General features: G+C 51.9%; 1 protein-coding gene across 1 annotated transcript; it reads right to left on the bottom strand.

The window, feature by feature from the left end:
• Window positions 1–41,938: 41,938 nt before the first annotated feature.
• On the bottom strand, window positions 41,939–69,871 carry NDNF (neuron derived neurotrophic factor). Its single transcript, XM_036240890.1, has 4 exons — window positions 69,746–69,871; window positions 47,935–48,123; window positions 45,924–46,048; window positions 41,939–43,868 (listed from the first exon to the last, which is right to left on the bottom strand). The coding sequence occupies exons 2-4, from the start codon at window positions 48,120–48,122 to the stop codon at window positions 42,478–42,480; spliced, it is 1,704 nt and encodes a 567-aa protein (XP_036096783.1). The 5' UTR covers window position 48,123; window positions 69,746–69,871; the 3' UTR covers window positions 41,939–42,477.
• Between the last annotated feature and the right edge of the window lie 1,387 nt (window positions 69,872–71,258).

Genomic DNA, 71,258 nt, shown 5'->3' with positions numbered 1-71,258 from the left:
AAAGAGTAATTGTTGCCCTGGCTGATTTGGCGCAGGGGTTAGAGCATCGGCCCACGGACAGGAGAGTCCTGGGTTCGGTTCCCGCTAAGGGCACGTACCTCAGGTGCAGTTTGTCCCCAGCCCCAGGTGGGGTCATGAGGGTGGCAACCACTAGATGTGTCTCTCTCACATGGATGTTTCTCCCTCTCTCCCTCCTGTTCTATCTGAAGATAAATGCAAAAATGTCCTCGGGTGAGGATTTTTAAAAAAAGAGTAATTGTTATTGCTTTACCTTGAGTTCAATTAGTCCTCGATTCAAAAATTAGTCATTTTCCTCACACAACTTGAAGAACCATCGAGTAACATTAATCTCTGGCCTTCTGGTACCCTACGCGGATGTGTAAACACGCTCCCTGCCTCAGGGTCTGAGTGGCTGGTAAGACGCTTGCCAGGTAGCGCACTGAGTAGGAATCCATGCATTGACGTTGCAGGAGCTCTTAGTGACCGTGTCATGAAATGGCTACGGATGAGTATTTGCACAATACAGAGCTTACAGATACTGTTCCGCTTAGAGGTGTATAGGGATCAATAGGCATGATCCCCTTAGGAACTGAGGTTCACTTTTTCATGGTGTTTCCATGACGTTCTAATGCCCAGAGGGGCATAGATCAGCTAGAATAGACTGACACACTTTTTAAAGAAATATGGTGTTTTTTTAAAGTTGATTTTAGAGAGGGAGGAAGAGAGAGGGAGAGAAACATCCTTGAGACACAGATCAACTGCCTCCTGCACGCCCCATACTGACCCCGAATCCACGGGCGACCTGGACCTTGGTGCACAGGATGACGCTCAGCAAACCAAGCCACATTGGCCAGGGCTACATTGACACTTTTTGCACGGATGTGGAATACTTGGGGGCTTCACTGGGGGGTTTTCTTGTGCACACACTTGTCTAAGCACACATGCACTTGCTTGAATGACCAGGTGTGGGAAATCAAAACCAGGCGGACTCGTCTCGTTGTTCCCTGACGACGCTATGACCGGATCTGCGTCACCCCTCGGCCAGGCCCCTGCCGGCAGAGAAGGAATGACTCCTGACACAGGGGGTGCCCGGGCCGGAGCGAGCCAACTCCTCACACTGGAGGCCTGACATCCTTGTCCACACAGCACGGCCTCCCTCCCGGTACCTGTCCTGGCGGCTCTCCGCGTGACTGACGCGGACGCTCCACAGGACCCCGTCTTGTCCTTTCCCAAACTCTCCCTCTGCTCCCGCCGGGCCCCAGGGTGCTCCTGCTCACTGTCTTCCCCCAAGATGTGCCCTCCCCCCCCTGCCTACCTGCGGTGCTTGTTCCTCAAACCTAAAAACTGAAGCAAAGCACAGACAAGACCCCCCACCTTACTTCCTCTTTGATACTCCCCTTGATCTTCCCCCCAAAATAATCTTGGTCTCATCGGAATGTCAGGCATCTGTCCTGTCTGCTTTACCTGTGATCTTTCTGGCCTTTGGTTATAGGGCCCTTCTCACCCAACATGGTCGGGGGCGAAGAGGAAGCGCCGGGACGGCAGCGTACGGGCTGGGCCTGCCTGTTCCCACGCCCGGCGCTGCGGAGTTCCCCGTAACTCCCTGTCCCCGGAGGCGGAACAGGATATTGGGACAGTTCATCTCTAAGACACCTTTGGATTCTAAACGCTAACAACTCGAGCATGTTCCTGGAGTCAGTCACTTGTTATGTGTTGATTTCCTTTTTTTTTCCTTTTTTTACTTCTTGCATTGGTTTGATTGGGCTTGCCGCATCGAGACGTACCACAGTCTCCTACCCCCCTTCCTCCCTTACTTAAGTATGACTGACAGCCCGCCATCATTACCTGTCCCAGAAGAATGTCGCGAGAACAATATAATAAGAAGCGGGGTGGGGACCACTCACCAGGACCTGCCAATGAACAGACGCTAAACTATGTGCACTGCAGAGATATTAGCTCTTTCAGGCCACAGTGATGTCGCTGGAATCAGGATCTTGGCATCAAGCCTAACCCTAATGACACCTAACCAAGGAGATCCCCTTGGAAATCTGACCCCGTACGACAAACAAGTTATATTGCCTTGCTTCCTCCAGGCCGATGGCCTCCGTAAGCGCCTGGAATGTGTACAATGCAGTGTCTTTGTGGAGCTAATCCGCTGATGAAGATTTGAGAAAGGATTTGAACCACACGCACTGTATCAAGTACATTTCCCGTGTAATAAATGTAACCTTGATGGATTTTTAATAAAGCTATTGTCCGAATGATTTCTGTCTTGCATCTCGTTTCTAAATCATCGAAGCCCATCTCTAAGCCTGTGGATTTAACAACCCACGCGAAGGTCCCGCCTGGAGAAACCCAGCCGGGACCCCAGGCCCCCGCAGCCCACCCTGTACACAGGCCGCGCGTGGTGCCCCGAGCGGCAGGGACTGTGAAGCGCTGTGAGGCCACGGCAGACGGTCTGTCTGCTCAAGGAAAGAGTCTGCACCCCGAACAGTTGGATCCCGAAACTTAATTTCCCAGGAATTCTAAGGTGCCAGAGGAAGGGGGTACCACAGGCACCTCCGTGGACCCACTGGTGCGGGTGTGGTCGGCCCCCCGTGTCCCACTGGTGTCTCAGGCTGCTCTTCCCTTCAGTTCATGCCCCCGACCAGCCCAGCCACCCCCCACCGCTGCTCGTCACCTTTCACCAGAAAACCGAGGGGTGCTTCCCAGCCGAACCCCACACAAGTGGGGTTCTGTCTTCTCTCCGAGTGCGCCGGTCTCGGTGCCAGTGTCCTTCAGGCTGTCTGCTAAGTCACCACCCTGGATCCAAAGAAGTTCATGAAGCGTAAATACATACTCTCCCATACATACGCACAAATACACAACTCGGCGTTCAGTTTGACCAGCCACGCACGTGCCAATGATTTTTTCTTGGATGGTCTAAAAGTCACCCATTATTTGAAGGGCTGAAAGTGTACAGTTGCGTAGTCACTTACTCAAACAGCTTAATAAACGTGTTTTTATTTCAATGTGAAACTATACAAACCACAGCACCCATGAAAGATACCAACTAGACAAATAAAAACCACTGTGCCTATCTATTTTCTAGTTCATTGTTAGTGGTGTACTTGCTGAAGAAAGTTTTGAGGCGAATTTTCTTTGCTAATTAAAACCTTTCAGTATGTAAAATGGGTAACAATCTAAAAATCACTTTTATTCTGCACCAGTAAAGCAACAGCTTAGACATGATCGCCAATCTTCTTAACTATGTGCAAAGCTGCTAATCATTTTTCTTGTTTTCTCTTCAAACATTACTTTGTCCCTAAAGGTGCTAAAACCCAAAACTGCAAACTCTCCTAGGAAAACACAAGTCGCCTAGTTCTTACTATTCCAGGAGAGAACCTGCTCATCTTTGGAAGTGGCCTACAACCGTAGAGAATATTTTGCTCTAGTTGTGTGTTCTCTAGTTACTTCAGTAAAATAAATATTGCTTGGTCATGTTAAGAGGCAGCGATTAAGTTTTTTGTTATGCTTGTGTGAATGGTCTTCTTTCAGAAATAAGTCACTCAGTAGATTAGGTAATTTAAACCAGATTTGGGCAAGTTTTTATCACTTTAAAACTCAAATTCTCCCTCATGCTTCCTCCAGGCAATAGGAAGCAATTTCAGTAAATACAGTACTTAGCCTAATGGGTTTGCATCTAAACATCCACCCAAGGGTTCTTGCTGCGGCTCGTAGTGCACCAACCAGGGGTTTCTCCGGAACGCCCGCGTCGGCCAGAGTGTGCATGGAGTTCCCATTCACAGAAATTCACCAGGGTTCCCAGAACCGGAGGAAAACACAGCTTCCACACATGCGAATGTTAGCCTACGGGGAACATGAAAAGCGAAGGTGAACTCATCTCTTCTATCGATCTCTTTATTCATTAAATGGCACGTACTTATTGAATCCATCCTTCTTATGACATGATTGTAAATACTGTGCTACTAACCTTTAAAGGATTCACGCATTGCTGTGACTGCAGGCACAGCCTTCTATCATCGGTTCTAAACCACCCCCTCTCCATCCCTGCTCCCGTCTTCTCGAATGCATCTTCTCAGAGTGTGAGTCTTCATTCCTGTCCTTTGTCTTGGCTGATCCTACAGCCCTGCATCTGCACATGCTCCCTGCTTCTTCCCGTCTGAACCGGGCCGTCTTCCTTAGCTCGTGTGCCCGCATCTCCTTTATGCCCCGGTGGTTTCGATGTCAACGCCGCTGCCAGGAACGGACCGAGTGCCCGCACCTCGTTCTACCACAGAGAACCGCTTTCCACGGCCAGTGACACCTGTCAGAGCTGTATTTCTATAGATGGTGCACAAGCGCTCAGAGCTAAACTACAGGCATTGCTGAGAAACGGCTCGCTCCAGCTTGGGATTTGGTTCGATTTCTTTTTCAACCTCCTCTTTTTCATGAGTTTCTTATACTAGTCTCGCTGCCTTCTTCCCACGTTTCTGTTGGTTTGTTTGACCTGATGCATAGACTCCTTTCTCCACAGCTCCCCAAGGCAGCAATTCACCAGCCTGTGCTTTTTTTTTTTTTATTAAAAAATGTTATCCCCTCTCCGTTTGGCAACTATCAGCTTATGATCTATATCTATGGGTGTGTTTCTGTTTTGTTTTGTTGTTTATTCATTTGTGTTTTGGGCTTTTTTTAGAGTCCATATGTAAGTGGAATCATATGGCATTTGTCTTTCTCTGACTTATTTCACTGCGCATAATACTCTCTGGGTTCATTCATGTTGTCGCAAGAGGCAAGATTTCATGATTTTTCATGGCTGTATAATATTCCACTGTGTATATGCACCTCTTCTTTCTCCATTCATCTGCGGATGGACACCTAAGTTGCTTCCATAGCTTGACTATTGTAAATGATGCAGTGAACATAGGGCCACATATATCCTTTCAAATTATATGATTGTGATAATGCTGTGCTCTCTGCAAGAGTGATTCATACTGTTTACTCAAGAAAAATCTCAAAGGCTTTAATCGTGAGCAGCCCATCACTCGACCCACAGTTGGTCCACGACAAATTACCCAGGGAAGGGGACAGGTATGTGACTGGCTGGAACGCAATGAAGACACCGGCAAGTGTTAATAACGCACAATAACGCACATGCGTAAATAGGAAACGGAAGTGAGCAATGTCAAGCACTGTGCAGTTGTCCCTCGGAAAGGTCTGCTTCACTTCGGTCACACCTCAGTGTCCCGGGCGGGTGCTAACCCTTCTTTGCAGGGGACAAAGAGAAACAGCAGGGAGCCCCCACGCTTGCGCTCGACACTTACACAAGTGTGCTCAGGACAGGTGAGGCGCAAGGCTTGAAGTTCAGCTTTCAAATATGTTTCTTGAAGCTGAATTAAATAAAAGCCTCAGAATCTCAGTTCTCTTGCATCAGTAGCCGGGGAATATATGTGTAAGCACGTGTGGTAATGACATTAGAGGATTATTAAGGAAGATCTAGGATTGCATCTCGGAGCCGGTGAGACCACGCTTTCCCTTCACCTGAGGAAGGTGAGGGCTGAGGGCTCCCACCTGCCCCAGCTTGTGCTCAGGCAAGCCAGCCAGTATGCTCCTCACAGAGAGGGGTCTACTGGTGAATGAGAACTAGTGATTTAAAAAAATAAGGAAAAACTTTCCAGACTTGAATTCAGTTTGAACTTGCTATCCTAATGTATCTGCTTACGTACAAGACATAAAAATATTCTGAGAAAGACAGAAATCTCAGATGGCCAAGATCTTTAGTATAAATGCCAAACTGCGTGTGAAAGATGTTAGATGATTAAAACACACATCCTACTGTACCCTAATCTTATCTCAACACTTAAACCTTGACTATTATTAATACTCGTTATATAACAATGACTCTCTTTGACGACTAACTGGACAGAAGTCTATACCCCAGAGACAAGGGATTAAGTAGCAAGAATCATAAGGAACATTGGAATCAAACTTTTCTCTCACACTTACGTTTTCCTTGCCTTTTTGTGATCGGGACGCTGTTGACGGAGGACACCAGACGAGGAGTTCATACTCGTGAGAAGGGCCCCGACCTGGCCCTGCCTGTTTCTCCCTCAACATAATGAAAGCCACAGACCCGTGACCTTTGAAAGCCGTGCTTTCCTGACATCTAAAAGAACAATGTAAATAATGTCTTCAGCAAATATGCGAATGATACTTCCTAACACCGTGTTATGTTTCCACTCACTGTTCACTAAAATGGCAAAGCGAGGTCCAGAAAATGGCAAAGCCTGGAAGGAACCCCGGGAAGGTTTAAGCCAAAGTTCAAAAGAAGGAAATCAGAGCCAGAAGGTGGCTGCAGACCGGCCTCCGCTAGCCCTGTAGAACGGCCGGGACCGTTCCTTGGGCGCAGGCGAGAGGAGGTGGACATTCTGGGCCACTTTGGGGCTGAGCCTCGGGGCCTGGGTCCGGACGGTGACACCCTCCTTTACGGGAATTGCCCTTGGACAGCTCCGTACTTCCTGACAACAGCTCCGCTGGAGACGAGTCCCCTGCGACGTCAGGGGGGCGAGGATTAATGTGAGGATGTGGTATCACCGCGGGGCCTGGACAAGGCCGCAGGACGTCCTGTGGACCACATTCTGCTCCTGACAGCTCGCGCTCTGGGGCTCCTCTTCTCTCCAGGGTCTGGTGTTGATAGCAACAGGACAGTTAGAGATACAGGACCCAGAACGAATCGCACTGACATTAGCTCAACGCAAACCACATGTTCACTACCGATTTCCAACTTGGGTTCCTCCAAAAAGCTCAAAGACATAATCTGCTTTCTTAAACAATTAAATGGGCCTTTGGTCAGCATTTGAGAAGGTTCTTCCGCCCTCAGGGAGAAGGCTACCTCTCCCCCTCCCCAATCCCATGATGTTTTCTTTGCTTACCTCTTTGATGATGCCCAAATTTTGCTACAAGCAAATGGCTTTTAAAGATAAAAATTGATAACATTTGCTTCTAGAAGTTACTTCAAAACCATTTGACTTTAATCAATATTTCTTTAATCAATCTAATCTATTAATTTCTTGAGCCTAAGAAATTACCACAGTACCATCACCCCCTCCACTGAATTAAATTCAGGTTGAGTGAACCTCGCAGAATTTTACCTTTGTCCTGCAGAAAGATGCTGACTTAACAGACAATGTGCTGTCAGCTTGCTCTCTCAGGTGCAAGAGGCTTTGCTAAAATTATTGCTCAATTTTCTAGGACTTTTCCTCCATCTTATTCATATTTTAATTGTTATCGCAAAGAATAGTGTCTTTCATAGAAGATTCCCCAATTCTTGCTCAGCCTCAGACACACATTAAAAAATAAAATAAAACTGCCCAGGCCGGTTTGGCTCAGCAGTTGGAGCATCAGCGTGTGGACCGGAGAGTCCCGGGTTCGGTTCCCGCTAAGGGCACGTACCAAATAAATAAATAAATAAATAAAAACTGTAAGAGGACCCACTGGCTTTTATGTCCGGCAGGCCTGGTCTCATGCACCATGCCAGTTTCCCTCTGTCCATTTTCCTCTACACCAGTGGTTCTCAGTCTGTGGGTCGCGACCCCTTTGGGAGTCCAATGACCCTTTCACAGGGGTCGCCTAAGACCATCAGAAAACACATATTCCTGATGGTCTCAGGAACCGAGACCCTGCTCCTCCATCCGTCTCCAGGCGGGTCCGCCCACACGCAGATGCGCCCACAGACAACACAAGGAGCTGTGTTCAAGGGTCCGGCGTAAGCAAGGGGGAGAACCCTGCTGTACACGTTAAGTCCATAAGTGTCTATTACCACAAAAATGTCCACACTTAAGATAATTAATCTCCATCCTCGGTGTTTCTTTAAATCCTACCAAAAATTACAAAGCAATTTAATATGGGAACTCATCTCCAAAACACTTGACAAACCTGAACTAATTTGCCATTGTAATTCCCCTAGAATGGCTATTATCCCCGCTGTACAAAAGGGTGAGCTAAAGATTAAGTGAGGAGCTTAAGGCGACTGGATTGGTTAATAGCGTTTCTGGGAGTGCGTCACAGGGATGCCGGGTCCTGCCTCTAAGTTCCAATTAACACCTCTTCATATGAATGGTCACTGACAAGTCTGAATAAGGGCACAGTTTACTCAAGGTACTTTCTTTAAAAAATAATAATAATAATAACTCAATAAAATATATCTGATCAATTTTATTTTGAGTATTTTTTTCTGAGTAAGTGATTATTGTAGATCCCTTGGAATATTCAGAACTATACAAAGAATAAAATAATAACCACACACTATCCAGAGAGAGCCATCAAAAGAAATTGTATGTCGATACATGTTTTCTGTCCATAAATTTACTTTTATCTTACATAGTTGAGACATGGTTGGAGCTGTTCTAATCATGTTAGGTTTTAGAGTTGAGAGTAAAGGGATTTGAGAATCCATTTGCCTCAGGTTGTGCTAGAAATGTCCATGCAACATTCCTTCCTACTCTTTAAGTGTGCTACCCTTTCTTTAGTAACATTTTCATTGTTTCAATTGCGAGAGGCACACAGAAGTACACAAGATCTATTTTAATAGCTATGCTAGACATGGACAACAAAGCCGGGGGTGAGGGAGGGGGAGGAGGGTGTAAATGGGGTAAAAAAGGAGAAACATCTGTAACAAAAATAAAATAAAATAAAGAATAACACAAATGAATTTAGCTTGTTTTTATACAGATGTGTTCTAGAGTTCCTTGATCAGTAGCAATAGACCATGTTTTATTAAATGTCATGCTTATTGTTAAAAAAAATAGCTATGCTAAATGTGAGGCTATCAGTGAGAAGAATGCAGCCTTGGGTTCTCCAAAGGAAGGGATGTTTCTCTGGTCTTTGTATTTTCTGTGTCCAGCACAGAACTGGGTACATATTGGGTGCCCCATGAATGGCAAACAAGTGAATCACGTCTGTTAAGTCACGGAGTGGGTAGCCATCGAATCTTTGATTTCTGAGTTTGCTGTCCCCTGCACTTCGTTTGGCTCCATAGAACAAATATCAAAGCCGGAACTGTTACTTAATCATTCTATATACAGAGTACCAGAAAATGATATGAGGTTTGGGTATAAAAAGACTATAAGCCATGTAATGGAACACATGAAGACTCTCTCCCCAACTTCCCCTCTGTGTAGTAGCTAGTAATGACTGAAGCTGAACTGTCAGCTGACAGGATGAGCGCTTTAGAGAAAATACAGACTACAATTTTAATTGTGCTTCCTTGAGTTTATGAACTATCAGCTATCTTCTACATCATGGTAAAACCCATAACACCCAACGTACAGTGGCTTACACATAAGATGTGCCCAGCTGACGTCGAATGGATGTATACACGGATGGACAGATGAATGGACAGATGGGAGGAAGCATGGATGGATAGCATTTTAAAACTAAATTTGAAAGCTAGTCCTCAATCAGGGGCTATAGCATTCCCTGCTCAATAGCTTTGAGGCTCATGAACAATGATCGGAGAGTATTCAAATTCTTAATAAGTCCATAAGTGTCCAACAGAGGTGGTTCTTCTTTCTGTTATATCGAGTATGATGGACGCGCATAGCTTAGTGTCACCCAATACCTGGGTCACTGAGGCCAAGCAAAGCCGAGTCGAAGAGAAAGCAAGAGAACTTGAACTCCAGGCTGCACCGAGCTCTTGCTGACCAGCTGGGGGCCGGCTCCGCGACCCCGGCACGGCGGGGACCCCAGCTCAGCGGCGGAGACCCCAGCTCAGCGGCGGAGACCCCAGCTCAGCGGAGGAGACCCCGGCGCAGCGGCGGAGACCCCAGCTCAGCGGCGGAGACCCCAGCTCAGCGGCGGAGACCCCAGCACAGCGGCGGGGACCCCAGCTCAGCGGCGGGGACCCCAGCTCAGCGGCGGAGACCCCAGCTCAGCGGCGGAGACCCCAGCTCAGCGGAGGAGACCCCAGCTCAGCGGCGGAGACCCCAGCTCAGCGGAGGAGACCCCGGCTCAGCAGAGGAGACCCCAGCTCAGCGGAGGAGACCCCGGCTCAGCAGAGGAGACCCCAGCTCAGCGGTGGAGACCCCAGCTCAGCGGAGGAGACCCCAGCTCAGCGTTGGAGACCCCAGCTCAGCGTTGGAGACCCCAGCTCAGCGGAGGAGACCCCGGCACAGCAGAGGAGACCCTGGCACAGCAGAGGAGACCCCGGCACAGCTGAAGGGCGAGTGCAGGGCGGGAGGCGCGGACGCCTATGAGCTGAAGAATCACCCGCGAGTGAACGGCTGACTGAGTGTGGCGGCTGTCAGAGGCCTTGGCTTATTCCCCCGATGCAGGGATTGTCCTTCTGGAAAATTCTATAAATTAGGCTCTGCCGTGGGGACCACTTTGGTCTATCAGCTCACTCTGCCTTTGGCAGTACAACTGCCCAATGAATTCATGAGGAATGTTTGAAGGAGATGTGACGCTTTTCAGTGTTTTTGTAATGCTGTTGAACAGGACATGGACCTGTACTTATTTATTTTACATTTATCTTTATTGTTAAAAGTATTACAGATGTCCCCTCTTTGTTCCCATTAACCCCCTCCATCCCACACCTGCCCCCCCCCCGGCCTTCCCCACCCTGTTGTCCGTGTTCATGGGCTATGCATACATGCACGTGAGTTCTTGGGTTCATCTCTTCCCGAAGCCCACTCCCTTTTCCCTCTGAGCATCCTCAGTCTGTTCCCTGCTTCCGTGTCTCTGGAGCTCTTGTTCCTCAGTTTACCTGGTGGACATTTAGATTCCACCCTGGGAGTTTCCCGGAGAAGCTGGTCTCTAGTAGCACTGACCTTTCCCTGGTAGACAAACGCCCATCGACCGGTGTTCAATGTGAAGTGTTGAGTGTGTGGATCACCATCACTTATTAAATTATATGTGGAAGTTGGTAGACAGCTACACCGGACAGACACAATTCTTAAGAAGCTTATTCAGTGACTGACAGAGATAGTATTCTTGTCGGTACAAGAATGGACACATTCTGAGTGTTTTCGTAACTAATAGAACATTGGAAAAAACATTTCAAGGATTTACTTCATGTAAAAAATTACCTCGAATCTTTTTTTTTTTTTATCCTCACCTGAGGACATCTTTGCATTTATCTTCAGATAGAGTGGGAGGGAGAGAGGGGAAAGAGAGAGAGAAGCACTGATGTGAAAGAGACACAGCGACTGGCTGCCACCCACACAACCCCAACCAGGACTCAGGACAAACTGCAACCGAGGTACGTGCCCTTAGCGGGAACCGAACCCGGGCCTCTCTGGTCTGCGGGCCGACGCTCTAACCACTGAGCCAAATCGGCCAGGGCTTACCTCGAAACTTTAGCGTCACCTCCATGCATGATGAAGACTATCAGGCAAAACTGACCCCGAGACGGAGTTCCGCAGGCGACAGGTGACGTGCAGAGGCCATGAGGACTGGCAGAAAGAAACACTCGGAAAATGTTGCAGAGACTCCACAGCAGCCTGGAGTGGTGGCCGCCTCTAAAAAGCATTGAAATTGCAAAGCAGGCTCTGGGTCCCTGGGGAATATTGGGAGAAATTGTATCTGTCTTCGGCTGGGGTGGTGTGTTTTTAAATCTTTGCACGAGTCTCTTCGGCTAATTACCTCTAAGCCATCTCACATGATTCTTATCCAATACGAGTCAAGTTCAAACTAGAGAAGTGACAGAACAAAGGCACAGACACGGGAGAAATCGGTGGAGGCAGCAGAACTCTTTCCAGTAGGTCCTCTGACGGAGATGCCCAGGGAAAGTGCTCGGAGCAGGAACTTCCAAACTGTCGGCCAGTGAATGGGGGGGAAGCGAGGGGAGGGAGGGGCTGGGGACAGGCATTCTCCTCCTCTAGCAGGAAACTGATCAGGGCCAAGGGGGACTGAAGGTCACATTGGCTTTATGTCCTTGGGCACTGTTCGTCCCTCCTTCCGTGGTAAGGTGAACGGTTTTAACTACGAAGAGTGCCGTGAATGTCTCAGAACACGGGGAGTCATCTTGGTGGAATGACGATAGGTCTCATTTTCAGGGGTTCCTTAGCTGTGACCTCACTGAGAGTCAGTGACCCCGAACGCGTAAGGGCCTCTTGTAAGTCACCCCAGTTCAGCTTTCCTTCCACCCTCCTTTACTAGCGATTTCGAAATCACTTCAGAGGCTGTGGAATCATGCCAATTACTGTCCGGTTTCTCACCGAAAGCAGTGAGTTCCCATGACAATAAGACAACATAGCGTAACATCTTTCTACAGTCGCTCACGGTGCACGGGGAGCAAGAAGACGGAGAGGGTCCAGGCCCCACCTTGTGACATGCTGGGTCTGTCTCAGGTCCTAGGAGAAAGCGCTCAGCACTCTAAGTATTTCGTTCCCCTGGGTCCTCCTCCAGCACCTCCGGTTTTGTAGCCCACTTTCTCTCGCCTACTGATTGGCCGGCATCGTTGACAATTTGCTGCACGAAATTTGGTCTGACACCTTAATTTGCATATTAGACCCTTCCAGGTATTGCAGCGAAATGCTGGGGCTCCAGACGCCAATGGGACACAACAAACCTTTCAGAATGTCCCTTTTTTTTTTTGGTACGTGCCCCTAGTGGGAACCAAACCCAGGACTCTCTGATCCGCAGGCAGATGCTCCCACCGCTGAGCCAAACCGGCCAGGGTCAGAATGTCCCTTTTATTCAAAGGTTTGAATTAAAAATGTTTTGAACCCAGCGGGTGTGGCTCAGTGGTTGAGCGTCGACCCTGCACCAAGAGGTCGCCGTTCAATTCCCAGTCAGGGCACATGCCCAGGTTGTCGGCCCGATCCCCAGTGGGGGGCATGCAGGAGGCGGCCAATCCATGTTTTCTCTCATCAGTGTTTCTATCTCTCTCTCCCTTTCTCTCTCTCTCTCTAAAATCAATAAAAATATTTTTTTAATGTTTTGATGTAAGAGACTCCCAAGAAATTTTACTACAAGCAAATCTGCATTTCCCTTTGCTGGGCTTTGTGGGTAGACATGGAGACTGATTGTGGTAAGAATGAAAATGAAAACCTTGGCCCTTAGAATTGGGCATGCGCCACTATCGTTACACAAACTCGCCCAAAACTGAGGGCGGTGACGGTGAGTGACAGGGCCAGAGCTGCTCCATGTCCAGGAGGACTCCCTTTACGAGGACTGAGAGAGGACTGATCAAATAGACTCCCCCAGGGGGGTCCTCAGGACTGTACTTGGGGGAGACACTGAACTGTGGCCTCAACCCTTCACCGCTCGGTCAGCCTTGGCCACTCTATGATTGAGCTGTGGGAGGGGCTGGTCAAACCTCTGTTAATTCCCGGGGAAATACTAGGGGTGGAAGGAAAGACAGAGGACAAAAGTCTTGAATAGGTGAATTAATTAATTGTTCATTTTAATGATCATAGTTAGCTTTTAAGTTTATTAAACATTTTTTAAAAATCTCTCATTGCACCCTGGCCAGTTTGGCTCAGCGGTTAGAGTGTCGGCCTGCGGTCTGGAGAGACCCGGGTTCGGTTCCCGCTAAGGGCACGTACTTCGGTTGCAGTTTGTCCCCGGCCCTGGTTGGTCGTGCGGGTGGCAGCCACTTGATGTGTCCCTTCACGTCGATGTTTCTCTCTCTCTCTCCCTTCCTCTCTCTCCCTCCCATTCTATCTGTACAAAAAATGGAAAAATATCCTCGGGTGAGGATTAAAAAAAAAAAAATCTCTCATTGCATTTTATTTCATGTAGCAAGACTGCTTCAATGAAAGTGAGGTTCAGATATCAGGTAAATAATACTGGTTATAGGGAGTCTAGATTTCATATTATTAAGTCACTTGAAATAGTATTTAAGTAGTAAAACAAAGAGCTGTCATGAAATAGAATGTACAGGTAGCCGGTGTGTTTATGACAAAATGGGCGATTGTAAAGGTTTTGTGTTACAAGGTGAGCACACTGGGGTCTGTCTGCAGGTCCCCCACGGATGGGTTCTCGAGTAGCTTGTGTTTCGGCGAGTGAGCGTTCCCTTGCGTGGGCACCTCACAGAGAGCAGATCCATGCTAAGAGCACGTGATCCGTGCCGAGCTCAGCACTGTGCCCGCTGGGCACCAGAGGTTGGTGAAGCTTGTCACGTGGTGAAGCTTGTCACGTGGTGAAGCTTGTCACGTGGTGAAGCTTGTCATGTGGTGAAGCTTGCCTACAGCCGCTGCTGCCACCATCAACGTCCTCACTGTTGCTGTCATCATTGTCAAAGGAGACACAGTTATGTCCAGGGAAGGTCTTAGCATCTCAGGTCTGGTCAATCCTTCATTCTCCATTGAGGGGAAGATGTCCATTCTCTTGGAGACCACCCATCCACTTCCTGGGACGGAACAGGATTCTACTACATCACTCTGAACTTGGAAGGGTCCAAGTATGCATTTCTTCAGGGAAGAAAGAGAAAGTCCCCTGGTAAATAGACCCAGAAAATTAAAATCGAGTAACCCAGTGTGACCCCGTCACCGTGCGTGAGGGAGACGCGGTGGATTGACGGAGGCGTGGTCCTGCTGACGAAGGCGAAGTGGTTTCGGGAGCTTTTCCCTTTAAAGGTGAATTGAATTCCAAAGCTCTCTCTCCCCTTAAAGAAATCCGCGGCGTGAAAACACACGGTTTGGAAGCATTCTGTTTATTTCATTAATATGTTCTGTGTTTTAATGAAGCGTTTAAATCCGTTTTAGGTCATGCCAAACGCTTTTTGTTGGAAACTCTGCTGTTTCTCTTTGAGATGGGTGTAGAGACCCTGCATGCTTCCCTCCTGGTGGGAAGGTGCGCTCTGTTTTTCCCAGTGGCCCGTGGAAAGTGAGGCTCTGGACTGCAAGACGGTGAGTGTACTTGGGAACGTAACCAACGTGCGTAGAGTCCAAGAAATCACTGGCGCATTTGGGTTGTTTCTAGACCTGTCTGAATTTGGTAAGAAATAGTTAATTTTCTTTTTCTGCCTTTTGCATTAGTTTTACCATGAATAGAAAGAGAATCGGACCTTTGAGCTCATTTCGTGGTAAATGACAGACAAATCCTAGCCCAGGGAGTGATTGCGTTTTCATTTCCCAAGGCGGAGCTCGGAGTGATAGGGCCTCCTTCCCACCCCTTCGCGGGAAAGCACCGTTGGGGGTTCCCTTGTCCAGCTTCACAACGGAACACCTCATCCGTCATGAGCAACACCTACCAACAAGCCACAGATGCTGAGAATTTCTCCATGAAATTACTCATCTCAGAATTTCTATTTTTGACATTCGCATATATTTCCAGGAACCCAAATTCCAGGCCGACATTAAAGCCCGTGTTTCCTTCAGCTTCCCAGGAACATCATTCTTAGCGTCTCCGAAGTATTCGGGGGCATCCCCGGCGTGATGTGTGCTTCTCACGGCTCAGACCTCCACGGGCACGCGAGAGGGATGACGACCCGCTGCTGCCCACAGGGGTGTGCTCTGAGGACACGTGCCAGCTGGGAACAGGCAGGAAGACCTTGGTTCTGGGTGCCCCTCAACCAGTCGCCTCAGACCCGGCCTTCGGTGTCTGTGGCCAGAAGGGCATGCGGCTCACAGGCAAGGACGGGAGCTGGCAGGGGCTCCTGGAGGACTCGGGTAGCCTCACAGTCACAGCGGGATGTGCCCAAATGTGGGCATTGCCAACTAGTCCAGCCCAAGTCCGAGGAACCAACCAGCGGAAATACCCAGAAATCCTGGTGTCGGCCACAGCAGTCACCGTCCGGTTTGTGGTCAATTCTCGGGATCTTCCCCCACGACAAATTCAAGTGTGTGTTCAAGGTAGACTTTTGGACATAAAGCTCGGTGCCTAGCCCAGAAATGGGAAACTTACACTTAGAGTCTGAAGAGAGTCTTCTAACCATCGTTCCACATAAAACCCACTTTCCACCTGATACCATTCTTCTGTCCAGCACGTCTGTTGATTGGATTCGAATATGGCAGAAGCCGGGACAGAAGTAGAATGATCTTAAATTTCCATTACGCTGAAATGAGCAATCCCGTTTATTCGGCCATGGGACACCCTGGTGCATCTAACGTGAAACTTGAAAATACACAAAAGACATTGTTGGGCTCGATGTTGGATTGTCTCAGGTGCATCACAACTCTGTCGGAGCAAGGTTTAGCTCACGGAGTTTTGTCCCTTGGAGGCAGAAACAGCTTCTGTCCGGAGGGACCGATAGCCACAGAAGGGAATCACCCTGTACCATAGTAACCAGCTTAGTATCTAATTAGCACTTTCCCAGGAACATTTCTTTTTAAAATTTCAGGTAGCTGTTTCCTAAACGTCCTTGGAGCCAGTTATAGCATTTCACGGGTCTTTCATCTGTTCACCAGTTAGATCATGTATTTGATACGCATTCACTTTAGATTTGCCTGATGGTATAATTTCAAATCGTTTGATACGTATATTTAACATACCCTAAATTGTAACTTTAAAATAATAATAACCACAAACAACAGAGCTGTCAGTGCATAAACTTTACATTACAGAATGACGAGACGTTAGAATGACGAGGCCTTTGGGGTCTCTTATCTTTCTCAAATGTAGTTGATAGTGTTGAGACAAGATAACTGGAGGGGGAGGGTTGGTAGCTCCCTCTCCCTTCAGCCTCACGTCTCATCAGTCCCTGCATCTGAGGACCCTCCCCCACGCCGGTTCCCCCACGCCACGCAAGCCGAGCTGCCCATCCCTGCCTGAGCTCAGTGGCCTCCCGCTGACATCATCTCCTTCCGCCTTCGCCTGTCTGTCCTGTGCACAGAAGCCAGAGGACTGTCTTAAAAACTGGCTAGGGCTCATCCCTGTTGAAAATAATTCCATGGCTCTCCGTGGCCCACAACATTAGTTCAAATAGTTTAACTCCAGCCTTCAGGACTCTGCGTGAATAGACCCAGCTTCTACTTCAGCAGCCACACCTGGCTCCTGCCTCCCCTCGTCTGGGTCCAGGGCCAGCTCCCTGGTTCTCTAAAGGGCCCAAGAGTAAATATTTTAGGCTGTCAAGCCATGCAGTCACTCCTGTAATCACTCTGCCCTGGGAGTGCGACAGCCAGTCCCTAGCCAATCCCTGCGCCAGCTCCTACTGGCCCTTTGCAGCACCTGCTGTGAGTCAAGCTGTTTCCTGCCCCAGGATCTTTGCTCACACTGCTCCGTGTCTCTGCCTGAAACACCTTCTTTCCTTCCTCCCTTCTTTGAAATGCAAACGGCTATTATTACTCTCGCACACATGTATGTAATTGCACACCCCCTGCAGGTTGCTAAAGGCAACGGTGTTGTGTGCAGAGCTCTGTGAGGTTCTAGATCAAGCTCTGCCCTCCTCCCCACCTGGGAAAGGACAGTCTCTTCCCAAAGACCTAGGGCAGATGGAGTGTGGGACCAGATCTGGAGCCCGGCTGAGTGGGGCTGAGCCTTTAACCCCTGTGGCTATTCTGGGTTTCGGGGGGGGGTGTCTTTGTGCCAGGAAGTTGGAGCGACGGGGCATCGCGTCTGAAAACCTTCTCCCAGCCAGGCTGACCAATAGCACAGCCGAAATCACGTAGTTTTTCTTTTTAAAACCATCTTTATTGTTTAAAAGAATCACCAGCTCTCTCCTGCAGATACAGGTAGAAGTCGCTTCTTTGTGGAAATATTTTTGAGGAAATCGAAGTTAAAACAAACCTTAAACAAGCCAGCCGATCAGGTTTAAATGCGCTCTGACACCCTCCATGTGCGGGCTCGCTGTTTGACACGAACACTCTGATTCTCTGCTCGCTCACGCGGCGGTGCCCAGAGGGTGGCCCCGACCCAGTACAGCCCGCGCAGACTGGAGCTACAACCTGGTCCCTGCTGGAAAGGACGCCCTGGCTTCCACGCCGAAAGCAAACGGCTGTATTCTCCTGTGTTCGTACTCAGCATCCAGAGTCTGAGACGCACACGGAGCGAGAAGCACTGTTTTGAACTGTATGCGGAACACAGAACTGTTCTGAAATGCTGCCGACAGACGCCGGCCTGTTCAGAGGGGACAATGGTGACGCCCCAGAAGGTCAGGTCTTCCCAGGGTGGTCCGTGAGCGGCCGCAGGTCTGCTCTGGTGGCTCCGTTCTCAGGCCTGATAAGCTGGGCGACAGCTCAGGGTCACGTATTCTTTGGTGGACGAGGGAAGTGTTGCTGGTATAGAAACCAGGCGACACCGGAGGGAGCAAAGGAAGTGAGGAGGGCGGTGGTGAGACCCCTGGGGACTGGGGTCCCTGCGATTGCCCCTGTTCCGCAGCTTCTCCACTCTCCCACCCTTCTCAGAGGGGCGCTGCCCACACAGCCCCCCGGAGGTCGCTTTTCTTCTAAGGTGGACGTTATTGATCATTCTTTTTCATTCGATGGAACCTATAGATGTTTCGGAGGTAAAAGGGTGCAGCGGATAAAGTGTGAGTGTTCCTGGTCATGCGGGGGAGCAGGTCTCCCAGCTCAGGGTTGTCCCGGACCCACAGACTTCTAGTCTCCCTTTACCATTCATCATGAAACCGACCTGCGACGTCTCTGACCTGGTTTCCCCCGGCTTCGCCTACCGTCTTCACCTGCTCCGTTTGTGTGATGCGGCCGCCCCTCTGCTGCCTGTCTGTGCGGTGAGATTCCTCTCTGTGTTGGGCGTGTCGCGTTCTCCCTCCTCTCCAGGGACGTCCCTCTAGTTCGGGTTCGGGCACAGCAGGCTGGCGGGTCCTCGGGGGCATCAGACATTCCACTCGAGTGTGTTCTCTGGAGACGTTAGTTTTCTCTGCATAGACATTATTTAAACAGTCCTCTGGCGCCTGAGCCACGGGCACCCACGGGAACCCACGGGGAGCACATTCATTTGGGTCAGGCTACTTCTGCCCAGGAACGTGGGTGGCTTTGTTCTGAAACCGATACAGAAATAAGGGAGGGAACAGAAACCAACAAAAATTCCCACAAACTGTCTTTTCTATAAAAGTAGAAAATGCAGCAAACTCCCAACTACAGAGATGTCGGCAGAGGTAAGGACACTGAGGCTGACTCCAGAGAGGTGGAGGAAGTGCTCCCAGAGGAGACGGCATCACCCTGGGAGAGCCCGGAGCTGGGCGGGGTGACTAGGGCCCCTCCCCCGGCAGAGAACGGGGCGGAGCAGAGGAGAGAGGGAACTGGAGCCCAGGGAGCCTGCGGGTGGCAGACCTGTGGAAAAGCTGGTGACACAGATCTGAGAGTGCGTGCGTTTGTCACCTCGGAAGGCAAAGTGTCCCTTGATGATAGCCCGAGGCGTCCTCTGGGGTGTGTGGGGGAGGGGGAGCCCTGGTCTGGTGGCAAAGCCCTGTTGACCAGAAAGAGCTGGTCCTCAGAGAAGGTGTGATCACACAGATTGAAAGGTAAAGAAATACTGATGGACACTTGGGCTGTGTCCAGATCTTAGCTATTGTAAATAGTGCTGCTGTGAACATAGGAATACACATATTCTTTCTGATTGGTGTTTCAGGCTTCTTAGGGTATATTCCTAGAAGTGGGATCACTGGGTCAAATGGAAGTTCCATTTTTAATTTTTTGAGGTAACACCATAGTGTTTTCCATAGTGGCTGCACCAGTCTGCATTCCCACCAGCAGTGTACTAGAGTCCCCTTTTCTCCACACCCTCGCCAGCACTTGTTGTTTGATGATTTGTTGATGGCGGCCATTCTGACAGGTGTGAGGTGATACCTCATTGTTGTTTTAATTTGCATCTCTCTGATGATGAGTGATGTTGAGCATTTCTTCATATGTCTCTTGGCCATTTGTATGTCCTGTTTGGAGAGGTGTCTATTCAGCTCCTCTGCCCATTTTTTCATTGGGTTCTTTGTCTCCTTTTTGTTGAGTTGTATGAGTACTCTATATATTTTGGAAATTAACCCCTTATCTGATATATCATTGGCAATTATGCTCTCCCATACAGTGGGTAGCCTTTCCGTTTTGATGATTGTATCTTTCAATACTCAAGTGTCCATCAGTAGACGAATGGATAAAAAAGCTGTGGTACATGTACACAATGGAGTACTATGCAGCTGTAAGAAAGAAAGATCTCTTATCCTTTGAGACGACATGGAGGAACCTGGAGAGTATTATCCTAAGTGAAACAAGCCAAACAGAGAAAGACAGGTATCATATGATCTCACTTATTTGTGAAATATACTTAACATAACAGTCTGAGGAATGGGGTAGTCCCAGAGATGTGGAAGTGGGGTACAGACTGACAATCCCCAGAAGAGGGGGTGGTGGGGGAGAGATAAACCACAGAACTTATATGCATGTAGGCATGAACAATGGACATGGACAACAAAGCTGGGGACAGGGCAGGGAGGGAGGGAGAGGGGGAATCAGTGGGGGAAAAAAGAGAAACATCTGTAACAGAAATTAATTAAGAAGAAGAAGAAGAAGAAGAAGAAGAAGAAGAAGAAGAAGAAGAAGAAGAAGAAGAAGAAGAAAGGTAAAGAAATAGCCCATGGCTCCAGCACAATGACTTTCAATCCAGGTGATTTGTGCTCCAAGGGACATGGGACAATGTCAGGAGGCATTTCAGTCGTCACATCTGGAGGACACTCCGCAGTGGATGAGACAGCCCCCTGGATACGGAATTACCCAGCCCCAAAGGTCAGTAGTACCAAGGTCGAGGGACTGCCTTGTAGCAGAAAAGCAAACTTTGAACTGTGAGTTTCAGAATGTGACCTTGGGCCATCTCCTCCTCCTCCGGAACCTACTGCTCAGGGTCCAGGGACATCAAGTGAGTTCAAATATTAAACAAATAATGGACTCGGCACAGACTCATATGAAGGTTCGGTAAAAGAAACTTTTAGTTGCCGAAAAACAGAGGCTTGATCTTTCTGTAGATAATGAACATTCTCTGAAGAGTATCGCCATGACAGTGATGCACACTGACGTCAGCCCTCCTACAGAAACGTGGGGTGTCCCAGAGGACTGAGGCGCGTACCGCAGCGAGGGAGGCGATGTGAGGACGGAGAGGCCACCACCATCCGAGGGCTGCAGGCGGCAGATGGTTGGAACCTGCAGGAGCTCAAGAAGCCTCTTGAACAAAAATGCAAACTTTCTAAGATTTAGAGCTACATGCCTTAAACCTCTTTTCTTTGTAAGAATGTTCCCGTGGTGGGGAGGGCAGAGTGGCCCTTGGTTCTCATTTAGCCTCCTTCTGATGATTTCCTCTGCTCCTCGGAGGAGTGCGGGGAGGCCGGTCTGAGGTCGGGGTCAGCAACAGCCACGTGGGCTCTGCAGGGAGCCAGGCAGAGGCTCAGCCTGCTGGTCAGCTTCTCTTCCGGACGCACAGCTTTGAGCCGACTTGCCGTCCCTGGGGATGCCCGGCGGTCACCCACTCAGGCTGGCTTCTACGGCGGATGGAAGTGGGTCGCGACTCCACCACCGATCTCAGCTACGGTGTGTGCCGTTTTATTCCTCTAACTGTGGCACAATACACACAGCCGAAAATGTAACATCTTGCCCATTGCTGAGCGTGCTGTCCGGCTCCTGCTCAGGGCCGACGCCTCCTAGCAGGTGGTCTCGGCACCGGCATGGAAAATGCTCTCCCTACACCGGCCAGGGAGACGTCCCGGGTGCAGGGCCAATCCGAGCTGGAGCTTCATGGCTTATCTGGTAGAGACACACACATACATGCTTTGTACGCACAGATACACGTGTACACACGTACCTGTGTGTGCACACACAGCCACACCTCTGTCATCTCAACGCCAAGGTCAGTGAGTTTGTTGAGAAGGAGCATAGCAACTGGCCCGCTCACACATTGCTGGTGTACGTGTAAAATAATAGCACTACTGCCCTGGCTGGTTTGGCTCAGCGGTTGGAGCGTTGGCCCGCGGACCAGAGAGTCCTGGGTTCGGTTCCCGCTAAGGGCACGTACCTCGGTTGCAGTTTGTCCCCGGCCCTGGTTGGGATCCTGTGGGTGGCAACCACTCGATGTGTCTCTCTCACATCGATGTTTCTTTCTCTCTTCCCCCCTCTTTCCCTTCTGCTCTATCTGAAGATGAATGCAAAAATGTCCTCGGGTAAGGATAAAAAAAAAAAATTAAAGACAAATTACCGATGTTCCTCTGAGCCTCCTTCTTCCTTAAACAAAGAAAAATAATAATAATAGCACTACCTTGGAAAACTTCTCTGAAGTTCCTTATAAAGTTAAACATATACTTACTCCCACAGTCTTGCAATACTCCTTTAGGTCTTTGCCCAAGAGGAATAAAAACGTACGTCCACAAAACATCTTAAATAAAAATGTTCATAACATCTTTCTTCGTAATCGTCATAAACTGGAAACTCCCCGGATTTCCATCCTCGGGTGAAGAGACCCGTGGAACCTTCACCTGTGGGGCTACTGCTCGGTGACCAACGGGAACAGGGCGATGATACCCGTGGTCACGTGGGTGGATTCCCCAAACACGACCCTGAGCAACAGAAGCCTGCAGAGCCCTGGCCGGACCGGCTCAGCGGGTAGCGCACTGGCCCGCAGGCCTGAGGCTGTCGGGCTGGACTCCCAGTCAAGGGCGCGTACCTGGCTTGGATGTTTGATCCTCCTGCCTGGTCAGGTCGTGTGGGAAGCAACTAGTCCGTGTGTTTCTCTCCCATCGATGTTTCTTGCTTTCTCTCTCTCTCCTCTACCCTTCTTCCCCATCTTCCCCTGTATCTACACATCAATGGGAAAATACCCTCGGGTGAAGATTTACAACAACAGAAAGAGCCTGGCACCAAGGAGTACATCTTCTAAGGCTTTATTTATATAAAATCCGAGAAATGAGATCTGTCATTTGCAGTGGGAGAAAGCGACCCCTGGGTGCCCGGGCCGGGGGAGGGGGCGGATCGGGGGAGGTCTGCGGGGGCGATGAGATGTTTCGTGGCCGCACTTCGGTGGCGGTTACACGGTGCATAATTTCACCAAAACTCCTGGAACCGAGTGCTTTAAATGGGTGCATTTTATTACATGTTAATTATCCTTTAATGGAGTTAATAAAAAAGAAAAAATAATATTTGATGGCTGGTTTTATGCAGCTTTATATTAATTTATTCAGTTTTATATTATTATGACTTAGCATAAAAGGCAAACACTTTAAAATGTCCTAGCAAGAGAAGAACATCGTTATGATCTCAGGGTAAAAGGGATTTCTCAAAACCACGAACCGTGAAGAGAAAGCAAACAGAACCGCCACCTGTGATCGCTCGTCCGTCTTCCTCGAAGTTGGCTGTCGCGTCCTTTACGTTGTGGACATTGTTATCTGTGTCTTCATTTCGAAGGAGTTTCTGAGTTTCCCTGACAAACACACTGAAAGTTCCATATCTCCAAATATGCTTTCTCTTTTCTCCCCCCAGGATTAAAGATGACTTTACATTTTTAAATTTCCTGAAATCCAGGAGGCCGCGGTCCGAGGCCCTCCAATCACCCTGGCGCAGTGACACGGTCTTGCCGCACAGGGTCACTGCTCGTTGTGTGAACTCTGGCCACACCCACCATCCGTACACCTCAACTTGTTACGCTACAAATTAAGATTTACTAGTGATGATAACATGAGCTCGTAAATGTGGAAATACTTTATACATAGAAGAACCTATATAATTTACTTATCCTTTAACTTCTGTTCTTTCTTCTTTTTTTTTTTCTTTACTGATTTTAGCGTGAGAGGAAGGGAGAGGGAGAGAGAGACAGAAACATCGATGAGAGAGAACATCGACTGGCCGCCTCCTGCACGCCCCACACTGGGATCGGGCCCACAACCTGGGCATGTGCCCTGACCAGGAATTGAACCTGTGAACTCTTGGTGCAGGGTGGACGCTCAACCACTGAGCCACACTGGCTGGGTTGGTTGATTTTTTAAAATTTTCTACCAATGAGCTAATTAATCGTCCCTTCAGTTTGGAGCTAAGCCAGAGGCAGGACATCCTTCACGGTCGCGTGTCCCTCACAGCAAGTCTCGTCATGCTGCATGTGACAGCTACGCAATCGCAGTCCATCCCTGTAATGACACACTCGTAACAGTGCTGTCAGGGAGGACGGCACGTCTGGTTCTACCCATCGCAAGCGTGAGGAGGGCTCAGTGGTGCTCCGTGGCCATCCAAGGTTCGTGCACACACTGGAGACTGTCCTCCATCCGTCCTGAAGTCCAGAGGAACCAGGAGGACGAGTCACACCACCCCGTGAGGTCACAAATACCATAGTTCACTGAACGGGGCCCCAAGAGCAACACCTCATGTTGACATGGACGTGCTCCGCGTGCGGGGTTGGGACGCGAGGCTGAGAGCGTGCGGCCTCAGGAATAGCCAGTTCGGCGGACAGACAGCAGCAGGACAGACGACAGGTAGTGCTCGGCCTCTGGACTCCGGGCCGACTCAGAACCCCGCCCGGAGACAACACTGGAAGGAACAGGCTTCTAAGTGTGAAAAGCCCGAACTGTGTGAATCAACAGCTCAACACTCATGCAATACAGTGTCCTTTTGGAAAACTCTGTGAAGACATGAGATCATTTTGCGAGTAAAGGCGAAACAAAAATGTGTCTCGAACTGGGATGAGGAAAGAAGAAGTGGAAAATAAAGCAAGAAAGTTCGTTGTTGATGAGTATCTCAGTCTCTCCGACTCTGGGATCGAGTTGGGCAGCTGAGGCCATAAGCCCACGGGAACGCCGAGTGTCTGAGAAGAGATGAGTTAGTCCTGTGTGGACTTGGGGTTGGAGGAAGAGCCGGAAACCTCCTACCCTGAAGAGACGGGATCGGGGTCACCGACACCTCAGTCCTTGACATGGTCCCACTGACATGAGCTCATCATGGCAGATCAGTGCCCCCCTCCGATGCCAAGATGTTTGCAAAAATACCTGTCACTCGAGGGTCTTCTTGGGGAGGAAGAAGCGACGCAGCCGGAACCTTACGTGCCTGGAAGCGTAGGTTCCTCCACCTTATGCTCTGCCATCAGGATGAACAGCAGGGTGAGGAAGAGGAGAACTTGTAGGAAAACGTCCAAACAAATGCGTGTACAATTGAATACGTGTGGCTGAAGGGTCGCGCGGGAGACAGGCTCGTCCGGAGGCTGGGCTGGAACCCAGGAGGGAGCCATCCATTTAGAGCGTGACATCTCGTCTTTCCAAAATAAATAAGTAAAAATACATGTCATTCACAGATAAACTACAGTAGAGAACACCATGCTTACTATAGAAAAATACTAAGGGTCAATGTTATTTATAGAAATGCATGTACGGGGTCACAATATAAATGTGCCCGTAATCTCGCCAGACCTCTCAATGTGTGAACATTCTTAGACTGAAGGATAGATGGTTGATTCCAAAGTACAGCAAGTCTCATCCTTAAAGGAACCGGAGGTCCTTACTCATCCAAAAAGGGTGAGGAGGGGTCCTTGGCACGTATTTCTTGCACAGAATAAGGACAACCCGATGCAGCATGTACGGTTCAGGGCAGGTTGCACCAGCTGACTCAAATGCCGGCAATGCCCAGAACCAACACGATTACTGTTCGCCGTAAACGAGAAGCCAAGAGGCTGTGTTGCTATATCCAGGCCATGAAAACAAGACTCAGCCTACAGCTGGGTTTGTTTAAGAAAAACAGGTGGGATGCTCTCGAATTCTGGCCACAGACTTTCCTACCTGAGGAGTGGTGTTTATACAGGTGCCTCAGGGGTGTTAGTTATGACACGTTCAGGCTTGTGCCTGGCCAAGAAAAACGGAGGCCGTGTGATTATTCATGGTAATCCTTGCTAATGAATTCAAATTAGTTTTGGGGGGAACTTCAAGAGAACTTGCAATGTTACTAATCACGTCTTCCTGGGTTAGAAACACATTTCCTTCATTTCCGCCCAATTCGATTATGCCTACTGTGGTGATCACAGTCCAGGCACTAGGCATGGAGTGGAACCTAACTCCCCCACACCCCCCTTCATGTCGCTCTGAGCAGTCCTTGTCTTACTCGTTTCGGAGGGTACCTCTGAGCGTCTCTAGCTATCACCCTGCAAACACAAGAGAGTTGTGTGTATGTCAAGGGATTACAAGTCTGGTGGCCACCTGAGGAGTAGCCTCTTCCTAGGGCACAGGGTATCATACATAGTAGGGATGAGTCGGTTCTTGACCCTCATCACTGGCCAGTAGATATCTTGAGTGGCATTAAATAGTTCCTGCAAGGTGGGCAGGACAAAACAAGAACGAGTGAGAGACTACTCTAGCCAACTCGAGAGAGCCAACGTCTTTCTCAACTCGAATGAGGCCCGTGCCGGCGACGCAGCTGTACGGGTTTCTGAAGTGTTCCCGAGTGCTGAAGACGGGCTTCATAACGAGGGGTGAATCCAAGCACCCAGAGGGACCAGTGCAAGTCACGCTGCCTTCTGATGTTTCCACCGAACAGCGATTAAACTTCAGTTTGCAGGGTTACGTGGGGGGATGAATCCCGGGATCCGTTCGTTTCTCTCCTCCTGGGAGGCAGCGGAGGGTATGACAGGTCGGACTTCTGGAAATGATGGACGTATGTAACGACACAGCGATAGCCTTTCTTCGGTGGCAACTCTAGGGGTCACCAAAGTACAACAACTACTAGGACGAACAATAAAGAATGGATAACTAGGACAGCGATGATCACGGAACAGTCATCTGGGGGCCCCACCAAAGACGGAAGCTGTTCCCTTTATATCATCCTCGGCTCGACCGAAAGATCTTGAGTTAACAAGCTTTCTCTGAACATCTGTCTCTGGAGGATTCTCAAGGATCCTTGCTTAAAGGTCTACCGATGAAGTAGATGTATGATGGTCCGGGCAAGAGGATTTTTTTTTTTTTAATTAGAAAACATGAATCCAAGAATGAGCGCCTAGGTGCTTACTATGGTACCGTTGTTAACACTATCTGATAAGGTCTTTTTACAAGTCAAAGTTTGAGGGAAATCTCCTAGAAGATGAACTCTGAGCTTTGCAGGGTTCAGTGTCTCAGCAGGATGCTCTGGGGAGCCTCCTTGGTGGATGGTGAGACGGGGTGTAGGCAGTAGCCCACTGTAGCTCCTAACCACACGCACTTGCGACAGTGACTGACGTGAAATCTGAAATACACGGGGCGGCCTCTTACTCACGTACAGGTGAAGGCGGATGGATCCCCAGAGCAGCTGATTCCCAGCATCACAGCCCAGTGAATCCAGAGGCTGCGGGAGGCTGGGTGTCTCCGAAATCACTGCGAATGGTGGTTTCAGAATCTCATTTATCTGCTCAACTTTTCCTGAAGTTGGAGGAGGAAGGTTTCGTTAGGAGAAGCCGAGGCTTTGCAGAGCTCAGTCATAGGAGCCGGGGAAGGTTGTGCCCTGCCACCGGAGAGATGGGTTAGATGTCCCCACAGCACAAACAAAACTATGGAACCAGTTTTCAGTACCATCGCCAGCAGGACGCCCCACCCTGAGAACAAGCGCACGAGGGGCAGGCGGCGCTCATGCCCAGCTGGGGGGTGACGCAGGTGGGAGGTCGAAGGGCGTGGAGGCTGCCCACACCCCTTCGTGAGAGCCAGGGCTGCTTGCTGGTGAGTAGCGTGCACTGGGAGCCTCCTCGCGATCCTCTTACAGCTGCTCAGCCCACCACGACCCAGTCTCAAGGCCGCTGTGTTACGGGCAAAGCAATGGAGCCTTTTTCTCAGCTCCAAGGACTACCTGTCTGACCCGGCAATGGTTCTGTGAACACGACCTTTATCTTCGAGCAGGGGGTTTCCTCCCTTCCCAGTGCTCTTTCTCGGGGTGAAAGGCTGATCTTGGGTAATTATCTTTGAGTTTTCCCTCTGAATGGTATGGGTGCAGTAATAATTCTAGTTGAATTTAGATAAATTTCTTAAAACATGCTCTAGAAGTCCAGACAGGCTGTGTCAACCTAGACTGTCTCAGGTTTTCTGAAATGGGCTCAGTACAGTAAAATAATGCGTATTTTATACAATGCGACCAATGCGACCGCGCCACTGATTCTAGTCATCCCCTGTCGTGGTGCAGACGTGTCGCAATGTTGCTGACTACGTTCCCCGCCCCCACGCCCCCCACCCCCACCCGGCCCCTGCTGTACTGTCGGAGGCCTGTTCTCACTGCAAAGCACGCAGGGCGCCGGGTTTCTGTCTGCACACCAGCTCGGGGCGTGTGCGTCCTCTCTGCCCAGCCCTGGCAAGAGGTGGTTCCGTTCCACCCGGAGGCTCCTGACCACAGGCACCTGGGAGGTTCCACTCGGCTGTCATTAGTGAGGGTGCTCCCCAGCACCTGGGAGGTTCCGCTCGGCTGTCATTAGCGAGGGTGCTCCCAGCCCCTGGGAGGTTCCACTCGGCTGTCATTAGTGAGGGTGCCCCAGCACCTGGGAGGTTCCACTCGGCTGTCATTAGTGAGGGTGCCCCCAGCACCTGGGAAGAAAGAGCGGTCAGGCCTCGTGAACCCAAAGAAAAATGGCCTTTGCGTGGCCTTGAGTGTCTGAGAGTGCAGTTCGACCAAGAACTGACTTATAGGCCAGTCTCTCATTTTAATATTTGGGTTGCACATCGGTCACTGCTGTCTCGGAAGCAGAGCTCCAGGTCAAGGTGTTGCTGACCAGTGTCACTGTGAGCTGGAAACTGTAGAGGGATACAGGTATGTGCTCCTGACCGTCTCGCTGACCACGCCTGAAGTGTGTACTGGGACGGAGTTTCAGCCTCTGAAAACACTTCAGGAAAGGAATTGCGAATATCAGGTCCCACGTTGTCAACTATGCTTGAAATTGAATGGAGGAGCCAAATAAGAACAGTGTAGGAATAAAAGCTTTTGAGCAGGAATCAGCGCGCTGTGTCACCATAGGCCACGCTTGGCACCGCCCTGAGACGCCCCGTTTCTCCCTCCAGGGAGTGGGGGCCTGGCTGGCGGAGCTCCGTGGTTAATTACCTCCAGGTCCCCAGGGCTGCGGCGGTCTGACTTGCTGGAAATGACTCCGTGCAACGGGAGACGGTTTCCCTTCTGTGTCCGACCTGCTGACAAGGCACTTTGTCCGTGTCTCATCGTAGGAGCCCATCTGCGTGGTAACAGTGTCTACACGGCAAACGTGGAGAGTCAGAATGTGTTTCATAAGTTAGGGCGGAGCCAGCAGGACCATTGCATGAGCTTCTCAGAACAGGCAGGGGTCAAAGAAACTAATCGCAGAAGCTCCCGGCGTAACATTGAGTCGACCCCAAAGAGGGGCATTTCCCCTCCACGGCCGGAGTCGCTTGTGGTCGGCGGAGGGCAGTGTTTGGCGAACACCTCTAAGTGGTGGGGTGTGCCCGCTCCCGGTGCAGAGGTTATTATTAACACACACTCTTTCTTCCTTTATCGAAGTGACACATTCCCTGCGGTCATTATCTGATACGGAAAATGGGAACTCGCTGAATTTTCAGTTTCCAAGACCGCGTCACGGTCGTGTCCCGGGGACTCCGTCTGGCTCACCAGGGGCCGGAGAGGAAACTAGAGTGAAACTCGTGTCGACAAACAAGACGGACTTGGAAGGCTCGGGTTCTCCGTGAAACCAGCCTTCGTCTCCAGGTACTTTCCTCCTTGGAAACCGCTGTTTGCCCCGGTGTCAGCGGCTGTGGGTTATTTATGGCTCTTTGGTAGAACCCAGCCCGTGTGCGCCCGGGACCAGGTTCCCCTCAGCGCCGTGGTGATGGGGTCAGTGCAGGGCAGCAGAACAGGGAAGCCTGGATCCCGGCTCTGTCCTGTGCCCAGCAACAACCTGGCAACGGCACACAAAGCCAGCCCCCCGAGCGGGCTGGCCAGCGCAGGGATGGCTCTCTAGGTGGAGGCCTAGGCAGGCCCCCAACACAGCCTGCTGAGCAAGTGCGTGAAGGGAGGGCTGAGGCCAAAGGGTCAAAGTCAGAAGGACCGCGTGGCCCCCAGGCAGCGATTTTCAGGTGTGCCGTGGGGCTGCAGCCCGGGCGCACGCCATGCTGAGGGTGTCCCCACGTCCTGGAGTTTCTGCCCCTCAGGTTCTAAATCTAGCAGAAAGCTCAGCGGACTCCCCTAAAACTTAGTCCGCACATTAGTCTACTTTTCTTAAACAACAGTCTTTACCCAAACTTGAAGAGCAAATATTCTACAGAGCTGAAGTCACACCCTTAGAAAAGGTCGTTCTGTTTAGTGGCATTTTTTTCTTGGTCCAACGTGATGAAGGGATGCCCGTCAGGGTTTCTGAACTCCACTGGCTTTGAGCAAACAGCGCGGCAGCCAAGAGACCCTAATGAAACCGCCCCCGTGACAACCCAAACAGTGACCCACGAGGAGGGAAAAGCCGAACTAATGAGAACGCGGTGTGAACGGCCCGCGCTCTGCTCTCCCCGCGAGGATTTTAATTACAGAGGGACCAGCAGCCGTGCCAGGGGTGACACTGGAGTGCCAGCCGCGCGGAGTGACACCTCGGCGTGGGGCGAAGTTAAAGTCAATGGGCTGGAAAGATCGGCTTTCCGAGCCATCAGCAACCCCACCCGAGGGGCCACGCGCGGCCTCGCACGCCAAGAGCGCGGATCGCAGCTGGTTTCGGGCGCGTGCCGTCCCTGCGATCCCTGACCAGACGGAAGACGATCTTCCGCAGAAACGGCCCGTCCCAGACCTGGGAAGGCGGGGTGACGGTCCGCCCAGGGTCTCCCCTGCTCCCCCCAGGAAAGCGAGTGTTCTCTTGACTCCACGGCTCACTGCGGGAACACGGCGTTCTTCATGGTGGTTGCCTTTCCGTGTGGCTCCATTGTAGGCAGAATATTTTCAATACAATTTTTTTCTCCGTTTGAGGGCGTATACCCATTTCTCTTCCTGCCCCTTTCTAAAGGAAGGTTATACAATACATACATTACTTAAAACGTGCTCGGATTAACCGGCCCACTCACAAGAAGTCCAGATACGCTGTCGAGCGCCCGAAATACCGCCATGTCAACCAAGAATGTCACAGGTGTTCTCGAATGGGTCCAACGTGGTAAAATAATGCAAGATGCAAAGTAAAAGAGAAGCTGTTTTCAGCCTCTGTAACTCCCAGTGACCCTGAGCTTTCGTTATTACTTACGTTGTTTACATGAATAATGGGTTACACTTGCTCCTCTGCGGGAAGGTTTCATTACACCTGGGAAATGAAAAACAGTCACTCCTGTTGAGGGAAGGAAATAGCACTTTAGTTCGCCAGTGAGGAGTGTGGTGAGAGGGGCCCTGGTCACTCACTCCGGGCCTTCCTTCCTGGGGGACAGGCCGCTGTCCACCGGTGCGACTGCCCAGCCTGGAGGGCGCTGCTCGGGACGGGCCGGCAGCACAGGGAGGTGCGGAGGCCCGTGCACGGGCGTCAGACGTGAGGTCACGGCTCCGCCGCGTGGTGCAGGCAGTTCCCATAAGCTTCTGAGCCTCGGTTCACTCGGCCAAGGTGACCTTGTTAGGAGCAGGAGTGGGCACTGGAACCTCAGCGGGTCTGACTTGTAGCGTGCGCTCACGTGTGTTTCCTTGTGAAGAAGCGTGTCCCACGTGGCCGTTATCCGCGGGTTAGACATATGTACGCAGATTTCGATAGAGGCTCCACTTCCTTCCGGAGCGCTCGCTTTGCCAAAGGGTGGCTCTGAGAGGTGTCCGCGGCGGGGCTCTGTCTGCAGCTCCCACCCGCCCCCACGGCCCAGTCTCTGCCGCCCGCCCAGCCCCCGAGAGGGAAGCAGAGATGGGCAGCAACTCCCTCTAACGTGCGGGCCGGCGTCAGGGTCAGGGTCAGGGTCATGGCCTCCGGTCCCTGAAAACAGGGCAGGCTACTCTGCCAGTTCTTTTCACTTCCTTTTCTTACTTAAAAAATTTTTTTCCCTTTATTGGTCTTGGAGAGAGAAGAAGGGAGAGGGAGAGAGATAGAAACATGGATGAGGGAGAACATCGATTGGCCGCCTCCTGCATGCCCCCCACCGGGGATCAGGCCCACAACCTGGGCATGTGCCCTGATCAGGAATCGAACTGGCGACCTCTTGGTGCAGGGTCGATGCTCAACCACTGAGCCACACCGGCCGGGCTTCCTTTGCTTACTTTAATGCATACGGCGGAAACCTCCGTGACCCAACTGCTTCCAAAGAATCGATGCTCTCTTGTTCCTGTCCGCCCTAGCTAGAGTCCCTGAGCCTCGGAAAATGTTTGTCTTCTCCCTGTGGGCTGTGCATGGCTGCTGGGCCGGCAGGACCTCCGTGGGCCTTGCTCCGCCTCGGTTCTCAGAAAGAATAGTCTCGTGTCCACGGACCCGACCTTCTGGGGAGTCAGGGGCCACGTCCGGGCCCCCAGACACTCAGTACCCGCTGAATGAATGAATGAGGGAAGAGCGAGTGACCTGAGTTTCCGAAGGGCTCACACACTCGCTCTCGCATTCGGCAGATGCCTGTACAGCGGACACCTTCCTTCAGACACCTAGGACACGCTCACAACACCAGACAAGTGCTGGCGGTGCTTCTGAGATCTTCCTAAGGCCTTTGTCTTTTGAATTTTTTTAAAAAATTATTGATTTTAGAGAGGAAAGGAGAAACATTGAGTTGTTGTTCCGCTTATTTATGCCTTCATTGGTTGACTCTGGAATGTGTCCTGACCGGGGATTGAACCTACAACCTTGGTTTATGCAATACACTGTATCAGGACAGTGCTCTGACCACTGTGCTACTCGGTCAGGGAAACGTCTACTTCTTCCAACATACTTTGTTTTCTCAGAACAGCTTTAGATTTACAGAAAAATTGTGAAGATTGCATAGAGAGTTCCCACAGACCTCACACCCAGTTCCCCTCGTTAGCATCGTATGTTAGTATGGTGCATTTGTTAAAATAAATGAACTGAAATTCAGACATTATTATTCAGAGTTTACCGATATTTATCCTATTTTACTGACATTGCCTTAGTTTTCACCCGATGTCCTTTTTCTTTTCCAGAATCCCTGTACACCATTAGCCAAGTTCCTGGGAAGATTTTAAGAAAATGATAAGACACAAATAATTAAAAAATAATAATAAAGGAAATTAAACTAAAATGTGTAGACTATTTAAAGACCATAGCCTATTACTATAAACAAGTTTGGAGCAGTGCATTGAAGATGTAAGTGAAATGATACATTTTAAAGAAACTATGAATTAAAATTTTGACTCAAGAAGAAATAGAAAACCTGAACAGCATACAATCAGTACATAAATTGAATACGTGGTCATAACTCTCCAAAGGATAATAAACCAGATAGTTCACAGGTGCATTTTATCAAATATTCAAGAAACTGATGATATTATACAGAGTATGTCTGAAGGTAGAGAGCACAGCTGCCCAGCTCAGTTGTGAGGAAAAGACAACTGTGGTAAGGACAGAGGACAAAGGCAGTATGAGAAAGAAAGATCAGGCCTTGGCCGGTGTGGCTCAGTTGGTTGGGCATCGTCCCGTGCACCAAAGGGTTGCCTGGTCAGGGCACATGCCCGTGTTTCGGGCTCAGTCCCCTGTGGGGTGTGCAGGAGGCAGCTGATCGATGTTTCTCTCTCACATTGATGTTTCTCTTTCTCTCCATCTCCTGTCCTCTCTCTCTAAAAATGAATTACAAAATCTTAAGGAAAAATTAGAATACATTCTCATTCTGGATCATAAGAGCATAAATCTAAGACAAACATTTTATGGTTATAGTCTAAATATGGTTTTTGTAAGTAACTTTATATTCTCTGTGCGTTTATATAAGATGCATGTAAGTTTTTTGTAAATACATCTAAAATCAGGACTTGTACAACAAACCAGGTGTTGGTATGAACTGTATACTTTGTTCTTACCCAAAGTGCAGATGCAAGAACTCTTTTTCATCATACAGTCTTTACAAATACTTTTCAGTCCATGGTTTAGTCTTCCGCAGACCCCCGGTGAGCAGTTTCGTTTTGCCTTTTTATGGTCATTTCGTCTAACCGGAGTTGGATCAAGCACGGAATGGGAGTTGTAAAGGTGTTCGCTCTGGTGCTCATCAGGAAGACTGTCAGGCTACTTAAGCCCCGACGACCCTGCAGGTCCTGAGCCAGAGTCTCGGCCCCTCTGTGGCTCTGACCATTCTGACACCCGTGACCATGGTGAGGCTGGTGTAACCCAGGTGCTGCAGGAGGGCCGCCGGGCTGGGCTCAACTCCAAACACAACCACGAAAAGGGGGGATTTCTGGGCCCCGAGCAGGGGGAGATGAGGTCAGAGGATGGAGGGTCTGGTCGTCCATGCTAAGCTACCTCGCAGACTTCCTGCTGAAGACAGGCAGGTGAGAACAATTACCTGGTGGGGGGATGGGGGAGGAGTTTGGTCAGAGGTGGAGAGTTATCAGCTACCCGAGGTGGGGGAATCTGGCTAAACTGACCCACCAGGACTCCAGCTCAAGTTGGGTTGTGGCCCAACGAGGAGGGACGCTGGCGACCCAGGTCATGATGGTCCACAGGGGCCTGAGTCAGGTCAGGGAGAGGACACTTATGTGCAATGCAGGGGAGGCAGGGGATGTTCCCGGGGATGGTTTCACGGTGACAGATGGAGGCCATCGGGTGTGCTCACAGTGACACACTGTGCACGTCTGGGAGCGTGTCCGGGGAGAGCTGACACTTGCAGGGTAGTGGGGTCAGCAGTGCGGAATGTGGGCTGAGACAACCGGTTCCACAGAGACAGCCGGTTCCATGGAGACACCCGGTTCCACAGAGACAGCCGGTTCCATGGAGACAGCCGGTTCCACAGAGACAGCCGGTTCCATGAAAACAGCTGGATCCACGGAGACAGCCGGTTCCACGGAGACAGCCGGTTCCGTGGAGACAGCCGGTTTTGTGGAGACAGCCGGTTCCATGGAGACAGCTGGTTCCATGGAGACAGCCGGTTCCGTGGAGACAGCCAGTTCCGTGGAGACAGCCCGTTCCATGGAGACAGCCGGTTTTGTGGAGACAGCCGGTTCCATGGAGACAGCTGGTTCCATGGAGACAGCCGGTTCCGTGGAGACAGCCAGTTCCGTGGAGACAGCCGGTTTTGTGGAGACAGCCGGTTCCGTGGAGACAGCCCGTTCCATGGAGACAGCTGGTTCCACAGAGACAGCCAGTTTTGTGAAGACAGCCGGTTCCGTGGAGACAGCCGGTTTCGTGGAGACAGCCCGTTCCATGGAGACAGCTGGTTCCACAGAGACAGCCAGTTTTGTGAAGACAGCCGGTTCCGTGGAGACAGCCGGTTCCGTGGAGACAGCCCGTTCCATGGAGACAGCTGGTTCCACAGAGACAGCCAGTTTTGTGAAGACAGCTGGTTCCACAGAGACAGCCAGTTTTGTGGAGACAGCCAGTTCCACGGAGACAGCCGGTTCCACGGAGACAGCCGGTTGGTTCCTGAAGACAGCCGGTTCCGTGAAAACAGCTGGTTCCACGGAGACAGCCGGTTGCAAACTGTGTATTTAGTGTGACTCCACGTTGGATCAAATGAGTCGTTGTAGTGAATATGAGTTTACGTAGAGGGAAGAAGCATTGGAATGTAAACAGAATTGTTATACAGAGTTTTCTTTGGGGAATGGGATGAGCAAAGGTTCAAAGTTCACGTATGTGTTTCACGAACGTAGTCTTTAAACAACATTACTTTAGGAATTGGGAAAATTCCTTTTTCAAGTGGAGTAGGGGCGCCCGAGCCCCAATCCCCCCTTAGCCCTGCCCAGGAAAGAAATAATTCAACCCTGGCAACCACATCAGTGGACTCCCAGCCCCCAAGGTGACCCGGAGTCTGTCGCCAGCAGGCCGGCATGCGGTTCCCCCATGTGCAGCCTGGGACGCGGCCGTGGCCGGGTGAGCTTCCCAAACGCCAGGGCCACAGGAAGAGTCTATATGGGAACAAGGTGTCGTAAAGGGAATCAGAAAGATATCAACAGCCAATACTTAACGTGCCAGCAAACAAGTGTTCAAGCCAGTGAGTTCAAGTTCAATGAACCTGACACAAGTAAACTGTCACAGATCCCATGCGGAGCAGAGCCGGAGGCCCTGTGCCAAAGGCGGGGGGGGGGGGGGGCAGCCCTGCACCGCAGCTTTCCTGGGACCCTGGGCTGGACATGGCGCCACGGCCTCCTCAGCTGGGTGGTGCTGGCGGAGTGACTTAACCCCCTGACATTTGGTTTCTTCGTCAGTAAAATGTGGAAAATAACAGCATCTACCTCGCCAAGTTGTCTTGTGGATTAACGACACAGCGCCTCAGTTTAGGCTCAAACTCTCGGCTCGGGGCCAGACGTATAATGAAGGCTCAGGGACTATCTGCTGTTGAAAAACAAACAAAACAAAACAAAACAAAACAAGAACTGTAACAAAAGAAGGCAAAACAAAACCAGGAGACACAAAAGCATTAAATAAAGGTTTATTGGCATCGTATTACGGACACGGTATATATAAGCATTGCAGTGAATTCTACGTGAGAAGCGACACCAAGCAAGGATGCTGCGGGACAGTGCACACCACCGCTACAATGAGAACTCTGCATGGTCAGAGGAACTCACGGGTACCGTGTGGACGTTTTCTCTGCTGTCCCTGGCTCTCCATATGTATCCACGCCAGCGATAACTGTATCAACGTCCAGACCAAGCTTGGAAAATATTGTAATTTGCCCCCATTTTTGTCCATCGACCCCTCATGTGTTCATTGTGGGGAAATTCTGCTCCCCTCCTCAGCACCAGAGCTCACAGCCACGCGAGTGGGGCTGGGGAGCTGTACACCTTGGGAACCAGATATACCCACTTCGGAGCCACGCGGTGACCTTGAGCCCACGATGTGAGTTCTCAGTGCTTTGGGCTCTGCGTCGTTCGATGAGAAGAACACGCTGTCTTCATTGCAGAGCTGTGAGCATTCCATAGCTGTACTTCTCACGCCTGGCCCTCACTGCTGCCTCCCGTCCTTGGTCTCCCTGCTTTTCCCAAAAGAGTCTCAGTGGTCATCCCTCCTCATTTTACGAATGACAATCGCTTGTCAGGGAGTTGAGAATGTGCACGTCCCACATCCTGCTGCTACACTGTCTGCCGCTGGCTGCCAGGAGCTGGCTGACTTCCCTGGAGAAGAGAACACTCGGGGACCCAATAGTGTCCTTTTCCTCTTTCGGGTCGCGGGAAGCCACCGAGATGCCCCGACAGTAGGAGTGAGTTTTCGGAAAGGGAGCAAGTGGTCTCGTGCCTCGGAGATGTTGAAAACAGAAGTTCTGTTCCTCCAGGATTCCCAGGGCAGAACTGGAGCACCGTGTGCGCCCTGGAGCTCCGATCGGAGTGTTTGCCCGCACGGTCAGCCCCGCTCCCGGGCTGCCTGCCCCGGGACTGGCGGGCAGTTTGGGGCGGTCAGGATTGCTCAGCACAGCTCCCTCCATGAGTCAACAAACCGGGACAACACACAAGTCACTCACATGCTAATGCTGCGATCCGACCCTGGCTTCGGATCTTTGTCATCGTTTTCCGTACCTGAGGATCACCCACGGATGGCCCACGAGAGCCCGCGACCGTGTGTGCGATGAAACAGCGCGGCGACCTGTCACAGAGACCTCGGCCTCAGGAGCTGAGGGAAAATGCGATGTTCTGTTGAACAGGAAGGAGACAGTCAATACTACGCTATAAAAAGAGTCCGCCGTGATTTCTTTAAACACATGTTTTTACAATGACGTTTCACTGCCACTAAATAGGTTGGATTTTATTTGGTCAGTTAGGAAATGGACGTGGACTCGTCTCTCTCATTGGTCCTACTCGGCTCCTAGCCGGGCTCAGGTCAGGCTCCGGCTATACCCACACCAAGCTGGGAAAGTTCAGCGTCACTGGGGTTTCTTGTGGCTGCCATGTCAACCCCTGGAAACGGGCCCTACGCCTGACACACGGCCCCCCAGCTCCCAGCAAAGTCCTCCGACAGCAAACATCTCCGCAGTTGGAACAGCACGTGAGGAAACCACGGTCCCGTGTGGCAGCCACTCGGGTCTGTCGGAGAGAGAGACCGGGCCCGACGCGGAGCCTAGGAGGCCCTCCGTGGTTCTCAAGGGCTATTGCTTCTTCTAGAAGCGGCTTGTCCATGGCTCTGCCAGCGATGGCATGCAAGGAGCCAACATACTCATCTTACTTCATAGTCTGAGTAATTTCACAGGAAGGGATGAGGCTGGACAGTGAGACGCTTACCCCTGCTATGTATTAATATACTTGGTTCTGCTGATTACAAACAACTATGACCCTGTCAGAGTTACAATGCAGACATTTTGGGATCTGGTCAAGCACATAGGTCTTAAAACAGCTGTTTATATTACCCTGTGCTGCCCCATTTATATAAGTTGGAAGGATTACACAAAGACCTAACGACAGACAAGAAATGGATATTTGCTTATTTCCAAATATGGCCATTGGACTGGACATTACTCTTGACAGGTTATTTACACAAGAAGAGAGAGACCACAAATATTATTAAATTGCTGCTTACATTTCACCAGTTTCTGACAATAAATCTGGACTCCGAGCCACACATTCATTCCATGTCTTATTGTAGGAGGGTTTCTTTCTTTCCAGACCGTTCTGACCGGCTCTCAGCACCCACAGCAGGAGCCCACCTGCTCTGACGTCTGTTTTACACCTTAGCCTCAATTCCGATGCTTGTTCCAACGTCTGCAGTCTTGGCACTGTGCCTGTGGCCTTGGGCTCCTCGATCTTGGAACCAATTATTTTTCTGTGGTGACAACCAATACCCTGATATTTCTCTGACACTTCGAATGGATAGTTAAAAATATCTTTCAAATCGGTGTACGGGTGGGTATGAAAAGCCATCTAGTTCACGTCCTCTCTCAACTGGGATCACTAACTTTGTTTCCCAAAGGCGGAGAAGGAGGAAGGTAAATCAACAGAAACAAAGAAAAATTCACCAGACACACGGTCCACTGTCCCCAGGAAACGAGAACGTCTATCAGCAGGACACAATTTTACAGATGGGGATTAAGGTCAAGTTTTCCGGGGTTAGGTTTTATCCCAACACTTGATAAAATTAAGCTACATTAGATTCCACAGGCCCCTTAGAGAAAGAAATGAGATAAAACTATACTTTTCTCTGCCCCCCTCCCCCACCCCTTCAAAATAACAACAACAACAAAAACCCCAAGTGAACCACAGTTCACTCTTCTGGCCCGAACTCTCCGGGAAGAAGAGTGTGAGTGTTGCGCACCCAGGACCAGGGGGCCCTGAAGCTGCCAGAGGTCACTTCCCTGGGCGGGGGCACACGCCAAGGCCGGGCCCCAGCCCACGCCTCCGGCTCGCACCGCATCAGAGAGGCAAGGGAGGCCTGCAGCAGCGCCACGTGACCTCGCTCTCCGAAGCAGATGCCAGCTTGGCCGCGTCTCGCTCCCGTGCCGCCGCGAACAAAGAGGTCCACGCGGGTGAGCGCTGCGGCCCAGAGTGAGCACTGAACCGGGGGCACGGGAATCGGGGTTCTGCTCACGCGGGGGCCTCAGCTTCCTCACGTGAGAAACCAGGCAGTGGACCAGGTGGTCTCAGAGAGGCTGGTTCACGTTGAGAGATTCTGACCGGTCACAGGTCCACCGGGCCCCACGTGCTGCACACAGAGCTCCGTGTTTACACTGGACGTGTCCGCGCCCCCCCCAACGACCAAGAACCACGCAGCCGATTCCAAACCCTGAAGCTCACCCCCATGATGATTGTATCGAAGGCGTTTGGCTTTTCGGGATTCAAAACAATCGTAAGTTTTCAAAGGTAGTCTGAGGAGCCAAAAGAAGGGGTGCCTCTGTGCTTCCCAGCTGTGATCCTCAATGTGTGTTTAAAAATCCATCTAGGCACTGATTATCAAGTAATCTGACCCAGCAAAGCAGCTGCTATAATTTTTATAGATTCTGAATAGTTGTAAATTTAAAAAGCACAGGACTATCAATCATTTCAGCAGCAGACTAATGATCTTACAGCCTCAAGTCCGTGTGTGCCTACAGACCTACATCAGAATACGCTGCAGCTCTAAGTAGTTATGCAAACTTTTTCGTACAAGTTCGGAGACACCGGTTGTAGGTTATACACACGTTCTTAAGGAAATCTGAACGGTCTTTAAGAATACGTTGTTTTGAGCTCACCAATAAGGCAAAAAGTTTCTTTCTTTTTGGAAAATAATCAAGGGGCTCCCCCCTCCCCACCTCTCCACCCCCAAAAATCGGTGATTTGTACTCCGGTAAGGACTTGGAAGTTTTGAAGTCCCGGCAACTCCAACACTTGTCTGTTTTGACTATGCGAACTCTATTCTATGTCTCTGGTCTCCAACTTCCGTTTGCACCTGACGGGCGAAGACAGTGCTCCCGGACTGCGGTGCCCAGACAGCGGCCCTCGGTGACGCGCTGGCTGTCCTCACAGGCTGCAGACACCTGCTCTCAGCGACGCCCGGAGCTTGGCGGACACGAGGTCCTTTCCCACCAGCCACTCCCGAGTTCTGTTCATTACGACCCAGTTTTCCTTCTCGTCCCCAGTTCACCTGGATGGTCCTCAACCTAAACACATTACTAAATCAGGGGCTCTATTTTCCATAATTTCTCTCCTCTGTCTTTGTGAGTGACAGAAGTGTCACAACGTGCCTTTGATTTTCCTGGAATTTTTAAAAGGCACGTTTCACTGGGGCATGAAAGAACTCCCGGGTTTATCCAGAGGAGGTGGAACCCACCAGCACAGCTGGCTGAGTCACAGCTTGGCTGGACAATGTGGCCAGGTTCCAGGGATGGCGTCGGGGAGGTCCCCACCCCCGGAAGCTCATGTTGCCGCTTGACCGCGGCGAACTTCCCCCGTCGTGGTGTAGGAGTCTGCTGTGAGCACCAGGAGAAAGTGGACTCTCCTTCCAAAGGTGTTTGCAGCATAGGAGGAAAAAACTCCGGGACGTGGTCAGTCTTAAAGGTTGACTGTTGACCAACAAAGCTTTCCTTGGTTTGTGACATACACGTTCTTGTAAAACCTCACTTCAGATGTCGCTGCTGTTGGGGACAGACAGATGTGACTGAACTGACGAGCTCACGGTGCACGGGCACGGGGACCTATTCTCCTAAGGGGGCAGAGCACCTGCATAGAGCCGCCACTTGCATCAGCTGGGCCATGGGATCTGCACTCCACGGGGACGCCCCTGGGCCCGCCCCCACGGGGAGGTAGGGCCAGCATGTCTGGGACAGTGGGAGGCTAAGGGCTACACCTGTCCCCACGTGACGCTCCAGAAACCCTTAGTAATTGAGAATCACAGCATTCTACCAAAGACAAGGTCTTATGACAGAAGGTATCCTATAATGTCATCTTCCCCAAACCTGTCGCCACCTAGTTTTATACATGGGAAAGGGGACAACGGACAGTGACCGGTTTTCCTGAAGTCACATAGCTCAGGGGACTGTAAGCTCCATTCTGAATCCTGCTCCAGGGTTCTCCTGACACCTCCCGAACAGAACCTGTGGAGAATGGAAGGACCCGGGCTGGCCTTCCTGCAGCCCGGTACGTGGTCGCTGTCGCCGGTGACTTCAGTTCTGTCTTAGCCCCTCAATTACGCTGTAAAAACGCATAACAAAGCAAAGTGGAAAGTATCAGACTGTTAACATCACAGAGCGGCAGCTCCCGTCATTTAACGCATTGCTAATCACAGCGGCGTGGAAAACACTTGGAAGTGTCCCAATTTTGTACTTGGAATAGACACTTCGTTTTAAAATAGAGGCGGTGGGGTTTGGGTTAAGGACGACCTGTTGGGCACGGGGAGCTACAGTGTTTCTCTTTCTAGTCTGTGAAAACAAGTCCACAGGAGCTGTCACGTCTCAGGACAGCCAGCTGTTTAATGTCAAACACCAACTGGACGAACCGTCTCTGCTGCCAGGTAACATCCAGGAGAGGCAGCGTGTCCCTTACCTATCAAAAAAGGGTCAGTCCCGGCGCCAAAGTACATCAAGGTGCAACAGAATATTAATTGAATGCACCAACGTAGCTGCTTGGGAAAATGCAGAATAGAATCTAATATCTTTAATTGTATGTACATGAATATAACGTGTCAACTTTGTACATGAGATACATTCAGCATTTAAACACTTGACTCAACAGATAAGAATTTACAGTATCACTGGCTAGCGGACTGTCCACTTCAGATACTCAGATTCGATCTGTACTTTAGCAGGAAAAGGGTGTAATAGTTGACGATCATAGAAACACTGACATTTAAAACAAGACTTTATAAAATAATTTATATAGATATATCCTAGCACCTACAGAGAGGAATGGTTGGCATTTTCTGGATGTGTGCAATGAATGGCATATTTTAAACTTCTAGGTAATAAAATAATTTAGAAGCAGTTCATGCAGTGGTCAAAGCAAGGGACGGCAGGCAGTTCATTTGTGATGTCCTGTCTGTGACACCAGGTACCCACGAGACCGAGTCTCCTCCAACAGTGACTGCCAGCATCCACAGACACACGCTGACACGGTGCGTCCACAGAACAAGTACAGGCCCCGGGGTCTCTGTGCGGGGTGCTCACCGTCTCTCCTGGAGGTCTGCGTGACACCCCTGCACGCCGGGTCACTAACAGAACTTCCTGGTTTTCACGACTTTGCTCTGGTACTTCACGGAGTGGCCCCCGTGTCCTATGACATAAACATCCAGCAGGTAAGCTTTCCCAGGCTGGAGACCCTTAACCGTTTCTGTGGTCACCGCCTTCTGCGGGTTCTGACTGTGGAAGTATTTACACAGGACCTTCTCTGACTTCTTCCTCGTGTCTGGCCCCAGACACTGATTCTGCTCTCTTCTCTTCTGCTCGTCGTTGTAGCTGTCATCCACTTCCCTCTTGTAGATGCAAAACTTGTTCCTCTCCTGGGTGCCCAGCCAGGCCACGGTGGCCGAGGAGCAGGTGCGGAGCCTGTCGAAGGCTTTGACCCGCGTGTCCTCGGGCAGGGCGGGGAAGGTGTGCTTGCTGGGCCGTGTGCTGGCCAGGACTTTCAGCATGGACGCCCCCTTCTTGTTCCCCTTCAGCCGGACCAGATACTTGGCCTTGGGCCTGCCCCGGAGCAGGAACTGCCGAATGCCTTCCACGTTCTGGGACAGAACCAGCTTCCCATCTCGCCTCACCTGGATCTGCACAGCGTCCAGACACGAGTGGACGAAGAAGGTGACCTTCTGGTGCGAGGAGACGGGAGCGAACCGTAGAAACTTGGCTCCCTTCCTCTTCACGAAGACGTCCGTCACCCTGCCGTCTTTCAGCTCCACCGTCTTCTGCTTGGCCTCCTCCCTGGTCCTGGCGAAGGTGCCCACGTAGGCGGTGCTCGTGTTGCTGCGGCTGTTGGCCACGAAGACGTCGAAGTAGTACTGCGTGTCGGGCTTCAGGTCCGAGACGGTGAAGATGTTCTTGTTCCCTATGCAGAGCTTCTGGATGTCCGGCTTGGGCCGCGCGTGGACGGGGCGGCCCGGCTTCGGGGGCAGCTTGGCCAGGAGGCTGCGCTCTTTGCCCGAATTCCCCGACGGGAAGCCGAAGTGGGCGAAGTCGAAGGGGCTGAAGTCCAGGCCCGGCTTCGGCGCCGTCATGAAGGCGTCGTCCACGCTCAGCTTCGCCTCCACGGCGCACAGGCTCTTGAAGTTGTGCTCTCGGTTGACGACCACGCAGTACTGAATGGGCTGCCTCAGCAAAGAGGCCGTGGGGCTCGGCTTCCAGGCCAGAGTGACCGTGGTGCGCCCCAGGGAGGTGACGTCCACTCTGGGGTCGTAGGGTAGCTCCGGGTAGGGCTGGTCGGACTCCGGCGTGGTGGTGGCATAGACTTTGAAGTGCGTGTCCTTCTCGGTGGACAGGAGCTCCAGCTGGTACAACCCAGCGGGGGCGCTGGAGGACACGAAGGACTCCACGTCGTTGCCTTTGTAGGACAGCAGCTCCGTGGCTTCCTCACTGGTGACCTGCTTCTGCTGCTCCAGGGGCTCCGGCTCCCCTGGGGGACAGAAAGCAGAGGGACATCAGGGCCCAGGCTGTGGGGGCTTGTCTGCCTGCGTCCTTCCCCACCATCAAAGTGATGCTGTCCCCGCAGGACACTGGACACAGAGCCGGATGGAAGAGACTGCCCTGGCCAGGTGCTCACTGGTTGGAGCACTGTCCCGTATACCCGAAGGCTGTTCGATCTCCGGGCAGGGCACCTACACGGGTTGCTGGTTTGATTCCTGGTTGGGGCACATACAGGAGGCAACTGATCAATGTTTCTCTCTCACATCGCTCTAGAAAAATGAAAAAGGCATATCCTCAGGTGAGGATTAAAAAAAATAAATCAACCACAGTCATGATCCAGAGACAGCTCTTTAGGAAGATTTTGGTTTATTTCCATCCAGTCTTTTTTTTTTTTTTTTTTTTTTTTACATATTTTTATGCAATTGACAGTATTCACCTGCATTTTTCTTTGTAACTTAATAACATTTATATATATATATATCTCTCCAATTTTGAATCTTATTTTTCTCACTTAAGATTATAGCATAAAAATAATACTGTTAGTCAACTTTTGACCATTATAAATAGAGCTGTTATACATGTGTAAGGCTGTTCTGCTTTTAAATTCTTTCTTCAGGAGAGACTCCAATTAGTGGAATTTTTAGGTCAAAGACTGCAGTCCTTTTAGATGAACCCCTCCTGTCACCTGCTTCCGAGCGGCGTCCACCAGCCGCGTGAGGACGGCCGGCCTTCGCTAAGCCCACTGTCAGGAGGGCTGGACAGTCTCCCTAAAACAGGGACTGCAAAGCACCAGGAAGAGCCCCCCCAATCTTCAAAGGCTGGAACACGTGTCCAGGGGTGACGTAGAGAAAGTACTGAAAACAGCTTCTTCCCCTCTTTTGCTACTGTAAATACCAGCGATCCCACAGAGACCAGAGTAGACATGCGTTTAGGGGACCCGGTGAAGGACTGGGGGGCCCGGCGGGAACCTACCTCTTCCGGCTCATCCCTACAGGTGGACAGGGAGGCATACGGATTTCGTATTTAAACCACACGATCAATAGGCCTCACAGGACTCTTCACTTCCTCTCAGGCTCCTCACCCCCATTCGTCCATCCTCCTAATTAGGAGCTGCCCTCGCCCCCTGCCCTCCCAGGGGGCAGCACCATCCCAGGGGGCGGCACCATCCCGGGGGGCGGCACCATCCCAGGGGGCGGCACCATCCCTGGGGGCAGCACCATCCCAGGGGGCGGCACCATCCCGGGGGGCGGCACCATCCCTGGGGGCGGCACCATCCCGGGGGGCGGCACCATCCCTGGGGGCGGCACCATCCCAGGGGGCAGCACCATCCCGGGGGCAGCACCATCCCAGGGGGCAGCACCATCCCTGGGGGCGGCACCATCCCGGGGCCGGCACCATCCCAGGGGGCAGCACCATCCCTGGGGGCGGCACCATCCCGGGGCCGGCACCATCCCGGGGGCCGGCACCATCCCAGGGGGCGGCACCATCCCAGGCCTCCGCAGACTCTCATTTCCTTGTATGTTACTTGCTTTCCATCACTGGCACCTTCTTCAAACGCCGGCCCCAGGCCTCCGGTGCCTTTCTTCTCGCCCTACACTCAGGGTGCTAAGTGCCTCTTTACTTTTCCCCTGGGTCCCGCCCTTATTCCCCAGAGACCGGAGGCTCTTGGCCTTGGCTGCAGGTCAGCATCAGGGGGAGCCGGTAAGCGTCTGCGCCCCAGCCCGCCCCGGAGCGATTCGGCAGGACCCTCGGGGGACGGAACCCAGGCAGCAGTGCTCTTGAAAGCCCGGGGCTGACTCCAACACTCAGGCAGGTCTGCAAACCACAGCCAGAGAGGTGCGTCCCACCGTGACCTTTCCCCCGGCCTTCGCCCCGCCGCCCGCCTCCCCTAACCTGTTATTTACCAAGATCACCACCGCCCGATGCCATCCGTCCCCCATCTCTGCGGAGAAACCCCTCTTCGCCCGTCCTCCGTCTGACTCTCTCATGAGCGGGAGGCTGCGCGTTTCGTAAGCCTTCCCGCCCCGGCCGCGGTCCCCCTCACCTGAGCTCTCCCCACTCGCCTCCTCGGGCAGCTCCTGCAGGCTCAGCTTCCACTCCAGGGGCGTGTCGCAGGGAGTCACCGTCACCGACAGCGGTGTGTTGTCTTCCTCCACCACGAAGAAGTACCTGTGGGAAAGGGGACCCATTCAGACCGACGGGCTTCCTGCTGACACGCACAGCCAAGACCTGCTGGGGAAACCACGTGGTTTAACTTTCACTCATTTAGCAGAGACCAAAACTGGCCACTTGACACAAATCACGATGCCTTATGCAGTGACGGTGGCTGTCCCATGACCCAAAGTCTGCAACCAGATTTACCAAGAACACGGTGCGAAATAATAAAATGATGCTGAACTATAACATGTACTATGGGTGTTACCTGAGTGGAGAATCAACGCTTACCTGTTTTGGGGTGTTACTTAACAGAGGCCCTGCCATTGCAAAGTAAATTCACCAAGAGTAGTTTCCAGTGTGCTGACCTACAGGTAGAGTGTTCCCCATAAACCTGGTGATTCTATGCACCAAACTCACTGAATGCCGAGACCAGGATTATGGCCAAGCCACTCACCTGATTCAGCGCTGAGTAACCGTGTGAAAAGCTGTGTTTAAAGAACACTGCAGAGCGGGGCACCTGTACCTTTGGGACATCATCGTCATTTTAAAAGAAACATTTTGATCGAGTCAAAAACTTCCAGACAAAACGCCATGGAAAGCAAATGCGTCCGGCATGGATTCAGCTGCGATCTTTCAGCGGAACGCTGACCACCTCCTCCGCCCTCTTCCCGTGCCCACCGACGGAGCCTCGGTGAGCGGAAGGACATCAGGTCCTTCTGTCCTGTGTCCTGGGCCCTCGCTCTTACGGATGCCACTGAAAGATGTGTGATTATTTTACATATTCCTGACGAGTCGGTTCCGGCTCTATCACTTTCATCCAAACAGACAACTTCGTTCAGGCAGGCTGAAACGGTGCTCAAAGCAGAGGTCCCGTCCATCAGGATAGGAACCCTGGTCCCCAGCTGCCACTTGCTGACCAGATGGGGGATGTGGGGGCCATGGTGGCAGGCAGCCACCTCCCATTATCACTGCCAATCCTTCCAGAAGGGACACGAGCAAGGTGACCCAACGGTGTGATGCGCCTCCCTCTCCGCACAGTGGAGGCGTGACACGGTGTCCCTTCAGAATGCCAGTGTCCCAGGTTAACAGGAGAAACTGTCTGAAATGTGGTTGAGCGGGGTCCCAGCACTGCAAAGTGACTAACTTTACATAGAACCAGTTTCTATGGAAGACATAGACATGTGTGCTTAATTATATAACATGCACGTCCCTTTTAAAGGAGAAACATTTAGAAATGTTATGGGAGCCTGGTCTGTTCATGCTGGCGGGAAGGTGAATGAACAGTGTCTGTTCTTATCACTGTTCAGGTTGATTCTTCCAGAATCTGGTCACACTGGTCAAAGAAACACTATTTTTCCAAGAATAAATGCCAGCCTTCGAAGCAGCACGTGTATTCAATGGGTTTCGTTTTAATCCTACAGAGTCCTTCTTAGCAATTTCCCTCTGTCATGAAGAAACAAAAGAAGTCATTCCAAAATGTAAGAAATGCCAAAGTTACGCGCCGCACCCCAAGGTCACAGTGAGCGAGAGCCAGCGTCCACGTGAGGTTTGGGAGGGCTCCGCCGTCTCTCCCCTTGGAGAAAGCAGGCAGTGCCGTCAGAGGTCCCCTGCAAAGGATCAATGCTCAGTGGAAAAGGGACTCTCTGGAGGCGTCCCTGATGACCTTGCTCATGAAGACAAGGCTGTCCACGTGCCGGTGTGGCTCAGTGGACTGAGCATCGTCCCATGTCCCGAGAGGTCCTGGTTCGAGTCCTCATCAGGGCACCTGCCTGGGTGGCAGGCTAGATGCCCAGTGGGGGGCGTGCAGGAGGCAGCCGACTGATGTTTCTCTCTCCCTTCCTCTCGCTAAGAAACCAACAATAATAATAATAATTTTAAAAGGGCTCTTGGGAGCGTACCTCTTCGGTGTGTCTCTGAAGAGATAGCTGCTGATTTCAGCCCCGTCCGGAAGCACCGACGAGAGGTGGAAGGACGCCTTGTCCCGGATCTGCATCTGGAAGAGCTGCTCGTCGCGAGTGGGGAGCTTCTGGGCCCGGGAGCTGAGGGGGAGCAGCAGCCACAGCAGCCGCCACTGCAGGGGCGTCATCCTGGAGACAGGAAGCGTGGCTCGTCAGTGCTGCAGGCAGACAGGTGGGGGGCTGCAGGCAGACAGGTGGGGGGCTGCAGGCAGATGTGGGGGTTTGCAGGCAGACAGGTGGGGGGCTGCGGGCAGACAGGTGGGGGGCTGCAGGCAGACAGGTGGGGGGAACTGCGGGCAGACAGGTGGGGGGCTGCAGGCAGACAGGTGGGGGGCTTCAGGTAGACAGGTGGGGGGCTGCAGGCAGACAGGTGGGGGGCTGCAGGCAGACAGGTGGGGGAGCTACAGGCAGACCCATGGGGGCTGCAGGCAGACAGGTGGGGGGCTGCAGGCAGACAGGTGGGGGGCTGCAGGCAGACAGGTGGGGGGCTGCGGGCAGACAGGTGGGGTCTGTGGGCAGACAGGTGGGGTCTGTAGGCAGACAGGTGGGGTCTGTAGGCAGACAGGTGGGGGGCTGCAGGCAGACAGGTGGGGGAGCTGCAGGCAGACCCATGGGGGCTGTAGGCAGACACAAGGGGGGTCTGTAGGCAGACACAAGGGGGGTCCGTAGGCAGACACGTGGTGGGGCCGCGGGCGGACAGGTGGGGGGCTGCGGGCAGACAGGTGGGGGAGCTGCAGGCAGACCCATGGGGGCTGCAGGCAGACAGGTGGGGTCTGCAGGCAGACACAAGGGGGCTCTGCAGGCAGACACGTGGGGGGCTGCAGGTAGACAGGTGGGGTCTGTAGGCAGACACAAGGGGGCTCTGCAGGTAGACAGGTGGGGTCTGTAGGCAGACAGGTGGGGGGCTGTAGGCAGACACAAGGGGGGTCTGCAGGCAGACACGTGGTGGGGCCGCGCGTGTTCTCAAGGGCTCACGCTACTGCAGCTTTGACATATTTTGGATGGTGCACGTGATCCTGAAAGACACTTTGCTGGGCGTAGTTCTCCCCAAAGTTATCATGGAGTTGACAACGAATTCACTAGCATTTCGGACAGTAAAAAGATTTTGAAACAAAGGGGCTCCTGGTGCACTGACCTCCCTGATGTCAGAGAGGAGACCGCCCCTTCCAAAGGCAGGGGCCAGTGTGGTCACTGCAGGCCCTGCACCCAAATGCCGCAAAGCAGAACCACAGTGTGAGTCAGAGACCCGCACAATTGCTTTCACTCTCCCCGGAAATCTGACCAAGCATCACACGTGCACGCTGCTGGTCTCGCTCCCCAACTCAGATGCTCACAGACTGGAGATTTCGGGGTCCTCAGGTAGCCGTCTCGTAGGTCAGGTCTGCCCATAATCACAGGGCCAGTTCTTTGCCGATGTCTAATTACCACAGGTTAGCAGACCCTCTGACACGACGCACGGGGAAGCCGTTACTGTACTGGAAAGTGGGTGTGGACACCCCCACCCCCCGGATCTAGTGAGCCCACCGCACAGTGGCCGTGTGGCCATATCTGGTCACCGGGAGACATCTGGCATTCGTCACCAGCTTTCATCAGAGGTCCTAGAAGTGGGGGTCCCTGTCCAGTGCACATGCCGTGGATGTGGTCAAGGACACCGACTTCCACGTGTCCCGTGTCCCACCGGGGAGCCTCACGCCGGCAAGCTCTTGTCACATCAAGAGGGGTGGGGGCGCTGCTTCTCTGTCGCCACAGAAAGAGCCGCGGCAGGAAGTGTCCCGCCTCCCTGCTCGGACGGCGCACGCGGGGACCCGAGCCTTGGGGACAGAGCTTTCTCCACGGAAGTGCTTCAGACAGTGAGCCAGCCACACGCAAACACCCGTGATTATTTCTTCCAAAGGGGAAGCCAGTTTCGTTTCTGTGGCTCCGAGGTCGCCTCTACTGAAGCCATCGTTAGGCTTTCATTTTACCGTTCTCCGAGCGCTATTAAAAATAGACGCGTACACCTAAAATCACCTTTGAAGGGAAGAGCTCCTTTTGTTACGAGGTGTGAGACGTGCCCTTCACAGTGAGCTTGCTCAGACGCTAAGTCCCTCCCCACGGCGGTTCGTGCCTGGAGCTGTGTGCTCCCCCAAATCTGCAGCAACGGGGAGGGGGGGCGCACAGACCGAGTCACTGGGCTCAGGGCTCACAGCAGCCCTGCACAGCAGGTACTGCTCCTACACAGAAAGAGACCTCCTGTTACCCAAGCAGAGACAAGGTGTGCATCCAGGTGACCTGGCTGCGGAGCCCAAGGTGTAGCCCTAGAGTCTCTCTCAAGAAAGCCCTAACACCTTCGTCCCAAAGGCTCCTTTCCCGTCTCCTCTCTCCGGCAGTGTCATGCAAGCACACGTGACTGACAGCGAGGAATCCCGACTGCTCAGGCTTGGCACCTACCTGGGTGTGTCACTGGACCTGAGCTTTCTGAAGGGCTGGGAGGGGTGATCTCTGAACTCTGGAAACACTGATGAGTCCACCCATACGAATCTCCTCCCCAACTACTTAGCAGTTGGGAAATAAGACCAGGCCTCCTTAAACATCCTCAAGTCATCTGTCCCTCAGCTGTCAGATGACCGTCCAGACGACCCCCGAGGCGGGGCTGTGAGCGGGAGCCCCTCAGTTACGTTCAGCAGACAAGGGTTGCGGCTGCATGAATCAAAATAAAAACCCAACGAACGTACCTGGACGGGACCCCCACTCACACCCCTCCCTCCGATGCCCGCCGTCTGAACAGAACTGGGCACACTGCCTCTGTGAAGAAACACTCGTGGTTTCTGCCTCAGAAAGCGCGTTCAGTGTCCAGGGCCGCGGCCGCCTCTGCCTGCCCAGAGCGGGGGGGCCGGACAGCGAAGCGAGGCTCGTCGGAAATGGCGAGAACTGGGCTTTCCACACGGATTAGGAACTTGGAGCGAACATGCCACACGGCACGGCCTGAGTGTGACAGGCACGGGTGTATTTGCCCGAGAACCACTCAAGGCAAAAAAAAAAAAGCCTCATTAGGCCCCATGTTTGCCCACACAGCTGTCAAGTGCCCAGCACCGCGGGCAATGGAGCAGGACAGCGGCCAGCCCCCGGGAGATCTGGGGTATGTAGGTCAGCCCCCAGTGAGAGAGCTGGCCAGCTCCGACGGCTGGGAGACTTCCCAGCATCCTCGGCTGCCGTGGGAAAAACTCTATCAAATCGGCTCATTATAAAAGACGAATGTTGAGTCACTCACAACACCACGAACACATTCTGTTTCAGACACGCTGCACGCCGGGAGCTGCTCGAAGGGCTGTGCGTACACGCGCTCGTGCATTGTTGGCAACAACCCTGTGATCCGGCACCATCCCTGTTCATTTTCCAAAACGGTCAAACTGAGGCATCGACAGGTAAGACCCCAGCATGGACAGGATGTGATGTGAGAACTACAAGCTGTTTATCATAAGTGACTTTATTTTAGAGAGAGAGGAAGGGGGAGAGAGATAAAACATCGATGGGAGAGAGAAACATCAATTGGCTGCCTCCTGCACACCCCCTACTGGGGATCGAGCCTGCAACCCAGGTATAGACTCTGACCGGGAATTGAACCAGGATCTCACAGTCCATGGGACGATGCTCAGTCCATTGAGCCACACTGGCTGGGCATCATGAGTGACTCAGTGATGCAATTTAATATTTAATAAATGGTTTTAGTTTTCATTAAGATGCAAATTTAATAATTGCAATTTATTTATTTATTTATTTATTTTTTATCCTCACCCGAGGACATTTTTCCATTTTTTGCACAGACGAGTGGGAGGGAGAGAGAGAAAGAGAGAGAGAGAGAGAAAAACATCGACATGAAAGAGACACATCGAGTGGCTGCCACCCGCACGACCAACCAGGGCCGGGGACAAACTGCAACCGAGGTACATGCCCTTAGCGGGAACCGAACCCAGGTCTCTCCGGACCGCAGGCGGATGCTCTAACCGCTGAGCCAAACCGGCCAGGGCAATAATTGCAATTTAATATTTAGTCAGATGAACAACTTCAGATGATCAGATTTTGCAGAGACAGTTCCCCAGGGGTCTCTGTGCTGGTTTGGGGGTCTCCTGGGAGCAGAACAGACTGCCTTTGTTCGGGATTATCTTCTCAAGGACGTGCCGTGAACAGCCTCGGAGGATAAAGCCTCTATGAGTACCACCCATTATAAAAGGTGTGGGTTCCCTGGGCTCGCTCCTCTCCACATGCCCTGGTGCCACCTGGCCCTCTCTGCACCATCCCGTGAGAACTGGGGGTCAGGGAGGCAGGAGGAGAAAACCATGAAGCTGTGGACCCCGCAGCGGCTCTGAATAACGAGGTCCTTCTTCTCTGACCCAGGAGTCTGGTGCCACCTAGCACCCAGAAAGCAACGGCGGCGAACTCGTTAGCTCGCAAGGAGGGTGGAATCTCAAATCTTCACAGTTCTTGACACTAAGCATTTACTTACTGAATTTTTTACTCGCTTTTCATCTTGACTGGCTCAGTAGACAGCTTTATTTAGATCACCACCAACAGGGAATAGACTTAACTTTGTCTTTTGCTTTCCTTATATAAAACATCAGCTTTTCCCCAGCTAAAATCCGTTCGGTTCACACGTTTTGCTTCTGAAACAATTCTAACCATCTTAATTGTCGCATCATTTATGGGCAGAATGGATGCTTTCCAGAGAAAAGTATGATTCTTTTTGTCCTTCCTTCTCTATTTTCTTTTTATTGTCTCTATGAGATGGGTGTTAGCTGAACACACCATCACGCCGTATGCCTTCAACATACATAGTGATGGATGTCAATTACTTTTCAATAAAACACCAAGAAAAACTAGTATAATTAGTATACACAGGACTGTACATCCTGTAGAAGTATAATTTCCAAAATGTTATCAAATAACATTTATTTCTTGTTGGGGGGAAATGTAGTCAGTTATTAGAGAAAGTTAATCATTTATTCAACTTGATCAGCTTATAGGCAAACTTTTTTTTTAACAAAATATATTTAGAAGAAGCACTGCATATAGCTAATCAAAAAACTAGTATGCAGACACATACATATTTTTACAACTTGTATTCGATGATTCAAATTTAAAGCTTTACTTAGATATTCTTAAAGGATGGCTTTAAGATTTTATAGAATTTTTTCCCCAGCCAATAAAATATCTTCTCTCATTCTGCTTAAGAATGAGTCACTGTAGATAAATAACCGAAAGTGCGTTCTTAAGAGTCAGCCCTGGGGGAGCCAGGCCCTAAGAATAGGCTTTTCTTCTGTGGTTACAAAGTCTTCTCTACCGGCCTAACTTCCCTCTCATTCCTTTGTGTGACGTCAAGGCACCCAGCGCTCAGCGAGGTTTAGTTTAATGACGCAACGTTTCTCAGACCTTCTCCTTCAGCATCATTTCCTCGGTCCCTGGCCTCCGCTGGGCATTGTAGAAAACCTGCCCGCGCAGCGGAAATCCTGCCATCTTCCCACAATCCAGGCTCGAGTTCCCACAGAAGCAGAAGTTGCCAGGTTGATTCCAAATAGTTTAATTTGCTGGGCGACCTGGTGCACAATGATGTCAGCCCGGAGGGCAGCATCGAGGCCGTGTCACCCTGTTCCGGAGAAGACCGACGTGGAGAGTTTCAGTAGTAAGTTCTGGGGAGTCACGTCCACGGACGCCATGGGAACTGACGTGGTTCCCGTGGCCAGAGGCCGTCACACGTGACGCGCACCTTCAGACGCTGCGGGGACGGAAGGGAGAGAAGAACAGGATCGTGGTCTGACACCTCGTCTTTCATCTGGATGCTTAATGGTCCAGATGGATGGTGGTGGGAGTCAGTTTCGGCCTCTGGAATGCCAACGTGTCCTAGCTCAAGACGAGGTTGTTCTTGAACTAGAACTGTCCATGTGGCCTCCACTTACAGAGGGAGAGAGGCTGATCACTGACAAGTAAATAAATGTCATTAGTAAATGTGATCACATGCACACGGAGGTCAAACTGTTTGGAAGCGTTCTATGAGTCCAATACGTTGATGTTCGGAAAAGGGTACATGAGCAGTGGTCCCCAAAAGACCCTTTTACATACAAATGTTTATTTTTATAGGAGTTGCCCCCTCTCTAGCGAGCTGGCAAATACCCCAGCTCAGGAGCAAGGAGATTTTGTTGGGGATGTTTCCGGACTACGAGGCCGGGGCTGCTGCGCCCAGCCCAAGGGGACAGTGGATGTGGATGGACTGCAGGGACGAACCGAAGACCCACTGAGAAGAGGTGGCACTGAGGACACAGGAAGACTTTTTACTCTGCCACTAGGGGAGCTGGTGGAGAACAGAAAACACACACTTCTCAGACCTTCAGCACGAGGCGGAGCTATTTAGTCTACAGGCTGAAGTGTGGCTGAAAGAAACAGTCACACCAAGCTGGGATATCCTTCCCCACAAACCTGAGGAAATGCTGGAGAGTGTAAAATGGCAAGAAAGCCCTGGCCAATTTGGCTCAGCGGTTGGAGCGTCCGCCTGCGGTCCTGAGAGACCCGGGTTCGGTTCCCGCTGAGGGCATGTACCTCGGTTGCAGTTTGTCCCCGGCCCTGGTCGGTTGTGCGGGTGGCAGCCACTCGATGTGTCCCTTTCACATCGATGTTTCTCTCTCTCTCTCTCCCTTCCTCTCTCTCCCTCCCACTCTACCTGAACAAAAAGTGGAAAAATGTCCTCAGGTGAGGATAAAAAATAAAAAAAATAAAAAAATAAAATGGCAAGAAAAAAATGAGAGGTAGCTGGCACCATTTACCACCGCCCAGCACCTCAGAAACACGGGGTGCTGATAAAACCCACCCAAGATGAAGGAGCAGCCACTCTTGCAGTGTTTTGCAAAATTCATCTTTAATTACGTAAGATCGGCTAGTCAATGTGGTGAAAATAAAACACTGCTATTTGAAGTTATGTAAACAATGATAAGAGTAAATGAATCTGGTTTATTTACCTCTTTAAAAATATATGAAATGCCCAGCCAGTGTGGCTCAGTGGCTGAGCATTGACCCTGCACCAAGAGGTCGCCGGTTCAATTCCCGGTCAGGGCACATGCCCAGGTTGTGGGCCAAATCCCCAGCAGGGGGCGTGCAGGAGGCAGCCCATCGATGTTCTCTCTCATCCATGTTTCAGTCTCTGTCTCCCTCTCCTTTCCTCTCTTTCTCTAATATAAATAAAGAAAAAAATTTTTTAATATATATTTAAAAATATATGAAATGAATTTAACCACAAATCCTAATTGAGACTCTTCAGAGTAGGGAAATATTTCAACCACTAAAAAGCTTGCCTTTAATTTGTATCTAGACTGCTGTTCAGTTATATTATCTCACTAATGGAAGGAATTTGCAAATCTGGTAGATAAAAAGCTCCTTCGACTTTTCATGTGCCTGTCCGAGGTGTCCTGAGTAGAAGGTGTCCCCTGAATTCAGGGCTCTGGGCCTTTGTCTGCGCTGCCCAGCTCAGGACAGCCGCCAACAGCTCTGCCTCCCCGAGCGAAATGGGAGCAAAGCGAACCCTCCGTCCCTCTACACCAGCCACCAAGGCCCTCAGGAGCCCTGCGGAAACGAGGACATATTTATTCAAAGGTCGTGGGCTCTCACAGACATCGCACGTTGTGTAACTTCACAAGATCAGCGTCATCAGCATAAACACGCCACACAAAGTGTACAATTAAATGCCATAGTGTCATAAAGATTCACTTAAAAACTGCCCACCGTCCCCTGTCCGTAGGCTGCAAACACGAAACGCAGTCCCAGTGCCCAGGGGGAAGGACGCGGAACGGCCTTGAGCCAAAGGCCTCTGGGATATTGTCCTCTGAGGCTGAGTGACAGGGCGTGGACGGTGCGCGATTATAATGTAGTGGGGAACCTTTCGGGAACGGTCTGCCACAGAGATTTCTGTTATTCTTTTCGTTTTTATGTGCTGATATTTAGCCTTTTAACTCTATTTTTAAACGCAGGGACATTTGTTTTCTTTGAATCAGCTACACCACATCTGACGATGAATTGGAGGCATGTGACCTCACTCTAAAGGGAACAAGGTGGCTCTGGTGGGGGACCCGCTCCCCGAGACTGCGGAGACCCGCTTCCAGAGGCGTCCGTGCCCTCCGGACTAACAGGCGCTGGCTCACGGAGTCCCTCAAGGCAGAAGACGCAGCCACAAAAAGGCTGAATTCCCAGAGCTGTTTGGTTTTGCTGTCTTTTGCAAACAATGAAAATGTTAACTGGAAGGAGTTGGTCAGTCTTAGGAATACAGGAATATCCTCTGCTGGGGCTGAACACGTGATAGAAATAAAGCAGACTGTGGTTTGGCCCGATTCCGGTTGAGAAGGGTCCGTGAAGCAGGGCGGTGAAGGGCATCAGACAGGTGTGCCCAGGGGGTCTTCTGCCTGTGCCTGGGCTCCACGTCTGCACCCGCTGTGGGGTGAGGCCGCATCAGGCTCGGACCCCAGGCAAAGCCCCTGAGTGGCTGCTGTCTCGGCATCGTGGAGCGCCGGCTGAGGGTTCTAGAGTTCCGACATCAATCACCTATGGATTCGGGACCTTCACATGCATTCCGACGGCAATGGCTCCAACCTCCGGACCACTGCCCTACATGACGGCCAACTCTCACCCAGGAAGGAGACCAGCTGAGTGGGAGGAAGCGATGCCCAACTGAAGCCTGCCAGGGGTCGGAATGAAGTTCCCGTTCTGTGAGCCCCGCTGCTGGTCCTCACGGCGTGAGTTCACGGGGGGCAGGGCTAGGGCACCCCAGTTTTAAAAGGTGGCCAAGCCTGCCGGAGAAGAACAGCGTGAAAGAGGACCAGAGGTCAAGTCACCGGGTGCCCCCGCCACCACTAATGCCAATGAAAAGAATGACGAACAACAGATGAGGCCAAACTGAATGTGCTAAATACAGGAACCTTTGAGCCGGGAAGGCAGACCTGAGTTACTGAAGGAAGGGGCGGACCTCCTAAAATGCAAACAGAAGGTACGTAATAAACCCCAAAGCGATTTGGAGGATGATGCAACATAAAACTAGAACAAAACAGTGACTCCTCCCTCCTGTCAAAGGTCCCCTTACAGGCAAGCGAGAGAGTTGGGATAACTCCACCGTCTCAGGAGAAGCCAACGCGTCCTGGGATAACTTAGGCCCCTAGGGAGGAATCCTACGCTTGGTTGCTTTTCTTACTTTATTTTGGCAACTAAGCCTTATTTCCTGTTGATCTGCAACAAAGACAAAACGACTTCCCGTGCAGTGTCCCCCAAAGCAGTTAAGCTGCGCACCCGACCCTCTCTGACATGTGGCTCGGAAAGCACACTGAGACATGCCAACAGCATCCCGCAACAGCACGCGCCAGCCTAGGAGCTGAGGTCGACGATGCTGAGTCCGCAGGGTGTGACATGCCCAAAATGCACTACACGTATAGACACGTTTCATACGCACCCACGCTGTCTGCCGTGAGTCGAGCGAAGTGACGCGGGAAGTGCCCTGCAGTGTGAGGCAGCCATACCGAGAGGGACAGGTGGCTCGGAGACGAAGGGCACCTCTATTAGCAGAGCTGGCGCGAGGAGCTGGCGTGGACAGAGCAGGACGGAGAGCAGGCGGCAGACGGAAGGGCTGGACTTGGGGAAGGAGATGGGGGGGGGCTCAGGGAGCCGAGGCAGAGGTCGCGCTGCATCGGGAAGAGTTACACGGGTTCACTGAGCACCTTCTAGGTACCAGGCACTGAGCAAGGCGCCACTCTGCAAGACCTCTCTTCTTGACGTGTTCGTGGCCATGAGACACGTAAGAAAACGCCACTGACTGGCTGTCACGGCTACGCAGAGAATGGAAACAGGCCTGTGTGTCCGAGTGTCGTGATGGCCACTATGTCAAGGTTTCTCGGAGAAAAGGACATCGACGCCGAGATACAAACAAGAGGGAGCCAGTGGGACAGATGTCAGGGGAAGAGCATTCCTGGAGAGAAACAGCTCGTGCAAAGGCCCTGCGGTGGCACAGGCTTGGGGACCGTGGCTGGGAAGGGGCAGAGACGAACAGAGTGGGTCAGGGCAGAGCAGAGGGCAAAGGGCAGGTCCCTCGGAGCGCGGCAAAGCCCTCAGGCTCTCGGGTTCTGTGCTGAGCGCGACGGGAAGCCGTGTCAGCGGAGCAGGCCAGGACCTGGTCCCCGTCGTCTAGGAAGAACTCTTTCTGTTGCCTAGACGACGGGCTCTAGGAAAGGGCTCATCTGAAAGGGAAAACGACGTCATCTTTGAAGAAGAGAGAAGAGTAGATGAAGGTGGCCGCGGCTGTCCGTGGGGAGGTGATGGTCATGGAGGAGAAGGAGAGGAACAGAGCCGGGATGTGTTTCGCAGTCTCCAGAGTGTGCAGGTGAGCCCGAGCAGGAAGGAAGTGTGGGTGACCAGACCTCCTCCTAACTGGACCCAGCGACAGGCTCAGCGGAACTCACGAAAGCCCTGGCCTGTCAGCCGAAGCTACCAGGCCTGCTGTGGACAGCAGCATGGACAGAGGGGTCCTGGGGAGGGGTCACTGGGACAGTGACAGGGGTCACGACACGGGCTGGAGCTCAGCGACAGGCAGGAAAAGCCGACCAGAGAAAGCAAAGAAAGCAAAGAGGTGGCCTGCAGGGTTGTCAGGACAGACCCCAAGCTCTGCGGTCTCTCTCTCAGGGAGGAAATGAGCCATCTCCTGAGACGTTCTGTGTGACGGCGCTGTGTCCACCGAGTGCTGACGGCCCGACGGACCGCCGTCATCACCTGCCGTCCATGCCGAGCGCTACAGTCTGTCCCCGCCAGCTGGGCCCAGACGGAGAGCCGGAGCCAAAGGACCGCGCGGGCACAGGAGACCACACCAGCGTCCTCACGCGCCTCAGCCACAGCCCTGACTTCACCGACGCCCCCATCTCCGGGGTACCTACGACCGCTGACAGGAGCTTCAAGATGCACAGGGCTTTTCGAGTTCCCCTCCCGTGCTGGCAGTCAGGTACTGCAACTGGTCAAGCTGAGACAGCCCTGCTCTTATGAGGACCTGGTTCCAGGGCCCTGCTCCCTCCCTCCTGCAGCTGTGTCTGCCGCGCACACGGGCTGCGTGGTCCACGAAGCCCTGGACGAGAAACCTTGGGGGGGCACCTGGTGGTTGGCGAGCAGGGCCCCCCCCCCCAGCAGAGCCCTCCCTCCCTCCCTCTGAAAAGCAGGCAAGACGGGTCTCCTGGGAGCAGAGCTCCTCGATGTCAACAGGTATGTCCGGGCATCTGCTCCGGGCTCTGGGGACACCGAGGTGACGAGCATCCCATGCGTGGGCCACGCACATGTCAGTGGGTACGACAGATATAGCCAGGGACCCTGCCCCTGAGGGATCCAGGCCCACCCACGAGGGAGAGGATGCCAGAGGAGGCCAGAGGGGAGCCCCAGGCAGGGAACAGGGCGGGGCCTCCCGGAGCACTCAGGAAGGCCTGTCTGAGGAGGGGCATTTGGTGGAGAGAAGTGAGCCCTGCACAGCCAGCGATCCCCACGGCAGGGACTCTCACCAGGAGGGAGCCCAGGAGGGCAGAGGTGGAGGCCGGGTCTGCCTACTGGGCTTGGCACCCAGGAGCTGCCCGTGTGTGCTGCAGCCCTCCGCCTCCAAGACGGACAGGCCGGCGGCCACGGGGTACAGCCAGGCCGTCGGGAGGCCCTGCCGGGGGCGCAGGGCACAAGTGTCTCCAGGCCCCTGGTCAGAGGAAGGTGGGTGGGGCACCCTGGAGGGGAAGGCAGGGCCCAGGAGAGAGAGGAGGACCGGCCGGACCACGCCCTTCCCTGAAGGGAGCAGGAAGTGCTCCCCAAGGACCGGCGCTGCCTGGCTCTGGAGCGGGTACCCGCCCCCCAAGGAGCGCTGTGCTGTCGGGGGACGGCGTGCCCACTGCGGGCTCCCTGGGACCTCAGAGCAGATCAGACAGACTCTGTCCTCCGGGGACACCAGACTCCGCTGTTCCTATCTCGTTTCTCCACGTCGATGCAAAATTCTGTTCAGCAGCAAAACACATGTTCTGAGCTGCTCTTAGGACAGACGGATGAGAAGGGGTTGGGGCACCAGCTGATCCCGCCCTCATTCACTCTGTCAGGCCGCACGTGGGTCCCTACTCAGTCACAGACCGACGACAGACGGACACGGCCACCATGATGGGCTCGTCATAAAATCATCACCCAAAGGGTAGCAGGCTCTTCCTGTCCTCTCTGTGCGCCTTGACGTTCCACGTCCGAGGACACGGATGCTGTGTCATGAGTCAGACAGGCTGAGCGGTTCGCGGGGGTGCGCTCCCCCGGTCTGCCCGCTGGAGACCCCGCAGAGGGCTTCAGACGCGGCCTGAGATTAGGGGGCCGGGGATTAGGCTCAGTCCCTGGGATGTCCGCGCTATTATTTCTGGATTAAAAGATGATTAAAGAACAGGACGCTCAGAATGCAGACAACGCAGACACACTCCACACCCACTTTTAACGACGAGTCCGTAGAAAATGATGATGAAATAACGTGAGCCCATAAACCCCTGACAAGACAGATGACAAACCACAGAATACTGACCCACATTGGGGTTCACACTCAGGGCTATTTCCTCCCTTCCCCCACCCCCCCAAGAAGCAAGATATACAGTTAGGTGTGGTTTTTGCTTTAAAAAAAGAAAAATTCAGGATAGGCTGCAGCTGGTGGGTGTTGGAGGTCAGGTGTCTGTGGCCGTCACCAGACAGCCCGCCAAGAAGGCGGGTCTCCAAACAGCCTCTCGGTCACCGACGCCGCGTAAGTGTGAATAAACTTGAAATGTCGAGATCTCCTCGGTAACAGGCTGAATCTGGTGGCTGAGGTGTTAACATCAGTGTGTGTTATAGGTACTTTCACTCTATGAACTCACTCATTCCTCCCTAGGTGTGCGAGGGCTTGTAACTTGCAGAATATCTGCAACAGCACATCATGTGTGACTGTAACCTCTCTCCTATCCCTCCGGCGTGTACAATGTCATCCAGTGGGGGGCACATCAAATGTCGTTTATTTTAAAAATCTTAGCACCGAGGTCACTTCAAATCTTACCTCTCCAAGAGGCCACATTATTAATGGAATCATGGAGTAACCGTGGGGCTGAAGGACTACAAATTACTACTAATTTAAAACGGGTTTGCACAGCTTACTGAGTTTTCGTCTTGTACCCACCACACACAACTGGAACGTTTCACAATCATCATGGGGCCTACGTCTCTAACAAACGTATAACTCATTTTTCCAAGAAAATATGTTTTATTACTTCCTTTTCCAGACACTTGTCTCTAAAATGTGTTTGGCATTCTCTCTCTCTCTCTCTCTCTCTCTCTCTCACACACACACACACACACACACACACACACAGTCAGACTCAACAAGTGATGTGTCGTGGGGCATGTGAACCCCCAGATTTGAACGGTGGGCCAGCTGCACTAATTAAGGGGAGGGCTGAAGGAAGGAAGAGATTTGCCTCCAAGACTAGATTCCCTGGCTACCGGCAGACTTAATAAAGCGAAGTGATACCCTAGTTGACCATGTGTGACAGGCAGAATTTGTGTGGATGGTGGTTGGGGAGGTGGACAGGTTTACCCCAGACTCACAGATACCCAGAAACAGATACCCCTTTCACGTTCAACAACGCCCCTATTTAAAAAGGCTTTACCTCTCTAACAGGTGTGGCCTCGTGGATCTGCTTACCGCTGCTGGTCCTCTGTGTTCTTTTGAACCAGAATACTGTAACTCTAAAGCCGAGTCCCTTAGACATCACCTGGAATACTCCATTTCCTACTAAGTGAACTACCGGCAAAACAAACACACTCGGCACGTAAGCAGCCTTCGATTAAGGTCTGGGGGAATTAGACTACATGGTTGATATTTGGGAATCATTAAATTATATATATATTTTTTAAAAATCTAAGCGAAGTGCATCCTTGCAAATTAATTTGGAAGTTCATCGCAGTTTAAAATGCTTAGGCATTTCCATCCATTTTACTTCTGAAATCAAAAACTCATGACTTTGTTTTATAAGTGTGTGAGTTTAAGTAAGTCTCTCAAACAGGGCCTGGCCCTTCTCAGGAGCGGAAGCGCACAGTATCTCCCTCCCTGGGTTCCGGGAAGGTGGAGGGCAATGGTGGGGGCCGGGGGGCATGTCTTGTGAACAGCAGTGGGTCACACAGCGACAGCATCGCTAATAAACAGAATCACTTTCATGCACAGCGTGAGATCCGAAGCACAGACACGTCTCCAACATCAGCGGACAACGGAGAACTCTACTGAAATCCAGTAACATTTCAAATTTAAAAAATGCAAATGCAATACAATATATATTTTTATGAGAGCATTGAGAAGGTTGAGTAACACTGGTTTTGTTTTGTTTTGTTTTACTCTTAGACTACTGAAATTTTCAGAACATAATGGAGTGGAACACCCGTGTATTGGTAACTGAGGTATTGTGAAACGCTTATACAAATAACTGAGAATACTCCAACACAATGGTGACATTTATCTGGGACCCTCTCACTTCTTGTCCACTACCTTTGAAGACCTCTGACGAGGTAACGCGTTGTCTCCAAATCCTTTACAATTGTGATTATATACATATATATAACAGCTAAAGGCACTCTATACTGGAATGAGTACCATTGCTTATTACAGAGGATGAGGTTGTGTATTTCAAACCTTTTCTGGTTAATCTGTGGGCAGGGATGACTCCTTGTCCGAGTCACTGTTTCCACCTTGTATTATTTTTACTTTCTAGGGGCCGCCACCCCTGCCTTTTCCACTCTTCAATGATCGCCGAGTAAGATTGCTTTGTCAATAGATACAGCCACTGATATTAGCCAAGCCTGCTTCCTTCTTGACCGGGAGAGGGATCCAAGCAGACCGGCGCTTGCTCTCTCCGCATAACCAGGTGTCCATGCGCCATCACCAGGCGAGGCAGACCCATTTAGAGACCTCTGCTTCCCCCCACTGACTCGGAAGCGGGCACCTACCTGCTCCACACGATTTCAGGAGCAAGGGGAAAACCACACCTCAGCTTCTGAAAAAGACTGTCCTGTGTCTCTCACTCAAAGACGAGTATTCACTGGGCCTCACCTTGCAGAGAAACTCTCAAACGTCCTTCCCAGCGACTCCACATCAAGACTGTCTTAAATTCACACTGAGATAGAATGGGAGTCGGGTCCGCACGGTGGGACTCAGAGCCAGGACCGTGTGCTCAAACATGAAGAGCTTCGGGGTGGTGACAGAGACCATCCACTAGGAACGGGGCCTTCGCAGTGCTACCCTGGGTGTGATTTACACTCGGGTATAGAAACAACCAGCGATCAGAGGAAGGGAACAAAAAGCAGGTGCATACTAGAGGCAGGCCGTCCAGAGGAGGAGAGGTTCAAGGCCCAAAGACATCGACCAGCTGTCTCTCGAATCTCCTTGCTGGTGGGGCTTTGGCCCCAGGGAAAGGGTGGCGCCCCCAGACCCCTGTGTCCTTGTCTCCCGGGCCCTGCGTATGAGTTCACCTCCCAGAGCGCCCAGCCCGTCCCTGCCATCCTTAGAGTGCGACCGTTTCTCTCCCACGGACGAGGCAGTTCTATTTTTCCATCAAGAGGGACACATTTTTGCAGCACACTGAGGCGAACTCTGAAGGACCCCCCGAAAGGAGCTGCCTAGGCCTCAGGAGGCCAGGAGAGATCAGATCGGTGTTTCCTTGGTTCGCCAGGTGTGTCCACGGCGCTGCTGTGTCTGCCCCCCTCCCCAAGCTTGACCACAGAGATCTCTTCCACCACAGGACCCAGTCACTCCGGACTCCTCCCCAACGTGCAGCTTCTGATAACATCAGTGAACTTCAGTGACTGGTGTAACTTAATCTGAAATTACAACATGTATTGATGCCATCAACAGATGCATAGTATTTAGATTTAAATCTAGTGTATCCTTATGAGGAAAGTGTATTTATTTTTTTGTCATTAAATGTATTTTAAACAATATAACTAAAGTGGATTAAGTCCATTTATGTTTGTGTGTGTTTGTCTTTTGTATTTTTTTTGGTAGGACTGATCATTTAATCAGAAACACATTTGATTACGGGAATAAAATGCACAATGTTACACTTGGCAATGCCGATGGGCTCAGAGTGCCTGTGACCTGGACCAACGCAGGCCGCATGCCCGCTCGGGGGGCTCTGGTTCACGTTCACGACAAGGGGCCACGCGTGTAACCCTCTGCCCCAGGAGGCTACCAGCCCTCGGACACCTGGGATGGAGAAACAACGCCTAAGGAAATCAAGTCCTTTCACCCTGACTTTTCCCTTTTAGACGTGACAGTTTCAAGTATCACAACGCTGCCCCTCATCTTGTCTGTCAAGTATCCAGATGTGGTCTTGTCTACCCTGCCGCTTGTTCAGTTTCTACATTGCGGTTTCTCGATTGTCACTTAGAAAATAGGGTGATTTCAAAAACAAGGTATCAGCCTTGATAACTCTTTCTGAGTTTAGTTTCTCCTCACTTGGGTGATGAATTCCAGTCTCGTATTCTATCTTGATCTGTGTATATGGAGACACTGTCTCAGAGAACGAGACGTCGTTAGGATGACTTTTAGCTGGGATAAAACACCTCCTGGAACACAGTGCCCAGGTTGTGGCTCTGTCGTTAGGTTGGGAGACAGGTGGTCTCTGAGCACACAGAGCGTGGGAGAGGGTGTTGACCTCGATTTCATGTTAGGCAGAGAAAACACTTCCAGAAACTTCAATAGACGCCTTCTCCTTCACTCAGGCACCACGGTGTGATGCTGGCTGAGGCCGTTCCAGCCGGAAGACAGACAGGCTGCTAACTCGCTGTCTGTGGTTCGGTGATCACAGTGTGGAGACAGGGTGACCAGTTTGCTCAGACAGCTTCATTTCCAGTCCTGCGCAATCAAGTTGTTGTTGTTTATCCTCACCCGAGGACATTTTTCCATTTTTTGTTCAGATAGAGTGGGAGGGTGAGAGAGAGAGAGAAACACCGACGTGAAAGAGACACATCAAGTGGCTGCTACCCACATGACCCAACTAGGGCCGGGGACAAACTGCAACCGAGGTACATGCCCTTAGCGGACACCGAACCCGGGTCTCTCTGGACCGCAGGCCAACGCTCTAACCACTGAGCCAGGGCCGTAATCATGTTTTTATTGTGCTCCTTCCAAACTTCATGTGAGCCTATTATTTCTAAAAAAATGTTTTTCTTTCCTCATAACTATATAAAAGGCAGCTAATTCTCTCAAAAGAATAATTAAAGGAGACATTTGATAAGTTAACGATATACATTATGCCATTTTTCTTTCTTAAAAAAAAGAGCCAGAGTTTTCACAAGTGAAACTAAAAATAAATACTTCAGAGAAATATATGAAGCATTGAATATGTGTCAGGTTCAAAATCTGCCGCAAGAAGAAATGAACAAATGAAAACCAAACACTATTCACCAACTTACTAAAATAAATCTGTTTCTGAAGGAACTGGAAATCATGGGAGGCATGAAGACGTGTGACCTGGGAAGTTTCTACACTGATAAACTCGAGGGCTGCTGACTTGAAAGTGCAGGTAAAATCAAGACTAGTTCAGTGAACTCTTAAAAAAAAAAAAAAAAATGCCCTGGCCGGTTTGGCTCAGCGGTTAGAGCATCAGCCCATGGACCGAAGAGACCCGGGTTCGGTTCCCACTAAGGGCATGGACCTCGGTTGCAGTTTGACCCCAACATGCGGGAGGCAGCCACTCCATGTGTCCCTTTCACGTTGATGTTTCTCTCCCCCCCCCCCCATCTGAACAAAAAATGGAAAGATGTCCTCAGGTGAGGATAAAAAAAACTGGAAAAAAAAAAAAATGACATTGTAACAGGACCCAAAATCCTACTGTTACGTGGTCAAATCTGTCTCGTTATCTCAAAGGGAAAAACCTGCAGCGACATTGCCAATTCCCTTTTATTCCATACCAAGCTATTCCATACCATACCTCACTCTTAATTTTAAAAATGCAGTACAAGAAATGCCTCGTTTATTTGGGGTGAGTTAATATTGCATATTTCATGTCACAAAATGTTTCAGAAGACCAGAATGCACGGATTTGTTAGTTTGCAGCTGTTAGTAAAATACCAGCAAGAAGGGGAAGGTGGATCTGGCCTCCTCGGGGATAGGATGTGCATGAAGGAAGGAAGCAGCCAAGAACACACCTGCTTTGGGCACTGACTTGGGCACGAGTGGGCCCCAGAGCAGGAAAGCTCAGGAGAGGCAGGAGACAACTGTCCCCACATCCACACACAGACTCCCACTCTGATGGTGTGGTTTTTCCCAGAAATATAACTGAACGTACAGTCAGTACACCACTACACGGAGCAACAGCGTCAGCAGCTGTCTCTCCTTCACAGTAGGTTGTTCTTTTTAACGACAGAACAGCAGCAGCGAACGTCAACAGTGGAGGCCTGGCGGCGGGAACCCTGGGTGCACTCTGCGTTCGTGACACAGTGAAAACTGAAGCGGAATGAGCCCATCTTCAGGCCGTAAATCGCGGGGTATTTTTAAATGGAGTAAATATGGGAGGACTTTCATTCTGAAGCCAGTTTTCCAGGCAAGGATGGATTTACTACTCAATTATAACTTGCTTAGCTGTTGCTTCCACTAAATGATTGTGAGCTCACAGGAAAGAATAAATCACATTCTTTAGAATCATTGTTCCAAAATAAATATGTCGAGGTTCTAGATACTGTTTCAAGGTTAAATGAATAATCTGAATGGTTTTTGTAGGTTATGCTTGCCTTTGACCCAGGACAGATGACTCTGGGACAGGCTGGCTGATGGCATCGGGCATGGGCAAGGTTTACTCGTTACCAGGCTACTGCTGTGGGTGCGTGGCTCCCCAAAGCAAGACCTGACAAGGAGACATGGAGCAAAACCAGTGTGACAGCACTTCTTAGCCACTAGAATCAGCCACCTTATCGCTGGGGAAACTAAGGAAGAAAGATGAAAATCATTTTATCAGCGCAGATCACGGGGATCCACACTACTCCTATGCTATCTGTTCGGGCATCATCATTCCATCTCCAGTCCCCACGCATCCATCAAGCGAAATGAAACATGCAGGTCGGTCTTAATGACCATGACAACACAAACACAACCAGTTTTAAAATAAAAACTCTGACCTCTGGATAGACCGAATAAAACTACTACAGAAATGAACATAGGGAGATAACAGACAGATGTATTTTATTTCTACCTCTCCCCCTTTCATTTCAAATAATTTGTTAGTTTTGCAACACATTTTCCCCCCATATCACAGAGTCTGGTCAGTAGATCCCAGTGACAAAATGAAAACCTGAATCGCCAAGTTCACAAAGCCAGTTGGAGAAGTCACTCCATTAAGTTTTCTGAGGGTTGACCCACCGTGGGGACTCGGAACACAGCATCCCGAGCTCAGCTCGGGATGGCCAAGGTTATACACCACGGTCTACGCTTTCACAATCACACTTGCCTACATGGATGTTCCACAGACCCAGGACACACAAATGCCACGGGGGCGGCCCTCCCTCTTCGAAGGGTATTTTTCAATTATATGTTTTGTTGCATCTTAGATAAAAGCTGTATCTGCAAGTGATTAGAAGATGTTTGATATTCATGGCTTCATTGCTGCTGAAATAGAGGCGTAATTTAAACCACACGTAATTCATAGCAATTTCGGCCCATTACAGAGTTGTGGCTTCTTTCTCATGGTAGTTACTAATGGAAACAGTGTTCCTGCCCCGCTGAGCCCGCGACGTCAACACACAGGTTTAATGAATAAAACGTCCTGACAGAAGATGAAAACAATAATGCGGACAGAGTGTGTGGCACAGACGGGGCATTCACTGGAGCTGAGAACTGTGCCGGGAAAGCGCTTGTCTTTCTTTCTTTAAAGGACGGAGCACAGGCTCGGGGAGGAATCTGAAAGAGCACTAATTTCTCTAACTTCTGAGCCCCTCGCTCCCAGCTGACCCAGCCCCAGGAATTTAAACTCATCAGAGTCACTTGTAAAGGATAAATGATGTGATATTTTAATCTAATCCTGAATATAGGTTTAGATTGAAAATGGGAATTGGGACTCTAATTAATTACGTGGCCAAGGTTTTATAACTTTAAGAAGCCAGATGGAGACAAATGAGAACGTTTCAAGACTGCAATATTCTAAAAGCTCATGGGTTAGAAACCCTGATACGATGACAGTATCTCGTTGACCTCGGATTCATCCCCTACGAAGAATGAGTGTGAGAAATTAATACCCTTTTGGCATTTCCCCTTTCTGAAACTGCTGTAATAAGAGACAGACAGAAAATCAAAACCAAATATAAACACAGTCGTCAGCCAGGGTTAGGGCCTTATTAGCACTCTCAATAAACAATAATGAATCATAATAAATACCAATCACCTTCAATGCATGGGGCTCTGCTGAGTTTCTGCTCTGGCATCTGTCCCTCCCCTCTTTGGGGATAACACAGTCAAGGCCGTCACACCCTCAGGACCCTCCTGGGGAGGGGGGCCATGCTCTCTCTCCTTCGCAGCCCGGGAGCCTCCAGCTCGCGCAGGGGCGGAGAAGGGGGCCCTATTGATTTCCACTGACAACCCGGGTTCTCCAGGCGCTCAGGGCCGGTGGGGGGAGAGAAGGAGGTGGGAGAGCCCCCTTGGGAACCGAAAGGGTTCGGAAGCGAGGCAGGGGTAGGGGTGGGGGGTGGGGGTGGGGGTGGGTGGGAGGCAGGGTGTTTAGAGAGATCAGCAGCTAATGAAGAAATAAATTCTTTGTGATTTAGCTGGATCCGAAAAAAAATAAACAAATTTTACCAACCCAACTAAGTTGCTCCAAACAACTCAGTTTAAAAAAAAATCAAACCCGGAGACATTTGCTCAGGTACTTCCCTCTCAAGGTCTTGATATCAGGGAGCTCCTTGAACCCCAAGCAGAAGAGGGACAGCACCCCGAAGGGGACCAGAATGGGGGGCCGCGACCCCGCCACGGGACAGTTCGGCCGGCACGGGGACCTGGGCGCCCAGGGCGTGGAGCAGGAGGGGGCTGCGGGCGGCGGGCAGGAGGGCGCGCCCTGGGCGCAGCAGCCTACACCGCGCGGAAGGCACAGCTGAGACCGAACCGCTAATTTGGGTCCCCAAGCGCCCCGGCTGCCCTCAGCTCGGTCCTGCAGGCTCGCGACTAGAGCGAACCCCGCCTCGCGCGGGCCCGATGGGGCGCGACGCCCGGCTCCCCGTCCCGGGGCCAAGCGCGACCCGTCCCAGGCCAGCCTGTTCAGTCGGGAACTTGCACGACGCCCGCCCGCCGCGCCGAGGGCGAGTGCGGAGAGGAGCGCGGGCGGTCGGCGGGCCAAGCTGCCCGGGTCCCCGCGCCCGGCTGCGCGGTCCGCCACGCACCGCCCTGCCGCCCGCTCCCGGGCTCCGGGCCAGTCCGCAGACAGCGAGGAGGGCAGGCGCCCGGGGGAGCGCAGCCCTGCCGCGGGCGAGCCGGGTGAGTGTCCGGGCCCGGCTGGGGCTTTCCGGACCCCGGGTCCCCGCCTGTGCACCCCGCTCGGGCCGCCCCCTCACTAGGCAGCCGGACGCCGCGGAGACCCGCCCGCACCCCGCTGGCCCGCAGCTCCCGGGAGCGGGCGCCCTCGCGGGTGGGGACCGCGGAGGGGGCGCGCGTGCCCCTCCCAGGTGCGGGCGAAGGCACTGGGGTCGGGGGTGCTTTCCTGCCCCCACTCACCTGGAGAAAATGTGCTGGTTCCCCCTGGGGCGAGCGAACTCTGTCCCCGCGCTGTGGGCGCCGACGGTCCACGTCCCGCCTCGGCTGGACGCTGCGCCCAGTGCTCGGACCCGCGGGGACGGGGCGGGGGCGGCAGAAAGCAGGACGGAGCAGTCGCCTGGGCGCCCCAACTTTGCGGGCGGCGCTGCGAACTTCGAAGACGGCGAGGCTGCGGCGCGCGGCCGCCCAAGTCGCTGCGGAGTGGAGCGGGCGGCGCGGGGGTGCTCCGGCCCGGCGGGCGCGGGGTGCGGGGCAGGCGGGGCGGGCGCGGGGAAGGGGCGCACGGGCGGCGGCGGCGGCGGCTCGGCTCGCTCCGCTCTCTGGCGGCTCCGAGCGAGGAGTGTGTTGGCTCCCGAGTGTCACCGCTGAAGCCGGGAGCCCTCCCAACCCGCCGCTGCCCGCCCGCCCCTCCCTCCGCTGCCCGCTGCCTCCCCCGGTTCCTCCCTCCTCCCCTCCCTCCAGCTGCGCGCCGCCGTGCGCGCGCGCGAACACACACACACACACGCTCACACTCACACGCCCCGCGACCCCGCGTTCTCAAACCCGGACCCTCGCGGATGGTGTCCCGGGGGCAGATTGCGGTCCTACCTCCCTCGGGCCAAGGGAAGGAAAGGGAGGCCCATAGGGACCCCCTCTGAGCCACAAAACCCAGGGTGACGCGGTTACTCGGAGCGTCGCCGGGTCAGGGAGACCCGAGTGCGCAAAAGAAGGAGGGGGCGGGTTTGGCATTGATGGGGGGGGGCAGGGGGTGCTCACTGTGCCCCGCAGTCCCCCGCCCGCCTGCCCACCCTGCGGCCCGGGCAGGCAGCCTCCTCAGGCTGGGACTCAGCAGCTGTTTTAACAATTGCAAAGGGCCCTGCAGAACCTGGGAGGGACCAGCAGACTGTGTGAAGCCATTAAGGCTGACTAGGTAATTATGATAAGAAGTTACCTAATTAGCAACCTGGCCTGGGCCTAGGAGAACCAAAGGGAGAAAGGACTGAGTGATTTAGTGATCTCATTTCCACAACCGCACACCTAGTTTGCAGCGGACCCGCCCTTTAGGCTAATTCTAAGTGCTCAGGATACAGTTTAGGAGGCTCCTGTGTCAGTGTTGGCACAGCCAAACGGCAGGAAGATGAAAACCCACCTTCCCAAAGTCACCTTAGAAACGCTGGCCTTTCTGCCGAATACCTGGCCACGTGAGGCTCCTTGACGAGAATCCACAGAAGACGCATTTATGAAACCGTCTGCACCACAACATGGCTCTGTGAAAGCCGTAGAAGTCTTCGGTGCTAAAAGGGACATTGAAATCACGGTGCGAACTTATTTTGCCAATGAGACAGTGACAGGAGGACAGGGGTCTCTGGATCGCCGCCCAGATCTGCGGAGTGACTCCTATAGGTAGGAGGTGCGACCCAGAGCAGGCCATTCAAGCGTTCATTAACATCCACTAAGTGCCTGCTGTGTACAATGTCTGCCTTGGTGCTCAGAT

Source organism: Molossus molossus, unplaced genomic scaffold (assembly GCF_014108415.1).
Source record: "Molossus molossus isolate mMolMol1 unplaced genomic scaffold, mMolMol1.p scaffold_m16_p_4, whole genome shotgun sequence".
In the NCBI taxonomy this organism is placed as follows: domain Eukaryota; kingdom Metazoa; phylum Chordata; class Mammalia; order Chiroptera; family Molossidae; genus Molossus; species Molossus molossus.
Note: the sequence above shows the minus strand (reverse complement) of the source record. Positions and strands in the feature narration are given on the sequence as shown.

Bases quoted from the DNA above. Each gene is read 5' to 3' on its own strand.
- NDNF (XM_036240890.1), bottom strand. From the start codon at position 48,122: ATGACGCCCCTGCAGTGGCGGCTGCTGTGGCTGCTGCTCCCCCTCAGC. The intron at 46,049-47,934 runs GTACGCTCCCAA...CCTTTCCCACAG, and splicing joins TTCAGAGACACACCGAAGAG to GTACTTCTTCGTGGTGGAGG. The intron at 43,869-45,923 runs GTGAGGGGGACC...TCTGTCCCCCAG, and splicing joins GGCGAGTGGGGAGAGCTCAG to GGGAGCCGGAGCCCCTGGAG.